At 36.3% G+C, this 72,089-nt stretch overlaps 1 protein-coding gene across 6 annotated transcripts; it reads right to left on the reverse strand.

Annotated features, from left to right (window-relative positions):
• Window positions 1-20,091: 20,091 nt before the first annotated feature.
• On the reverse strand, window positions 20,092-46,261 carry MBIP (MAP3K12 binding inhibitory protein 1). Of its 6 annotated transcripts, none has more exons than XM_032404969.1 (9): window positions 46,120-46,261; window positions 42,239-42,358; window positions 40,244-40,468; window positions 40,060-40,156; window positions 37,059-37,124; window positions 36,664-36,816; window positions 32,519-32,616; window positions 26,532-26,570; window positions 20,092-25,042 (listed from the first exon to the last, which is right to left on the reverse strand). In XM_032404969.1, exons 1-9 carry the CDS (start codon window positions 46,201-46,203, stop codon window positions 24,935-24,937), a joined length of 990 nt encoding a protein of 329 aa, XP_032260860.1. In that variant the 5' UTR covers window positions 46,204-46,261; the 3' UTR covers window positions 20,092-24,934. The 6 variants fall into 6 exon arrangements, with proteins under 6 accessions (XP_032260860.1, XP_032260859.1, XP_032260858.1 ...); XM_032404968.1 differs by having other exon boundaries at window positions 20,092-25,039; window positions 46,075-46,261; XM_032404967.1 differs by having other exon boundaries at window positions 46,075-46,261.
• Window positions 46,262-72,089: the final 25,828 nt, after the last annotated feature.

The following is a 72,089-nucleotide window of genomic DNA, read 5'->3' on the forward strand; positions in this document are numbered from 1 at the left end:
GCGCCAGGCACCTGGGAAACCCAACTCTCGGAAGGTTAGATGAGCGCCAGGACTGCATTTAGGTTTCAATTGTAAGAAAGCCTCTGTCTGAAAAGGAGACATTGGTCAAGTGTGTGTGGAGTGAGCACCTTTCCTTTCTCAGATGAAGTGGGGGTGGTTGTATTTATTTTTAAAGAAATAAGTAATTTTCTATAGCTAAGTAAAGTTAGATATCATTTTCAGTCTGAATTTTAGCATAGGTCTAATGATAAATATGCACACTTGAAAATGTTATTGGCATATTATAAACCTACTTTTCTTAGCCTTTTCTTCTACCCTGGAATGAACCACAATTGCTTGTCATTTGGGAGTAAAAGCTACTATCCAACCTCTTGTCTACTTAGGAGCATTTCTTAAAGCAACTCAAAGAAGATGTCATATTCTTTGCAGTTTCCTGTTAATTGAGTCCTTTGGAAGCCAGTGACAGTGCTAACTTCAGAATGAGATTTTAATTACATATGGAAACCTTTACCATTGTTTTTCATTTTAAACACAGTAGGGTTTGCTCGAAAGCATTTTTTTCTCCCAATTTCCAGTAACACTGTCTTTTCAGAACTTTACAAATACTGTTTGTTCAAACTGTGGGTTTTCTCCTTGCTTTAAAAAAAAAAGAAAAAAGCCTCACATCTGAAATTAATGAATTCAGCCGGCACTCTCACTTGCAAGCTATATACAGATGCAGTTTCATTAACTGTTTGAATATCTATATCAGTAACTGCTCAAGAGAAACAATTCCTGCCCACATGGATAATTAATAGAGCACTTCACAAGAAAAGACCATCTCTTACTGAAACTACCTGGCCCTTGCTTAGCAAATCTGTCAGGTTTCACTTCTTCCTGCCTATGCCAGTCCTTCCTAAAAGCAGCCGGAAAGCTCCTCTTCATTCGGAATGACTAACCGATTCCCTACAACTGCTGCAGCAGCCCACCAGCTCTTGGGTATATTCCTGGTAGGTTCTGCTTGGGTCTGCACAGAGAGAATGTAATTACCTTGCCGCTGGTACCCTCAGTAATGCTGTAGGAGGCCGCCTTCTCTCCACCCGAAGGACATGCCCTCGCCTGCTGCTTGCCAGACCCTCTCTCTGATAATGGCCTCATCCATCTTTCATTATAAGGCAAGATTTAACCCTGAGTTTTTGGTTCAAATTCCCATGTAGGGTCATTGCATTCCAGCTCTTAAACATCCCCTTCCGCCCATCCTACCCTGCAAATTCAGGTAGAAAATTTCCATTTATTTCCTGCCTTCCCCAGGTGTGCAGTGTTAGCCGCACTGTGCTTTCTCACAGCTGCTGCTATTTATCCAAGGAGTGGCTGAATTTCAGGTGGGTGATTCCAGGACAGAGTTCTGGCTCTTCCAACTAACTTGGCATTCTATTGCAGTTTATAAAAGATATTCCCTTAACAGGTGACATACAAATAAAAGAGCTTTAGGGTTTTTAAACTCTTAAAGACAGACACATTAAATGAATATAATTCTAAAACAAGGTTTTTTTTTTAAGATTTCATTTATTTGAGAGAATGAGCACAAGCAGGGTAGGAGGGAGGCAGAGGGAGAAGCAGGCTCCCCACTGAGAAGGAAGCTCGATGCGGGGCTCGATCCCAGGATCACGACGTGAGCACAAGGCAGATGCTTAACCGACTGAGCCCCCCGGGAGCCCTTAAAACAAGGTTTAAAAAAGCTAATAGAGGGGCGCCCGGGGGGCTCAGTTGGTTAAGCCACTGCCTTCGGCTCAGGTCATGATCCCGGGGTCCTGGGATCGAGTCCTGCATCGGGTTCCTTGCTCAGCGAGGAGCCTGCTTCTCCCTCTGCCTGACACTCCCCCTGCTTGTGCTCTCTCTCTCTCTCTGTCAAATAAATAAATAAAATCTTTAAAAAAATAAAGCTAAAAGATTATTAGAGAAGCAAGAATGGGAAAATGAGTAAATACATAATTTCCAGTGAAAGTGAGGGTACCCTAAAGAAGGATGCTACAGGGAAGAAGTTAAAGCAGGAAATGTTATCAAATATATCAAATGTTACTTGGGCACTAGCAGATTTCTTCACAGAAACTGATGTTTGTGTTATTTTTCTTAGAAACTGATAATAAAGAATTTGCAAATAAGTGATTTATAAAATATTTTGCAGAGGGCGTTTATAAGGTTCTGTCCTTAACCAATATCAGTTGGTTAATATGATAACCCAAAGAAATGGTAAATTGAAAAGAAACTACATAGAACTTTCTAGATACAGAATATGTCTGAGTTTTAAAATGCTTATTCCTTCCAAGTATTGCATGTATGCGTGTGCTTACATAGTGTGTGTGTGTTCACATAAATCTAAGGTAAGAGTTTGCAAGAGAGTTTGCTCCAAAAGTAGTTTTCTACTATGGCAATTAAGAAAAAATAGTGAAAGGAGTGAATTTTGAAATACAAAAACGCTTTTGTTAAATGGCAGGTTTAATCAGTAAGAATGCATAAGTCAGCTTTTAGATGGTGTGTCTTAGAGAACTTGATTGGATTCAGGCTGGTAAGTTCCGGCTGTGAATTCTACATAAGTTGAAGGATGTGCAAAAACTGCAGCATCAACAGTTCATTTCAGAACTGTTCTAGAAAAAAAAAACCTGCAGTAACATTTCAGCATTAATAGATGGGGTTGCCATGGGCACCAGAGAGCAGCTCAGGATCCGGACTACTCCCTGAGGTTACTTGTGGGGGATGGGCATAAGCAGGAGGCACAATATATGGGGTCTGGCATCATCAGCTGAACGGTAGTTTGTTCATTCCATGAGCCTCTACAAATGCTGTGTACTGTTGGTCAGGGGAAGAGAATGGCTCACTATGCTTGTAATATGCTGGTAAAGTGAGAAATAATTGATGCCCTTGAAGTTACAAAGAGAGAAACTGAGGTTCCTTGCCCAGGTAATGTGAGAATCACTTGGTGATTGGATTCAGTTGCCCAGGTCTTAGTTCTGCTCCCAAGTGCTGTAGCTTAGGGACGTGACTGGCCAAGTGTCCTTCCTGATTGCAGGTTAGCTCAGGTCAGAATTAGCCCCAGGCTGTAAATATGGACAGAATCAGATAAGCTTACGCGCCCTGGGCCAAAACCAGCAAAAGAGTCAGGGAAGGATTTGGATTGCTCCAGAGTCAAATCTGAAATTTGAGTTTATTCAAGAAGAGGCTTAGGGTGGCCCGAATAAATCACCTCTTCTGATGGTTGGGACTTCCCACCGCAGTCTTGGTCGACCCCAGATGGCCAGAAATATAATGTGTGCTCAGATTAGAACCACAATCCTGGCGTTGAAAAGAGCAGTTCAACTTACTATATTCGATTACATGAACATATAGAAGGAGCTTTCTTGATTAATGGTAAATTCATAAGAGAGAGTCTGTTAGTATTAGCATCATAAGGAGAGTGTCTTAAAGACAATGAAAATGGTGCTTGTTATCTGTGCAGCAGAGAAAATGAGCAAATATGGAAGTTGATGACTAAGATATTCCCATCTTTCCAAAACTTGGGTCAAAAGAAATTAGGCAAGGATCTGATTTTTATTCCTTTCTTTTAGCCAATAAGGAGAATTTTTTTTAAAGAAAAAGAAATCCATGGAATAAACTAGAAATATGCCTCTAGACAGACAAAGGGAATGCAAAATTAAATTCTTGATGTGAAAGGGAAGGCACAATGAAGCCTTCTAGATGAGATACCTTTGGAGAAAATTTCAATTTCACTGTTTTCTTTTCTTGCTTGCTTGCTTTATTTTTTTCACAGATATGCTCTGTGGAACGCCTGAAAGCCTTTTTATTATTTCTTATTTTCTTTTTTCTTTTACTATGTGGTATACATTCATTTTTTTTTTATTTCCCTTCCAGTGTTGAAGCAGTTCCCATTTTTCTAGTTTTGTTTCTGACACCTAGCTGTGACCAACAATACCTTCCATTGAATCTTTTCTTTCACCTGCTCAGTTTTTCTTATTTTCCTCATCTCTCCTTTCCCTTCACCTCCTCCTCACCTCTTATTAACTCTTGCAGTTCCAGGCATAGTGTGACTCTAGTAAAGATACACTTCTCTCTCTCTCTCTTTTTTTTTTTTTTGCAAGCCTAACCTATTTTTCTACATACACCCAAATTTCTATCCATGATTCTAATTAACTAGATTTATGGATTCAGTCTTTTTAGCAAACAGGGAATTCCTCTATTAATTTATCATATATTACATAGTTTTGATTTTGTTATGAGGGTGTTTGTAAGATACTTTTTTTCCTTAGAAGAATAGAGCATATTGTAGTCTGGGCATAGAACAGCTCCATAAAATATTGTATAACCTTGCTAAGTCACTGACTTCCAATTATACTGACTTCTAATAATACCGGATTGTGATATGATTTGAAATTGACATGATGTCCTCTGTCATTTTTTTCATACGGTTTTTCTTATGCGAAGATGATGAGTATCCCATTGAGTGTCACTTATGTCAGGAAAACAGATCTTTAGGAAGCTAAACTTATGAGAGATGAACTAAAATTTTAAATTGCCAGATAATTTTAATATCTTAAGCTTTTCATCCAGACACATAAATGGCCATGATATTTGGGTACATTTATAATTTCTCACCATTAAAATCCCAAATTTATGAAGGAGAGTTATCTCATTTACAGTACCTTCCCTGTTTGTGAATATTTGCTTTTTTGTTGTATTCTTCCACAAGTTTATATTTTGATGTTTATTTTTCTATACAACACTCTGAAACATAAGGAAAAAAAATGTTCTTAAAAACCAGGGAGTTTGCTTGTGGATATGGAAGTTGTACGTTTTTAAAATAATATAATATAAAGTCAGAAAAAAAAATAAAAATAAAGTCAGAGATGTAAAATCCCAGTGTGATTATTTATCAGAAAAGAAGTTTTCCTTTACATCTACCCAGAGAGGTTTTTTTTTTTTTTAACTTTGACTAAAATATTCAGTTTGTATAACACAAGAGTCTGCGAGTTGAGGAGCTTATTGAAACATTGATGAATGTGGCAGTATATTTTGTATGAATCAACAATGAAATTTTTTACACATTTAACTTGGAAATTTCTTTTTTGGTGGTCTTTTCCACTTGGAAGTAAGGCTTAAGGAGAGCACTTTTATTTTTTTCTCTTCCAAGGCAAAATTTGTTTTTAATACAACATAGAAGTGAATCTTTATTTTTTAAAACATTTATAGAGGTAAAGCGTCAGTGAATGGAAACTTTGAAAAACTTAGGGAAAAACTTTTTGGATGTATCTCAGTGACAAAGGAAGGTTATTTTTGTGACAATACAGTCATTAATTCCACCCAACTTACTTTAGGTCATTAAGTAGAGCAAATTTAACATAAATGAAATAATTCATCTTAAGCAAAAGACTATAATCAGAATTAAATTGAAATGTGAAATATTTAGGAAATCCTAGAAACTATTTAATGTAGGATTTTAAAAAACATTTTGAAAGTTACATTTTCCAAATTCAGAAAATGCATTAATTCTGCAGGCTCATGTACCCCTAAAAATCATGGAATTCAGAACTGATCTCCACCACACAATTCTAAAGTACTCACAAAGCCAAAAATAGTCATGCATCCAGAATATTTTTCATGCATCTCATATGATTTTTTTGATCCAAGTGTCATATTTAACATCAAAGTATGTATTTTTAAAAACTTACTAGAAAGTTATGGCAAATTATCTTTTTGTCTTAGGAACAGTTTCTTTTTTCATTTTAGTATTCTCTACCTGTATTTTCTTAGTTGTCACTTAAAGCATCAACTTTCATTTTCATCAGTTGGACTTAAAAAATAATATTTTTATTTCCACCACATTCCGGGAGGGATTTTTAGCAGAAATGAATTGCAGAGCCTGTGAGTTTGGAACATGGCTTTTCTTTTATTCATGAATTCGGAGGTATTGTTCCAGTAAAATATGCTTTCAGGATTGCTGAGGATATCATATTCTCTTAATAGGCAACAGTAATTTTCTCCATCTACATTATGTCTCTCTGTGTCAGTCTAATAATTATATGCTATCAGTTTTGTGTCATTTCCTCCGGGATTCCCTGTCTACTGTGCACCACTTTTGACTGTTTCACTTCATTCAGTGTACTCTCTAATTGCCATATCAAAGGTTTACTTGAACTCATTTTTAAGTATAATGCATTTGACCATAAAATCATGCATTTGCAGTTGAGTATGCATTTATATCAAACTTATAGCTTAAATTTCACTGAGGAGAAAAGCCTCATATTTTAATGCAGGTTTTAAATGCAGATTTACTATAAAATAAGTGAATAATAATGCCAGGTTATTTTGGAAAGTGTTCTTTTATGCAGTCGCTGCATTTAATACAATCACAAAATGGCTGCCCAACAGGTGGTCTTTTCAGAATGTTAAGCCACAACAATCAGAACAAAAAGGACACCAGAATCTAATGTTCTTCAGAATTTAAAAAGCTGTTCACTTTCTTTTGTTAATTTTCAGATTTAGCCATGTTCATTATTGTTGAGCCCCAAATGCAGGACATTCTTTTTTGACATTTTGCCCTAAATAGACACTGACCGAGGCTGACTCTCCAGCTAGCTGTTTTGTCACAAGCAAGCGGAAACTAGTCGTGAACAATGAGTGTGCATTCTTGGTACTTAAATGGCTAAGGAAAGGACCAGTTTTGACATGCTGCAAATCTGGCAAAATCTGGGTTAACAAAAGTGTGTTTGACAAAAGATAAAGTTTCTTTTCCTATATTTTCCCCAGAAGTAAGTATTTAATTATGTCCTAACACATTTTCCTCTTCTTTGCCTGGAGGATTATATGCCTTAGTGACAAGCTCATTCACCCTCTGAGGTTATCGTGTGGCATTATGGACCATACCATTCAAAAACCTTCTTAGGAAGAAACTATTCTTTAACTAATAATTATTCATGTAAGGGAAAAGGATTACAAAAATACATAATTTCATTACACTGTGGTTTTAGCATTTTATAAGGTAAAGTTATTGGAACTTCACAGAAGATTGATAAATATTGCAATTTATTTTTCTAAGCAAAAGATGAAGCTATATTAAATACAAGAAGAAAAACATTTCAAAGGATTTGCATTTATAAATACTCAAGTGAATAAAAGAAAATAATTTTTATACTTAAATGTGAGACTTAAAGTACAGCTTAGAGGAAGTTGTTGAACATCTTATCTTTCCTTGTAAAACCTGTAGCCTTTCAAATTGAAGTTTTAAATATTAATATGTACAGAACATGGCATTGCTCATATTGCCAAAAAGCTAAATAATCCTTCACTTAGAGAAAGAGGCTAGTTACAGGTGTTCACGAGAAGGACATAAATATAGATCTTATGATATGAATAAATTGAATTAATATATATTTAATAAATTTCCATTCATCTTCAATAAATACATAGGAAAGTTAAAATAACCAAAGTGTTTTTGTCTGGGTAGTGTCACAGAAAGAAAGAAGCAATAAAAAAAAAAAAAACCTTGCGTTTCAGGGTTTTGTTTAAAAATACAACCTAGAAAATGTCATGGGCTGCTCTAGATTGAGCCAAGTCACCCTTACCTTCTGCATCAGTTGTACTATTTAAAGAACACTGATGTGCAGAATGGTGAACAGCGTTTAGAATTCTGACTTGTCTGCATAGTCATCAAAAATTGCATTACATCTGGTAGAGTTTTGAAAAACCTCTTTACATTATTGTATCTTGATCCTTGACACTCAGTAATGCATTATAAGTAGAACTTTCAATTTTCAAGGTACACAGGCTTTAAAAAATGGGAGTTTATTGAGTTGCTCATAGCTTTTATTAGACTGACCTAAACAACTTTAATTCTTTAAGGATTCCAAGGCTTTCTGGTTTAGAGAATGTCAGCCTAAAATTCTATCTGATTTTTAAAGTAGACCTAAGTTTCCCCATGTATGTTTGGACTGATCTCAGAGAAAATCTGGTGAGAAGAGGGTTATGCCCGGACAGAAAATGGCTTATATCGTGTCCATGGCTTATATCACTTCTACCCACATTCCTTTACCCAGAACTCAGTTGCATGGTCCCTACTAACTGCAAGGAGTCTGAAAAATGTCGTCTTCCCTTATGCCCAGAGAAATAAAATGATATTGGTAAATCTCTAACAGATCTCAGCCACCGTGATCTTTAGCAAAAGATTAGAGGTCATTTGCTTTTTCTCCCAATCACTTGGGGATACACATTTCACATTTCCAAGCTTAGCCTTTTTGTGCATACATCTTAAGTGTCTTGACATCTCTGGTCTGTCTCGTAGACTGAGTTGATTATTATCACTTGAGGAGAAAAAATTAAAACACTGAGTTCTTCCAAAGCATTTTTAAGTGATCTGGATTTTAGGGAAACACCTTTAATTAGCATCTTAGTGGCATAAAGAAAAAAGTGTCCTGCTATTTACCTAATAAACACTGACTCTTAAACTTAGATTTATCCAAACGTCAAGTCTAAACACAGAAAAAAAAACCCATATATATATATATATATATATCTAAAAATCTGTGTAAGTCCATTTCTAAAAAAGTATAGTGTAATGTTCTGAATAGACATTGTGGCATTTCAGTGGTACTAATTATAAGTCAAAGCAAGACTATAAAGGTGTGAGGTTCAACATTACTAAAGTAGGTAAAAATCTATTAACTGAAAAAAATTAGAATCACTACTACCTGTGAACTATTCCAGTAGACTATGGCTCTCTGGATTATCAAGTGTATGTCTCTTTACTTATTTTTAACAGGTGATTATAATTTTTTATCCTCTGCTTTGAAAGTATGAGAAGTATAAGTCTTCAGTGTGAAATTTAATATCATGTAGCATTGGAGATGACCTTTTATTATGTTCTTGGAAAGTTTACAGTATATTGTAGAACTAGAACACTGTGCCATAATTAATTTGGGTAGCTAGTCCAGGCGCATAGACAGAAGTAATTCACTTGCACTTATGAAACTGATTGGTAGAGAGAATCTATTTTACTGCTGAGACCAAATAGATTTTTCATGATATTGTTATGCTAAGTTGAACATCACACCTTTTATGTTCTCTCCATTTGGCCTTGAATAAACATCAGTACAAAATTAATCTAAATGGTTTGCAAGTGGTCATGAGCGGTTGCCCATCTGCTTTGGGCAGAATTATACAAAATCAATTACATGGACATAAAAGCCAAACAACTGTAGGTGAATCAACAACAAAATAAAATGAACTCTTAAGTTTGTTCATCATATATAACCCCTTTAGTAACCAAAGATGGGTAAATTATACTCATTAACCTTGAAAAATTAGGTGATTTGTACATAATAGGTTTGAAACAATACCCCTCTATTCCCGGTTATGATGAGTATTTTGTCTGTGACACAGCATAGTTTAATAGGAGGTCTACAAAGAGGATTGTTCTGATATGGTTTGTTCCTTCCCAGAGTGATTGCTCCATAAAATTAGCTTGTATTTGTTTTTCATTTTAGAACTCAAGCTAAAAATCCAGTTGCCTAAATAAAAGTGAACATTGGCTATCTAAGGAGTAAAGTATGTATTTCATGTAAAGAAATCAGCACTGGGGTACCTGGGTGGCTCAGTCAGTTAAGTGTCTGACTTGATTTCGGCTCGGGTTGTGAGATGAAGCCCCACATCGGGTTCCCCGCTGAGTGTGGAGCCTGCTTGAGATTCTCTCTCCCTCTCGCACTGTACTTCCACCCCTGTCTCTATAAAAAGGTAAAAGAGGAAGGAAGGGAGGGAGGGAAGGGAAGGGAAAAAAAGAAATCAGCACTGAACTTGTGGGCAGGGGCTTACCTTGAAAGAGGCCAAAGGAAACACTGTTTAAGCTTTCAATTAGATATTGTCAAGAAAGTCTTAAAGTATTTATGACTGCTATGAAAAACCTATCAATGAAGAAAACTTGCATGTTGGTATGAAGTTAGGCAAAATCTGAAACATTTAACTTTTCTGAGACTGTTCTTCCATAAAAGTAAACTTTACTGAGATTACTTTTCTAGCCATGAGACTGTTGCAGAGATCATTACTAGGGAGCCCTGAGGGACAGATTTTGGGTCCCGGTTCTCTCTTCTCTGTAATATGAAACACTTCAGTATCACTACATGTTGGTGGCCCCCTCCCCTGTCAGGGAAGCCTCCCGTTCACAAGATCTGGACTGAAAATTCCAGTGGCCATCTTCTCAGAATGCTTTGGTAGGAAGCCATTGGCTACAAGTTCTCCCAACTGAGAGAGGCCTATGCATTAAAAAACAGGGTTGTATTACAGAAAGAGAGTATTATGTTGGCATAGGAAGAATGATTTGATTGCTTGACTGATTAAACTGAAAGAGACTGTAAGTTGATAGTAATACTATGATGGTTAGTTCTGTGTCAACTTGACTGGACTAAGGCATACCCAGATAGCTGGTAAAACATTTCTAGGTCTATCTCTGAGGGTGTTTCTGAAAGAGATTAGCATTTAAATTGGTAGACAGTAAAGATCATCTTCACCATTGTTCGGTGGCATCATCCATTCTCTTGAGGAGTTAAAAGATAGAGGAAGGGCAAATTTATTTTCTGTTGAGCTGGGAAATCCATCTTCTCCTGCCCTTGGACATAATTGCTCCTGGTTCTCAGTCTTTTGGGTTTGGAGAAGGACTGTACCACTGACTTTCCTAGCCTCTAGCTTGCAGAGGTCAGATCATTGGACCTCAGTCTCCATAATCATGTGAGCCAGTCCCTCCGAATAAGTCCCTACCTGTCTGTCTGTTTCTCCTATTGGCTCTGTTTCTCTGGAGAACCCTGACTAATACACATGCCTAAGATACCTCATCAGATGTTACCGGCTTGGACAAGAAATGCTTTTCTGTGCTGCACTTCTACTTATAATGACCACAGAAAAACTATTCTCTTTCCATCTCTATCTTTTGTCACTATTTTTCATTTGTTTCATGCTAACTTGTTTTGAGTATTTATTCTATCCTAAAAGCTTTGCCTCTTTCATATGCTTCATACCCTACTCCCTCCCACACTTTCTTCTAAAGTGAGATGTGATACAAATCTAGCATACTCAAAGCCTTAAACTTTTAGTGTGTTCTGACAATATGTCTGGGCAGTCTTTCTAATTTCCATTTGCCATCTTTCTGCATTTTTTTTTTTTTTACCAGCATCTGCACACATCTTGATTTCTTAATCACCCTGGGTTATTGCTTACCATTGTTATGTTTTCAGAGCTCTTCATGCATCAGGAATAATCCAGAGGACTTAAACTTGGCACTGGGGGAGTTAAAACACTTGAGGAGTAGTGTATGTTCTTAATTAATACAGAAAGAAGAATCACTTATAATTTATTAAAAAATATCCAATGCTGATCCAAATAATATTTTGGAGTAAATGGGTATGTAGTGAACAGTCTTCCATGGTTCCTCATTCACTGATTCTTCCTGCTGGTGTGAGGGCTGTTCAAAATAGCACTTCACTTTTTGGTTTATTTATTAAGATCCTGCACTCAACTATAAGAAATTAGCCTCCTAGAGGTGAATCACTTCCTACACAGCAAAGGAGAAATCTGTTCCTATAGCAAAGAAGAAAATCCTGCATCCATTCCTGAGACAGACAATAAAGAAAAGATCAAATAGATTTATTGCATAGCCTATTCTAAGTGTGAAGTAGGGCAGCCTAATGTTTAAGTAATGTGGACGATAGTATCTGAAAGGGTGATCTCGTTACTACCCATTAGACAAGGGGTATGTCCGAGATGGGAACATGATGGTTTTTTTGGTGAACTTTTAAACTCAAAGCTCTTTAGTAATTGAAAAATGAAATAGCTCAAGGAAAAGTGTTTTTCCCTACATAGTATATTCTGAAAGCTAATAGCATAACTGCACTGGAAGAGACATTGAGAGAGCTCTAGTCAAGCCCTGTGTCAGGTATGTTAAAATCATCCTGCTGCGAGTCAGTCTTGGCTTTAATTATCTGCAAAATGCTCTGGCAGTGGGAACGTTTCTCTTCCCTCCTGTTCTTATCCAGGGTACTGGCTGTTGGTTTATTGAATCAGAATTTTCAAAGACTTACCACTTCCATTTCCAGGTAGCTAATCCCAGTTTGACTCTGAGTTTCTCAGAAAAAAATATATTCCTCAATAAAGTCCACCCCGGGGACAAAGGTGTACTGATTTGCCCTTGACCTGCCTGCCTAAGTGGTTCTATCCACAAGCCCAAAGAAGAGGCCAGACGGGGTTAAGAGAATTACTAAATTTGGTCTTGCCTCTCTCCCCCTCCTTCTCGTCCATCTTTTTTCTTTGCTTCTTTGTTAATAATAATAGAAGGACACAAAAACATCTACCCATATTTAGAAGAGTATTAAAAAATTCAAATGAGTAAATTTGAAGATCTAATTGGCTTTATTCAATGATTCATGAATCAGGCAGCATCTCATCTGGCAAGGAGAAAGGAGCTCTGAGGAGCTGTACGAAATGGAAGGCTTTTATAGGCAGAAGGGGGGAAGAGTGGATTGTCTCAGGCAAGGTCATTTTCTTTTAGGGGATGAAAAGGGTCTATCAGGCAGATTACCTCACTGGTGCTGACCAGGAAATTCCACACTGACCAGTTAAGGTTACATTCCTGGGAGGGACTGATATTGTAATTAGGTTAGGTGTTAAGTCTTGGTTTGCTGATGTGGAGCTCAGCACAAGTGACTCCATTTCATCTTGGACCTGTTGTTTCTTTTTAACAAGATAAAAGCCCCCACATAACTCACACCATGCCCCACGGAGAGGGGGTGTGTATACAGTTATATATGTAAAACTTCCACTGCATCATCACTTTGTTTGACTAAGCAGTTTTCTGCCTGTTCAGATATAGGCAGTAGAAAACTTGTTAAATAGGCTCTCCCCTCATCCCTACTTCTCATAACACTTCAGCAATTATTCAAGAAACATTGAGTAGTGACTGTGGACAGAACATTCCATGGTATGTTGAATAGACAGACCCTGTCCTCTTTACCTCAACAGATTCACCCGCCTCCTGGCTAGCTAGCCTTCTCTTTGAGATATATTTACCCTGGGCCAGCATTCTGCCCTTGCATCCCCCTGTCAAAGTGTACCACATCTGTGTTCCATTCCCTGTAGTTTTTGGTAGGTGATGGGCCAATTAATGAGGTAAGTGGGTAATGACACAGCCATGCACATTAATCCAGGATCTCTACCAAGTAATAGGGAAGATAATTTGAGGAAGGAGACATTGCCTGTGTTCCTCAAATCTCAGGATGTAGGTGACCATTGGCTACTTAACTGGCCCCGCATTACCCCGTGTCTTTGAAAGGGCATGAAGCAGTGCTTCAGAGTGACTGGATCTCTCTCCAAAAACAGTTGCTCTTCTAGAATTTTTGACACAAACCTGGATGAAAGTTTTGTTTTTTTGGTGACAGGAGACCCCTCTGTTCCCTTCTACTAAAAGTAGCTGGCTTTCAGGGGTCTGCATGCTGATCAAGCTTTCTTGGCCAAAAGCAAATACCAGGCTAGATGAGAGGGGTTGTATTAAATAAGTTAATAAGTGGATTTCTTTTCTGTAGCATTTCATCTTTAATATTAGTACCTCAGCAGGAAGGCCATCTCTTGAATTCTGTAGTTCAGTAGAAAGTATGTTTGTGGTTGTACTTGTGGTAGTCCAAAAATTGCAAAGTTGATAATCTTCAGAGCTTTATATCTCTCCATTTGGGAAGCAAATTGCCTTTTTTCGCTCTTCTCAAAAGTGTAATTCCTCAATTTTATTTTTCCAGTTAATTTTTTGCCTTCGCTCTAGCTGACCGTTTTCTTTCTTTATTCTATTTTTATTCAAGGTTACCTCAGCCTTTCCCCTGCCTAGCTGCTGTCTAACATGGCTGTCCTGTAAATATATTGGCAGCTTTTTGTAGAGGCAAGAACATGGGCTTGAGAGAGCATGAGGGCAGGTTAACCAACTCTGTCTTTTATGGAGGGCAGGACTCACCTTTCTGAGTCTCAAATCCCTGATCTGCAAATAGGGATAATAGTACAATAACCTCTCAGCTTATTGTAAAGATTAAATGAAATAATGCATGAGAAGGCCTTTATCCTTTGTGTGGTTTGAGGAAGCACTCAGAATTGTTAGTTCACGCCGGCTCTTTTTCTCTGTTCAGTAGTGGAAATTCACAGGACTGAATGCAATTGCAGATGTTTGCTCTACATATGCTAACATTAAAAAGTACATTTAAACACACCATGATAAAATATTTAAAACAGATCTACTGTGGTTTCTTCAAAGGGGTCCTTTTCTGACATTTTTACTTTGAGGCCCACAGGTTAAGGTTATGACCCTGTTTATGATAATAACTTCTTAATGAAGTGTAATGTACCTAAGCATAGTAATCTCTTCTCCACGCTGTAGCCAGAAGCTAGGGTAATTTTTTCTAACATGCAAGTCTGATGGGGCCATCCGCCTGCTCCTCCCACTGGCTCTTTAAACTGATTTACCAGGCCCTTTGTACGTGGGCTCTTCTTCCCTCTCACGGATCTCTCTCCCACTCTCCCCTCCCCAATGCATGACGCAGTGCTCTGCACAAGGTGGCTAAACAAGGACAGTGTGTTGAATGAGTAAGTAAAGGAATGAATCAACAAAGAACAAGGTGGTTACATATTCTAGAGCTCTTATTGAACTATAGAATTCAACAGATGGCCTTCTTGCTGCTGCAGAAAAAAGGTTTATTTGTTAAAAATATATATATTTGACTGCTTTCAAAGAAAGGATCTAATTGGGAAGTACCACCGTGTTTGAATTTTTTTTTAAAGGTAATTTTCCCCCCATGGGAATTTTCTATCTTGTCAGTTATGTGTCTGGTGTATTTTCTGGAGGAGAAACTTCTACATTTATAGCAAAGAGTTAGCTTTAAATGGAAATCAATGACATTAACATATGTGTATATGCATCAGATGTGTAAGAATAGTTAAGAGTGGAGAGAGAGAAGCGCCTAGTTTCCCCAAGTGTTTTCATGGAAAGCTTTGAACTCTTCAAATCAGTGGAAAAGAAATGTGCTGAAAAATAAAATTCTTTGACCACAAATTAAATCTTCCTTTTATCTCCGAACTGCTTACATGGAGATGATTTTCCAGAGGAGGGAGACAGACAGTAAATGTGATATTTAAGTAAATTATGTAGTTGGTTAGAAGAAACTGAGTGTTATGAGGAAAGAAAAAAAAATAGAGCAGGTGAGAGGAATCTGGAGTCTGGGGGCAGAGGGAAGACATGATATACTTGGGTCGGGTTAGAACCCATTGTGGGGTTGCTAGATTTAGAATAAAAAAAAAACAACAGGATTTCCAGTTAAATGTAAATTTCAGATAAACAATAATTTTTTAAATATACAGTTGTCCCATGCAGTATTTGGGACGTACTTACACTGAGATGCTATTCATTGCTTATCTGAAATTCTGAAATTCAAATGTAACTGGTGCCTTGTAGGTTTGCTGGCACAACTGCCTCCCCCCCATTATTAAGAGTGAGATTTGAGCAAAGATATGAAGGGGATATGGGGCAGCAGTCTAGGGCAAGATAGGTGGGAGTATGGCAGGTGCATTCCCGGCAGCAAGGAGCTGAGGAGTAATAACGAGATGAGAAAGAAGGGAGTGGGCAGATCATGGGACCTTACAGGCCTTTGGAAAGATTTTGCTGTCTCTCTTGAGTGAACTAAGTAAAAATCCATTGTAGGGTTTTTAGCAAAGATGTGATGTGAACGGACTTATTTTAAAGGATCACTCTGGCTGCTGTAAATAGAGAACAGAGGGGCAAGGGCCAGAAGCAAGGAGACCGCAGGAGGATTTTGGTGTAATCTAGAACAATAGTGTGATTGTGGCTCAAACCGACGTGATAGTGATGTGGAAATGTTGGGGTTCCAAGCAAACAGTCAAGAAAGAATTCTTGAAGCGTCTTTCCGTGCAAAAGGTGGTTTTATTAAAGCACGGGGACAGGACCCGTGAGCATGGGTGGGTGGGGAGCGTGGTGGTGACGACAGGTGACTGATTATATACTTTCAAATTGGGAGGGGGTTTGGGATAGCGTAAGTCTCTAAGGAATTTTGGAAGCAAGGTTTCTAGGACCTTGAGGGGGCTAGCTGTTGTTAGGAAAAGGTCATTTCCTGTCACCTATCCATCACTTTTCAAATATTGAGGTAAGGGTGATAGATTTAAAACATTTCTTCATTTTTTAATCCTCCTGAAATCCAGGGAAGTGGGAAGAGTTGTTTTTCCTACACAAGGTCCCTTCTAGTGAGATTTTTCTCAAATTTGTCATTGAGGATCTCATTCTAGAGAATCCTGTTTTTTTTTCCTTTTTCTCTTCTTTCTTTTTTTTTTTGTAATCTTGTTCTTTTTAAATTTGACTTTGGCTCTTTCAGAATCAGGATATAAATAGAATTTAAAGTCATACAAGTGTCTAGGCCAAGGCCTACTGGATTCTGAGTTTATATGAAATATATAGCAATTTCTAATAGGAGAGGTGATAGGACCATTTGAAAAAAGGAACATTTTGAACCTAATATATCTAAGGTCCTGAGATTTCAAGGACCTAACAACTGGGTCTAGCTTGGAGAAGATAAGATCTAAAAGAAGATGTTATATTTTAATTTATTCACAAGAGAGATCCAACTTTTTTTTTTTTTACAGTTTTTTAAATGGGTTTTTACAGTATCACATAATTTTAAGTTACATGAAAGTTTGTTAAATAGCTCCAAAAGCATTGGATTAGGAATGAAGTAATTTGGTTTTAATCCTGATTATTTTACTAGTTAGCTGTGAAGTCTTTGGGCAAGTCTTTAACTTTTGACACATCCCAGTTCTCACATTTGAAAAATGAGGAATTAATTTTGCAGCTGTTTACCCCTTCCTAGAGTAAGAATGAGATATAATTCAGATTAACATATGAGAAAGCACTTTGAAAGCATAAAGTACTCTACAAATTCAAGGGATTATTTCCCTATTGTCAGCAGTATTATTTAATCCAAGAAGAATTCCTTCTAATCATCGACATAAAACATAAAATTTGGCTCTTGGCAAAATATAAAACAGTCAGAGATGTACTTGTATTTCTTGAAAGAAGATAGTGTTCTTTCAGTAATGGTGTTTCATTGATGAAATGAGCAAGAGTTTAAATATTGAGTGATGGCTAATTTCTGTTACATTTCCCATTTGAAATTTTAGATTTGTAGTTATTTTGCTGAGAGCAAGAAATTATCAGGAAGACTTTATTGGGGGAATAGGCAACTCCCAACGTTGATCTTGTCTCCCAGTAGCAGATAGCTAGTGTAGTCTGATGGGAACACTAAAAACAAATTAGTCGATCAATTTATTAACACAGAGATTTAAATTTTGCATATATATCATTGTCGGCGTATTCCTGAGCTTTACATAATACTTGTCCTTTGGTTTGTTTGTATTTGTCTTTTCAGTTAAAAGTAGAGAATATTTGGCATGTGGGTGCTCAATAGTTTTAATTAAGCTTAAGTAGCCTAAGCCAGGTATGGAAATGTAATTCCCCTTGCCAGTGATTGGTTTAGGAAGGCACAGGTGATACGGTTCTGGCCAATGAGATGTAAGAGGGGGTCTCATAAGAAAAGAGATACCTGAGAAGAAGTGCCGACATTGTCCCACAATGCTTCTTTTGCTGTCCTGCTGCAGAAGATGTGACACCTGGAAGTGTGGCAGCCATGTTGTCACCATGAAGACTTGGAGGTGACAGCAGAAAGATGGGAAGAATCTAGGTCTTCAGTGACAGTTACTGAACTAGTGAATTAACCAACCTTGATTTTTTTTTCTTTGTGTAATAGTAAACGCTTTCATTGTTTAAGCCAGTTGAGTAGAAGTTTTCTGTAATTTGTGTACAAAACTCTTGATTATGTTAGTTATGCTTCTTGAGCATTTCCAGATACCCTTAGTTTTCTTGAAAAGGAGCAACTAGGGCTGTTGTCAGTGCTGTGGATAAGGGCATACATTGGTTAAGGCTTGAGGGCAGAGATTCCATCTGTTTTATGTATCTGTGTGTACCCAGCCCCATTGTAGTGCTTCTTATTCAATAAATGTTAAGTGAATAAATTTTCCATAATTCCTTTTTTGTTGTTTTTCCATCCTGGTACACTGGACTGATAGCTTCAGGCAACAGACTAAGGTTAACAGGATGCCCTTTCAATTCCCTTGTTCCAACTTTACCTTATAAAGGCAAGTAAAGGTCAGAGGTCAGGACTTTTCAAGCATCAGTCATATTTTTTTCTCCAGATTTGTTAATTGGCATGAGAGTTCATCTATGCTTGTCTTTCTATTGAGATCAGGATTCCAAGAGCAAGAAGAAGAAGAAAAAAAAGGCAGTGAATAGCAGCTATTTAATAGGCTGCCACATGAAGGCTAAAGTTCTTTAGCAACAGTGAATTTCAAAGCGTACTTCCCATGCTATTAAGCCCTAAATGTTAAAATCAACTGAGATGGTACAGGAAAGAAACAGAATTGTCACAAACATGAACATACGTTTTATGCTTGGTTATACTTTTCTGTCAGCCACTAGATATGTCTAGTTCTATCTGTAATATTTTTATTTATAAATAATCTGCATCCCTTTAAAAAAATAAGATTCTAGTAAATCTCTGGGGTAGTTTGTTTTCCAAGGTTGGAAGCTATGCGCATGAAAAGCTACCACTCCAGAGGCTGCATTGCAAAGCTCAGGGTACCATCCAAGAAATAAAAACAGAAGAAACAATTTAGATGTCCCTCATGAAGTCCCCCAAATGAAGGACACAATCTAGTTTATTTATACATTTGAAATGTTAAATTGTAGTTAAAATAGGCAAAGTATAGTTACAAAAATCAATGTGGTTAAAACTCAAAAACAATGTTCAGTGAAAAGTAGTTAAGTACCAAGCATGATACAATTAATGTAATATGTTAAAAACAGAACAATAGTAAAAAATGCTTAAGAATGATGCACAGGAACTTCAGGATTATGGTTCCCTCTGATAAAAAGAGACAGAGAGAGGGGAGGAAAGGGAGGACTAAGGAGGGAGGGAGGGGCAGTTGGGTTTTGCTATAACTGTACTTGGTCTGTTCCTTTAAAAATAAAAACTTGAAATATATATGGCAAGTGTTAGCATCTGTTAAAACTGGGTGGTTGTCTGATATTTATTATTGCCTATACTCTTCTGTATGTTTGAAATAGTTCATACTTTAAAAAAAAGAGCTAATTCCACAATTCTAGAGTGGCAAAATCTATTAATAACCCCTTCTGTTTGATAATATAAACTTATATCAATATTCATTGCTTTTAATTTTAAGAAAACTTGGAAAAAAATTGTTTCCTAGTGATTTATAGCAGTGTAAAGGTCATCCTAGAAAGGCCATTTAAAGACACGAAAATAGTACTCACGGTAATAAATTCCTCTGACAGCTCTGTGCTTACCAAGAGCTGCAGGTTCTAAGAGCTACATTTGAAGCATTTTGTCCTATAAGGATGGGTTGTTTTTGAAATGATCCCAACTTTTTACACAGGGAAAGCAGTGTGCCAGCTACTTAAATTACTTTTTTAAAAAGCAGAAGCATGCGAACATTTTGCAATCTAGGGATTTTCTGTTTTATTCATTCCTTTTGACTAAAGTTTCCTAGAAGTGTGTGAGAAAGTGATCTCATAGGTCTTAAATTTCTTGGAACCATTTTTAAAAATTAAATCTTTGAAAGTAATTTTAGCTTGCCTATGTATATGATTTTTTTTTTACTTTGGTACTATTATAAAAAATTAATGTTAGGCATATATGAATTTTACAAAGATCTTCAGATTTTAAAAATGCATCTTAACTTTCAATATACCAGGAAAAATAGTCATTGCCATTCACCATCTGGGTCCAGTGAATCTTAAAATTAAAATAAAAATATATGTATATTTAATTCATTTTATGAGTAATTTACCAAGTATAAAGGGGTAGTTCAGTTAGAAACTTTAATAAAAATTTAAGCATTGTAAACACAATTTTTATTTCATATATTTTGGCTTTGAAGATATATATATATATATATATATATGCACACACATATTTTAGAGTTACATAAATATGAAACAGGCAATGTCAGTTGAATGTGACCAACTGCTCATCACTTGCCGTGTGTGAACCTGGAACATATCCATCTTATAAATAGTAACTCTAGATTCCAAATACATTTCTATTAGGTTCAAGCTTATCTTTACTTCTGGTTCTTCTTGCACTTGCATCCTGAAAATGCAAAACTGATGACACGATTTTGTTGAAGAAGGATGGCAATTATTGGAAAACATTTTAATTTTTAGATTTATAAGCAATGACAATGACTAATCCAATAATTTTTTCATTTCCACATCACTTCTTTTCAATCACCTTTGTATACATAGTTGCTTCAGCGTTTTTCAACTTAGGAACTATAAAGTAAATTTTGGTGCATAAACATCATAAAAAGTGAAAGAATACAGCCACACCACCCATCTAGCAAAATTAAATAGTGCAGGTCCTTGTAAAATTTGCATGATGAAGCCCATCCTGTTGAATAAGTGGATGAGAATACCAGATTTTCTAATTGTCCTTAGAAATATATGGTTTACTCCTCCATTCTTAAGTTTCAGAGAACTGATTTAGAATCATGGTCTGATATTTTGCTTGCATGGTCAATCCCATCAGCATCATTAGGGTCCAGAGTACTGCCCTCTGTCTCTTTGCATTTACCTTCTGATTCCTTTAATAATTGTAGAAATTCTGCTGTTAATTTCCTTCTACTTGCCATTGTAGTCAAAACAAAGAATTCTAAACTATTAACCATAATCATCAAAAGCCTTTAAAAAAAAAAAACCCAAAACAACAAATTCTAAAAATGGTGTCTCTCCAAACTTTTATATCTTCTTGAAAGATAATGCAGTACTTTGGGCAATGCTATATGAAAACTGAAGGATGATCATTTATTTTACTATTACATACTATTACATTCTTCTAGGGGATTCCATCATTTTTCCATTTCCTTACTATTTTAGTCTTTTAAAGCCTAGTTGGAAATAATTGATTAGTAATGATTAAATAATTCCTGGGATGATGAAATAACGTATTTCAAAACATGTAGGAAGAATTAAATCACTGGGATCCCATCATGTATCTTAGAGTTATAAAAGGGTCCAGTGGACCTATATGGGAATTGAAAGATAACAGTTTTATTGTTTTTAAAAAGCACATTTTCTCTTTATCCCTTGGAGAATATTAAGACTAAAAGTCATGAAATAATCAATCTTTATATAGTTAGGACTGCTCAGAAAAAGAAATGCAGGGCTAAAATTTTGTTCCATGGGCTCATGTAGTATCTCAGATAAAGTCATGGGGGGGGAAAGAAAAGTATTTCTTAGAGAACGAAAAACTTTATAAAGGCCTAGATCAGAGATCAGAGATCAGCAGGGGCAGAGTTTCAGCCCATGCTTTCTTTGCTGAAAGTGCTCCTCATTCCTCAAAGGACTGGGTGCATGTGGCGCTCTTTGTTCTAGAATATCCTAACACTCAGGCCACAGGTAATTGGTCCAGGGGTCAACAGTTTTGAATACAAATTCCTTTTTTCAGATTTTGAATCATAATAAACAAACATGGGGCACTGGAGCTAAAGAGATAGGTCAGAGATAGCAGTACCACAGACCCCAAAGTCTTAAGCAAGACTAGATTGCAAAGCAGCAGAAAAGAAGACATTTTCAGAGAAATCAAGCTACAAGCAGAATGAAGTAGATATTCAGAATCCAAACAACGTGACCCAGTGAGGGGGAGATGGTGACAAAACCTGGCTGAACTTCCTGCAATTTGAATTTTTATAATTCTTTATAATACCCCTTTATGTAAGTTAGAGTTGGGTTTCTGTTTCTTGAAAATGACAGATCCCTAAAACAGAAATTAGTGCCAGCAGTGGGATTGCAAGTAATAGACTCTGAGTGCAAATGAAGAACTAGCTGTGGAGTCAAGGCAGAGGGATGGGGTAAAGGCAGGAGTGACAGAAAGGATTCCCTATTCCATGGAAAACTGGTAGAATGGAGGTAAGAGATGGCAAAATAACTAAACAATTGTCTAAAATCTCTTGGCACCCAAACCACATGTCAAGAAAGGCAAAGCTTCAGATTTAAAAGTTGTCAAATGTTGAAATGTAGGAGTGGGTAATTCCCTGTGGACATGATTAAAATGCAGTGGTGAAAAGTTTTCTATACCAGGTTGTCTGGCTAAAAGCAGATAGGGAAAGGCAGGAATTATGTATGTTTCTTAAAGGGAAGTCTTCTACTGAGACGACTGTTGAAGATGAGGTTCAGATACTCCCTAGGAATTTGGAAAAGCTCAGGGCTCAGGAGCCTAACTGAAGGTATCTAGCAGTAGCTAGAATAGTCTGGGAAACCTAGCCCTTTTCTGCAGGATAAACATGTTGATTACTATCACCCCTAGTAAATCACTTCCTTAGACTGGAATGTAATCTGTGGAGGGAAGGGATTTTTAGGGGTAGACTGTGGAAGAAGTGCTTTCTGTTCTGCAGCCTTTTCCCACTTTTCTCCTTTATTCTCTTGAGGACAGGGCCATTAAGAACAATGGGTCTAGGAAGAGCTGAATTAACAAAAATCCTGAGGGAATGGTCATTAGGTAGCCTGGTAATTAAGGAAGCAAGCTTACCCCCACAGAAATTCCTGGCATTGCCTTTTAGTCAAGGATGTACTCAAGAAAGACAGTGATTGAAAGCTCACTAAAATTCTGGGGTAGTTATCATCAGAAGAACCTTAGTCTTGAACAAGTACCTATACCAACTCACAGCAACATGGCGTTTAGTCCTAGTCTCTTCTGGAGGCTCTGACTCAAGTAGAAAGGATGCTGGCCCCAGACAATACTTACTCAGGTGGAGAGAGGTTGACTCGAATGTCCTTCACGCCTGAAGAACAATGGGAAAAGGAAATCCTTCTAATGGACAGATCCTGGGACCGTCAGGCATGATTTAGGAACTTACTCTGCTGCCAAGAGGGTCAAGAAACAGACTCAGGATCTTTATTATTTAGGGGCAGACTAGTGACCAGTATTTGATCCTTTTTTTCTAGGTTTTTTCCCTACCTCTAAGTCAACCTCTTTTTCTAATTGATCATTTTCATTGACGTTTTTCCTATTGTATTTTTGGCGTGGTGGTAGTAAAATGTGCCAGTAGACCCAGAGGAGGTCATTCTGGCAGGGTGGTGATTATGGTCACCAGATGGGGACTGAGCAGCAGCCGCTTGTAGCTGCACCTAGAATACTGGATCACGTTAGGCAAGACTATATATCTTGAAGGATGAGTTGTTCTGCAGAAAAGAGAAAGATGTTAGTGGAACTGACCTAGTTAGTCCACATCCATTTCTTGGGAATGATTCCAAAGCCCCCATTTTTTATCAGGTGACCCCACTTTCAAGGCTTCCACAAATAGTTGTGCAAGGATGTGTGCATACTGCATGTTTCTATGAGGAGGTCCTGCCCCATCATCCTGGCCACAGCTGACTGAGACCACTGATCACACTGAGTGAGCCTCAGTCTCAGGAGCTGAACTAAGAGATACCAAGAGGTAAGTAGCAGTCAGTGGAGTTGTGAGGTTCTACAGAGTTGGGTTCAGAGTCTGCATCATGGCGACTCAAAGGCATGAATGCCAAGACTATGGAGACAGGGCTAATATGTTACCCTGTACGGAGGAGCAGTAATGAAGAGGCCTTCAGAGAAATCAGTTCACAGAGAATAAAGCAGACACATAGATGCTTAGGTGTAAGAGAAAAAGAACAAGGGAGAGAGACAGGGAAAGAGGCACAGAGGAAGAGGGTGAGCAGAGAAGAAGGAAGGTAGGGGTTAGAGACAGAACTAGACATAGAAACAGCCAGAGGCAACTGCAGACACAGAGAAAGTTATGAACTGTTGGTGACCTCCTAGACACCACAATGTCCAGCTATACTTCTTGCAATTAAATTCCAGATTTTGGATTCTTTTTTAACAACTTCCAGTTTACAGGCTATTTTAGGTAGATTTCTGATTCTTGCAGCCAAACAATTCTTGACCTAAATATCTGCTCCTTGATTGTAGCTGCATCTTATTAAATGTTTAATTTGCAACTATGGAAATACATATACTGCCTAACGTAACTGGGAGGCTTTCGAGAGAGGGACTGTTGGTAACATCTAAAGACTTCCAAAAACAGACTTGGTTTTATACAGTAATGATAGCTAACATTTACTGAGCACTTCCCTTGGGCCAATTTCAAAAGCTGTGCATGAATGATCTCACCTATTCATGACAACTCTAGGTTTTATTACTATCAATCCCATTCTGCAGATACAGAAATTAAGGCACAAAGACATTAACTTGCTTAAGGACACACAGCCAGTAAGGGAATAAAGGTGGGATCTATTGTTTATTTGCATTAAAATTGACATTAGAGAAAAAAAAGTGTATGCATTCATTTAAAATTCATTTCAGTTGATAAATTTTTGTTGAATGCCTCTTATGTACAAAGTATGGATTTAAACTAATAAACTGGTTAATGGTGATGTTACAAATATAAAGTCCTTTTAAATAATCACTATTCAAAATAAATCTTCCTTTCTGTGGTACATACACACACACAAATATGTGCTTTCAAATTAAGTTTTTCAATTTCCAAAATACCTCCTTTAAAACAGAAGGGAATACATTCTGACAATGCTGTTTTTAATGCCTTAATCATTTCAAAATTCACTGGAATATCTGAAGATAACTTTGTGCAGGCTGGACTCACGTGAAAAGAAACCTTGACTTCAGAGGGAAGTCTACACTGATGAATACATATCCATTTAATTAACTGCAGTGTAAGTTACATGTATATAAAAAAGTCAAATGACAAGAATGAGAGGAGTTTTTCACGGAAGGTGGTGAGTAGCCAGGGATTCTGCTTCTCTTGATTTTCTGAGCAGGGCTTGTTTGAGGGCACTAATTTTTTCATCAAGTTCAGCCAGTGAATAGTTCTGCTGTAAACAACAAGAATACAGATTGCTGAATATGACTCTGAAATATCTTAATGCAGATAAAGTGCTAAATGAACTATAACTATTTAAAATATGGTAAATGTCTTTTTTTTCCTTCATGAGAATAATTTTTAAATTGAACTATATATGTTGACTATATCATAAATTTAAAGGCATAAAATAATAAGGCTTAAATATTTCTTACTTTCTTTCTCTTTCCTAATGACAAAGCTTTCCTGGACCTCTTATACTTTGAAAGGATTGTAAAAACTTTTTCTTTAACCTACTATTCTCATAATAGTAAAAAAATTAAACTTTAGGATTAGCTTAACTGCTGGAAATTCTCTTTTGATGGGTCAACTGCAATCAACTACCTCTCCTGGAAAAAATGGATGCTCTCAAAAATTTACTCAAAATTTTACAATTAAAAAATAAGTAGTATGCTACTCTTAAAAAATAAATCAAAGGGGCGCCTTGGTGGCTCAGTCGGTTAAGTGTCTGCTTTCGGGCTCAGGTCATGATCTCAAGAGTCCTAGGATGGAGTTCTGCATGAGGCTCCTTGCTCACTGGGGAGCCTGCTTCTCAGTCTCCCCCTGCTTATGCTCTCTCTCTGTTAAATAAATAAGTAAAATCTTTAAAGAAAAAAAAAAAATAAAAAAAAATTTTAAAGTTTTCTCCAACTCAAATTTTACATTACTGCCATTAACAGCTACCAGAACCTCACTAATTAAGATTCAACTAATTAATATAGTAGTACTATGGACAGTGGTGGGCTGAAGTCAACCTCTGCCAAACACCCTTTTTGATTTAGATGCTGCTAATTAGTAGTGTCAGCAAAGTGGGGAGGGGGTGGGGCGCCTGGCTGGCTCAGTAGGTAGAGAATGCAGCTCTTTATCTTGGGGTCCTGAGCTCAACCCCGCAGTTGGGCGTAGAGATTACTTAAAAGGTGGAGAGGGTGGGCTGGGGCGTCTGGGTCGCTCAGTCGGTTAAAGGTCAGACTCGATTTCAGCTTAGGTTTCAGCTTAGGTTGTGATTTCAAGGTTGTGATTTCAGGGTCGTAAGATCAAACCCCAGGGGCATAGGGCTCTGGGCTCTGTGATCAGCAGTGGGGGGGGGGGGTGTGTCTGCTTGAGATTCTCTCTCCCTCCCCTTCTGCCCCTCCTTGTGTGCTCTCTCTCAAATAAATAAATAAATCTTTTAAAAAAGGGGGGGTAAATTATCTGAGCATTTATTATTTTTCAGCATTTTGTAACTGACATATTTTGCTACAAGTAACAGCTAGACACTTTTATATTTGACCCCTCTGATTCCATGCCCTTGAAATAAAATTATTTCTTTAATTCAAATTCATAAATTTATACTGCCCTTTTTTTTCAGTCCTAAATGCCAGGGTATGATCTAAAAGCAACCGGAGTAGTAACTTTTATTGATAAGAGAGGTATAAAACTAATTAAACTACTTCAGAAGCCGCAATGAAAATTCAGTAACTTACCTGAGGTGGTTGAACTTTTCTTCTTTTTCCAGAAAAGCTCTAGATTAAAAGTAAAAAAAGTAATCAATGCTTAGAAAATTGAAACAATTTTCCTTTATAGAATACTAAACAAAATACGGAGAACCCTGGCAGAAACACAGCCCACAACTCTCCCCAAACACTAGCTGCTACTGACATCTGTCTTCTTGTATCTTGGAGGGTACCTTCCAAACAATGATATTAATAGTACATAGTAGTAACATCGAAGCAACATGCTCCTCTTGGCTCCTTCCCAGCTTCTAATGAGGGTAATTATGGAAGGAGATGCTCTGGGGGTTTTTTACTTAGTTTCCTTTTTTATAGCCTTTCATCCCAGAATACTGAACAAGTGAAGTGAAGCAGCATTAGACAGAGGAAAACACAATTTAGAGTGCCAGGCCAAGGGGTGAAAAGACACACATGCACACAGACCGTTGACTGACTAATGATCACTGTTGCTATTTGTGCAAGTGTGCCTCTCCACGGGACTCACGGGAATGCTGATCGTACCCCACTGGTCTTGTCAGTGACTGGAATGGGCATGGGCCCAGTTCTGGCCAATGGGTAAGAGGTCTGCTGGGGATTAGGGGGAGAGCTTCTGGAAAAAACTTCCTCACTTCTAAGAGAAAGCCCTCAAAGGAGGCAGTTCCTCTGGACACTGCTGTATCCAAATAGGACACCTGAAAGTAGCTGTCTTGCCATCTGCCTGGGGAAAAAGCCAACACCAAGCAGAACTGAGGGGGAAAGGTCCCAATTCTTCGACAACCATGATTTAGCCAATGAATCCATTACTGTGAAGGGTGTACTATGCTGAACTTGCTACTTTATAAGATAACTTGCGCACTGTTTAAGCCAGTTTGAGTTTAAATGTCTACAGCTTAAGCTGACAACATTCTCAGTGACATGCTGCTGAGCCTTTTAAACCCTGACCAAATGAATTTTTTTAGATTTTGTTCTTAGTCTCACAGAACCCCAACTTCTGAATGGCAAATTAGTATATTGGTACATTTGACAAAGAAACTGTCAATGTAGGTGGCAAAAATGTTCTCATGAACATTTCTGACCACTGAGATTTAGAAGAGAAGGTAAAAATTCACATTTCCCTTTGTGTCAGAAGGTGTTTCAAAGAATTTCAAGGTGTGCCTCTTATCAGTAGTTACTGTAAGTGGGAAATCATTAAGTGTTGGAATTATTAAATATGGGGGGAAAGGTGCTTATATAAACAGGTTCCTTCCTTTGCCAAACTGAGCTGGATAGCTGTGATGGGGCCCATAGGCAGGTAAGGGCTTAATGTTTAATTTTGGTGAGAAGACTCCTCAGTCTTCTACCTTCCCAAGAAGTGCCTTTTTACACGTACCTGATTAAAATATACTTCCCCCTGTAAAAAAATTAATTAAATAAAATGTACTTCCCCTTGTTTGCCTAAGAATTTAGTCTATATTGATAGTTTCCATGTCACTGAACAATCAGATTATTACTATATCACAAAACCAAAGTAAAAAGTATCAGAATGAGGAGAATAAGGACATCAGTGATTCAGTAACTTGAAAACAGCAAAATGGGATCTTTGGGGGCTTATTTTAGGTGTAGTGTCTTAAATATTTCTTCCCTTTTGAGTCCCATCCCACCACCTTGATTCGGATCTTCCTTTCTCCCCAGTATGGACAATATGTTTCCTAAACTCTCTTCCTTGATTCTGATCTCTCTCCAACTCAGACTTCATAATGCCACCAGACAGGAACCTAAATTATAGGTTTCTCTTTCTCAAAAACTTAATTGTGCACTAGTGATACTGGCATTGCAAACTGGTTAGTGTGGCCTTCAAGGCCCTCCAAAATACGTTTGCAATTTAATTTTCCAGCCAGATCCAGCTGCCACCTCATGTGTCAGGCCCACCATGCACTTGGACACGTACATGGCCTGTGCACATGCAGCTGACTCCCCTCTCTCTATTCTTTACAACCAGGAGTTACCATTATAGACTAGAGCTAAGATTCCACCTAGTCAGTGCTTTGGAACAAAGTTAACACACCTTCAAAAGTCCAATAGTGAATTATCAGCCAAACCCTATCCATTCTCACATTTATTGAGTGCCTACTATGGTCTATATGTTCAAAGATGAACAAGACACAGTGCCTGCCCTTCGGAGGTTCTATATGTGTGGAAAAACAGATGTGTAAACATATGATTATAAGTGATAAGTGCTATAAAATGAACAAGGTGCTATAAAAATGTACTTGTGAAGCATATTTACTGTTTCAAGGGTCATAATTTAAAATCAGTAAGTAATTCTTTGTAAATACGCATAAAGATTGTATGTCTTAAATAGTTTTATTAAGTGATGCCCTTAAAAATTTTAAAACATTACCACATTCAAGTCTTTCCATGTTGAATGTGAACAGTAAAGATCTTTCCAACTATTATGTTAAAAGGTGCAACAAAATACTAATCTTTGTTATAATTCCTGCTTTATATACATTTTTTTTTGGAGTTTTAGGTCTGTTTCATAACTGAAAAGAACTTCACATAGTCTACTTTTATATCTTTGTTATAATTCCTGCTTTATATACATTTTTCTGGAGTTTTATGTCTGTTTCATAACTGAAAAGAACTTCACATAGTCTATTTTTGTTCTATGAACCAAATACAATTTCCATATTTTTCTGTTAGCTTTTCCCTTTTCATATGCTGTGCTTCAGTGTTACCCATGATAACAAATCTCTATTCAACTACGAGTCTTCCCTGTGTTTAGAATTCACCTACATGTAAATCTGAATTAAACACATTTCATTTAAAATCTTTTCAGAGTTCAGAATTCAGTTTCTACAAAAATTCAATCCCTAAGAAATTTAATGGGCTCAAATTTCCCTTACTAACTTTAGAAGCTAGAAGACTATACAGCATATGTAGTCTTTTCTGTACACCTTTGAAAGATATGTAAAGGTATGTAATTGCCATGTGTGTCCTCCCAGCATGAGGATGGTGAGAGTGATAAATAACATGCTATGTCCTCTGCAGGGTGTGTGTAACTCCTCTCATATGCACAGACATTCCTAGCTCTGGATCTATTGCAAGCAAGGAGTGCAGCTCCCAAAGGTGGCACATTCATTCTATTATGGACGGGTGAGTGAGTGTGAGATCTTCTTTCCCTTTGGGCCTGTGCCATATTTATTCATAGACCTTGAGGGCAGAGTTAATCTGAATGTTTAAACTTTTTCAGTGTTTTGTGCTTCCTTGTAGCTCACTATTAACTTGGACATGTCATTTACAATACTAATCCAGAAGTGATCCTTCTAATCAAATATATATTGTTTAATAGAATTAGAAATATTTTTTTGAAGTACCAGTTTTATCACAGGTATGGCAACCTAACACATCCAGGCCAATTCTATTTACATTTGTAATGCTTCCTGCTGCTGAACAGTCTACCAAGTTGTAGACTTTAGGCCTCTGATAGTCTTAGTGTTCTTCCCCATTCTGTGTTTTAACTATCACCTCTACACAGACTCTCCCAGTTATACAAGTCCTACTCTTGAAAAGCTTACCTGACGGTTCTATCTGCATATCCTGATAGGACTTTAAATTCATATTTTCTCCCCAAGTATCTCCCCCTTCAGATTTTCTTATTTCTGTCAATGATGGTATATAATTTCTCCAATCAGGAAGTGGACTCACCCTTGCTCTATGTCTCTTTCCACAGCCAATCAATTATCAGTATTTGTCAACTTTATTTCCTATCATCTCTTGTGTTAATCTTTTCTATTCTCACTCTCTTGTCCTCCGTTTAGGATCTCACTTCACTCTAAGCTAGTATAATACTGTCTCCTTAATCTTAGTCTCTCCCTTCTCATTTACCTTCCAGAACAGTATTAGATAAATCTTCTAAATAATTTGCACAAGTTACCTCCCTGCTCAAGTGCTTTCAACAGCATTTAAACTTTAAATACTTTATACTTCCGGGTATAGCGTTTAAGGTCCTCTATAATCTGACTATTCTACCTCTTTAACCAAACACTCTAAACATTCTATGCTATCTATAAGAGATCCCCCAAAACAAGATTATGATTTGAAGGGCTGTTCTTTTGTTAACCAAGTTCAATAATAGGTAGATGTTAAGCTTTATAAGTCAAAATCAAAGAGATTAATGAAGGAGCAAGATCTCTCTGGAGGTATCTAATACTAAGATACTCTCTTGTAAGATCAATTCTATGTTAACAAGGACTATATTAACGAAGTATGAAATTGAAATAGGAAAATAACCTGCTAGGGATTATTTAATGAAGGCAGCTTGAATGGGAACAACATACAGTACACTGTTAGAGGAAAAAGCATAAAATCTTTATCAAGTTTTCTAGGAAGATACCTTCAAAGAATAATCCTAAAATTGGAAAGACCTTTGTAATTATTTAGTACAACCAAGAAATCTTCTAAATTAGACAACTGAAAGCCAAAGGAACTTTGTGACTTACCTACATTTATACAGCTACTTCATACATGGTTTCTGAAACTAAATAAATGCTAATAGTTACTGAGGTTTTACCATGTGCTAGGCAGTGTGTTAGGTGCTTGACTGGTATTATCTCACTTAATCCTTGCTTCAGCCCTTGGAACTTTAGTAAACCTCATTTTACATTTGAGGGGAATAAATCACTAAAACTCTTTCTCTAAATTTTTGATCTTTGGGTTTCACTGCTCACATTTGTTATGTAACCTGCCTTCTTCATCTGGAAATACTTCTTTTCTGTACCTTACTCTAATACCCAATTTGCCACTTCGGAAAAACTAAGTGCTATACCTAAAATAATTTTAATTGTATTTTTACCAGTGACTTGTAATGATTCATGCTAACATGAGTTATTTTACATAGTTTTTCAGATAGCAGTTTTAGTAAAATTTTCACTAAAAATTTAGTAAACTGGGCGCCTGGTGGCTCAGTTGGTTAAGCAGCTGCCTTCAGCTCAGGTCATGATCCCAGGGTCCTGGGATAGAGCCCCACGTCGGGCTACTTGCTCAGCGGGGAGCCTGCTTCTCCCCTGCCTGCCACTCCCCCTGCTTGTGCTTGCTCTCTGGCTCTCTCTGTGTCAAATAAATAAAATCTTAAAAAAAAAAAAATTTAAAATTAAAAAGTTACTGAATTAAAAAATTTTGTTCACTTTTATATTATTTAGTTCTTTCTAATATGGCGCTGCTTAAAAAAAAAAAAAGAAAACCAAAAATAAGTAAAAATTTAAAAATACGCCCCCCCCAAAAAGAAAACCAAACCTCAGAAAAAGCAGGTGTTATGTATAATCACCCCAAAAGACTGAGGAAAATAACACAATGACCTCAGGATCACTTGTCTAAAACCTGCTGATATGACAAAATAGAGACTTATCAGCACAACATTGTTTCTTAATGTCCTTGGAAAAGGGGATAAGAATGAATGAATAAAGAAGTGCTAGAGTTGAGGAATTAGACAAATACTGACTAGTCTTTCAAAAAGTTTGTTGGTTAAGGTAAAGAAAAAGGGTGGCAGATGGAGGTGTTTGTTTGTCTAGTATGGAGGAGAAATGCAAACATGTATGAGCTGAAGGAAGGAGTCTGTGGACAGGGAGGGATTAAAGAGACAGAAAGGGTAACTGACAGAGCAGGGTCGCAGAGGAAGCCCTTGTTCTACAAGATAGCATGGTCACAGTGACAGGATTGACAGCTACCTAGGCGGATTTATTATGCCATGGAAATGGCTCAAGTTCAAGAATTTGGGTGATATATAATAAAAGTACCCCCTTTAAAATAATTATGAGTCTTATAAATGTAATACTCGGAATCACAATTTTTTAAAAAAACTAGTTAACTCCTACATAGGACTATGTTCATCGTTGAATTATTAAAATGGTGTTTCGCCTGTAGCAGATAAATGAGTGAACTGTGGTAACGATGAAGCATCGTAAAATAAACAGTATTATATTTTTAAAGACGCTTATACTTACTATAGATTGAAAATATTCAGGAGAGATTCCTTCCAGTTCAAGGATTTTATCCTCAAGTTTTTTAATTCTCTGATAAATGTCTCTTGGCACTGGACCACCTAAATACATTAAGAAAAAATTCTGAGATACTATTGAATAATTCTTCTTACAAATTTTATTCTTAAAATACCATGCAGGGGCAGCTGCATGGCTCAGTCTGTTAAGCAGATGACTCTTGATTTTGGCTCAGGTCATGATCTCAGGATCCTTGGATCGAGCCCCGTGTCAGGCTCCCTGCTCAGCCAGGAGTCCGCTTCAGGATTCTCTCTCTCCTTCTGCCCCTCCCACTGCTCTCTCTCAAAAAAACAAAAACAAACACATGCAAAGAAGATACGCAGAGGAATGCGAAATATTTAAGCTTGAGAAGATAATGAACAAGAGTAAAATAAAATGAAATCCTTAGCTCACATTTTCAATATTATACATTATGGGGTATATTATTCTATTGTACCGCTCCTCAAGCCCCATTTATGCTTCCTGTTTTGCCAGGAGTTTTATTTTATGTTAAATTCATTACAAGCTACTGAAGAGTTCCTGTACAGAACAATTTGTACTTCTGAGAATATGATAGTTCCTTGCGAGGAGAAAAATGCACAGGGACACCTAACAGTTCAATTCAGTGACTGCAGTATGTCTTTATCACTTTCTTCAATTCATATTTCTCCTTACATGCCACATTTCCTCCTTTAACCTAAAAGAATATTAAAGAAGAGCTTTATCATAATTCTTAATTAACAAACTTTCTGTGGAGGGGGAAGATAAATTAAGGTTATTCAAATTTCAAGGTTATGATTATATTCCAAATCCTCTTATTTCTTGCACCGCAATGTGACCATTCTGTCTAGACCCCCACCAGCTCTCTATGGATACTACAACCTTCAAATTGGTCTCCTTGTTTCTGCCTTGCTCCCAGAGTCTATTCTCAACACAGCAGTGACCCTTTTAAAATGTAAAAGTCAGATAGTGTCATTTCTCTGCTCAAAACCTTCTAGTACCTTTGCATCTCACTCAGATTAAAAACCAGAGCCTTTACAGTAGTATCCAAGGTCCTACACGATTTGGACATTCTCTCCACACCCTTATCATTCTAGCCACTTGATTCCTTTTTTCTGTTATTCAAGTAGGCCAAGTACTCTCACCTGTGGTTCCTCTGCCTCCATATTCACAAGGCTTGGTCTCACCAGCTTTGGGTCTGGGCTCAAAAGTTACCTTATCACCAGGGCCTTTTCTGACCACCCTTTAAAAAATACCAGTGTTACAACCCCCCCTCCCCCCGCAATCCCTATCCTTTCTGTAATTTTTTTCCAAACCATTACTACTACTGGATAGTCCTATATTTTGTTTATTTATTGCCCATTTCTCCACTTTAATGTAAGCTCCAAGAGGGCATAATTTTGTTTTGCTCATTGCGTATGGCTGTGCAGCTTGTGCACTGCACAAACCTAGAAACCATCAGTTCACAAACTACACAGGTGCTCAATATTTACTAACTGAATGAATACATAATTAGATAATCATTATTCAATTAAAGCATATGGGCAAATTTTCATATCAAAAGTATCAACTTGTTAAATACGAAAAATCTAGAAGTAGGTTTCTTTTTTGAGAATGTTTACCTTAGAGTCTGGGTCATTCTTGCTCTTGAGTAAGGTAAAATGAGTAACTTATTCAATTGACTTTGCTCTTGCTGCCCTCTTTACCTAGAATACCCTATGGCTCAGCTCTGTATCTTTCAAGAGCCAGTTCAAGCTTCACTGATTCAGTGAAGCACTGCCTGAAATCTCTTCACATGGAGGCTCCTTGTGCCCCACCATACGCTTCCTTCATAGCCCCGTAACATTCCACTTCAATATTATTCTTTCTTCCAGATTATAAAGGTCTTGAAGCTAGGGACCGCAACTGTATCATTTTAGTATCCCTTGTGTCTAAAATAGCACTTGGCACATAGCAGGCATTCAAAAGATATTTTTCATAATTAACCACCTGATATTATTAGACTTCTTTATATACAGAGAGAGAGAGAGAGCCCGTGCAAGCCAGGGGAGGGGAGAGGCAGAAAGAGAGAGATGTGGCTGGGGAGGGGGGATCCCAAGCAGGTTCCATGCCCGGTGTGCAGAACCTGACGGGGCTCAATCTCACGACGCTGAGATCATGACCTGAGCCAAAAATCAAGAGTCGGACGCTTAACTGACTGAGTCACCCAGGCACCCTGATACTATTAGACTTAATAAGCCAATCCATCCTTTTTTCAGTTGTTTTTTTTTTAATCCATTTAGTTATGGGGGAGGGGATTAATTTTTAATGCTAATCTCTTATTACCCTTGAAGTTTTACTCAGTCCCATCTTCTTTTACTTCCACTCAGCAAATACTCCAGCTAGACTGCACTCAGAAATTCCCCAACCAGATTTGTGTGCCTTAGTGCTTTTTGCAGATGGTATTCCCTCTTTTTGGAATAATTTGCTCCTGCCTGCTGACAAATTCCTACTAATCTTTCAAGGATGCAAATGTCACTTCACCAGGGGTACCATCTCTTGACTTCCCCTGAAAGAGCTGAACACTAACTTTGTGTACCCACTGTACTTTGCATATGATCTGAAAAGGTGAAATGAGCTCATTTAAAAACTCCTGAATACCTGTTTTGTGCCAGACACTGCACTAAGCACAGAGTTAATGAACATGAGTTTGCTCTCGCAGACCTTACTATCTATCAAGGGGAACAGACATTAAACACACACAACTGTGATAACTGCTATAAAGGAGGGCAGGGAGTACCAGGTACTACTGAGACTACATGAAAGGGGAGTCCATACCAGTCTGGGATCAGGACGGGAAAGTGTGGGCAGGAGAGAAAGCCTTGGTGAAGGCCCTAGGACAGCAAAATGAGTGGGAGTTGGGAAGCCCAGAGATAGGGCTGGAACTATAGATGTAGATCATGCTACTTAAAATTACAATCCCCTCCCATCCCAAGCTCCTTTCTCTTCTCTTGGTCAAGCTGCTTTTATCTGTAGCTCTTCTTGTGTAGCATATAATTTATATACTAGAATTTTTGTTCACATGCATTCTCAGTGCCTAGAATAGCACCTGGCTTATAGTAGGAACTTAATACCTATTTGTGGAATAAATGAATAAATACTAAGTTTGGTATGCACATAAGGGTAACAGGAAACCATGAAAGAATTTTTAGCTGGGGAGTAGCAAGATCAGTAAGATCAGAACTTCAGGAAAAGCAATTTGGCCACTGTACAGAATTGGTCTTGAGGAAGAAATCTAGGGGCAAAGCAACCAGCTGATATCCTTCCATCAGTCCAAGGCAGTGAACACAGTGACTTCAACTGGAGTAGTAGCTGTGGAAGTAGAAAGAAGTAGGTAGATCTGGGAGATATTTAGAAGACAGAATCAACAGGATCTGGTGACTAAATGGGGAGGGAGACTCAGGCTTTGCAGCCAGTTAAGACTGAGGTTTGATTTCTACTTGTCATTACTACCTTGGGCATGTTGCTTGAGCTCTCTGAACTCAGTTTCTTTATCTGACAATAACAGCACCAACAACTCACAAGGGTACTGAGGGTACTGTTAAATATTAAGTTAGTTGACATGTATCAATACTTTGAGAGTGACTGGCACTTAGTATTATTCGATAAATGTTAGTTCACTTCCCCTATGGCATTTACGGATTTATATGCTTATTCTGACTGAAAGATCCTTGAGGACTAAGATCACACTTAGCAATACTTTGTACCTAGCACAGTGGGGTGAGAAGAATGAGACACAGTCGTGGTTAAGTTATGAAATTGGTGGCAGGAAAAAGATTACATTAATTTTCAGCTGTGACTTAATAAACTGAGAATGTCAGGACCTATTTGGAATCTATTCCCATTCTACTAACAGTCTCAAGCTGGTGAGAAGTGTAAGAGGAGGAAGAAGAGCATAAACACATGAACTGTGGATTCCTTGAGAGTAGGGACTATGCTTATTCATTTTTGTACCAACCAGAACAATGTTTTGTACATGGCAGATGCTCAATGAAAATTTTGTAACTAAATAAATTGGAGTTTAACTACTGACAAAGGTACATTCATGGGGCACCGCCCAGCATTCTGCTTACCTGTCTGCAATCTCAAGTGAGCCTCAATATTTTGTAGTCGTTCTTCGACAGCCTGATTACCACAATCTCGGAGCAAGCTGTTAGGTTTATGACCTGACGCTTGAATTCCTTCAGGTCTAGTCTGTGGTCCGTATGTATTCACAACTCTAGAAACTAAATTAAGAAACTTTTGAAATATAAATTTAATAGGCTTGAAAGTCAGAAATTCTATCTCCCTAACAGTATTTCATATTCTTTTTATAAAATCCATCTGACCATCAAGCCAAGTACGAAGGCAAGACTTTTATTTTATTTTAAAATAAACAAAATTTAGATAGCAAGTGATTTCTACTTCATTTTGCTTATAATCTAGAATAAGCTTCTGACAATGATGAAGATATGTAGTGGATACTTACCTTTTACATGACTTTTAAATCCCGGGTAAGGAGTAAAAACGGCATCAGTTCTTGCACAACTGTTTTCTAAGGAGAATTTAGATGAGTATAAGTTTAAGTACATTCTTAACTTTAAATGTATGAGATTCTGATAAATTTCCAATAATTCATATTAACATACTACTCATAAGAAAATTATTTTAAATAATAGTAATTAAATCACCATCTCATACAAGATAAAATATAGCGAACTTTCCCCTCTAAAATTTATAATCTTTAATCTTATCTAATTTTCAGATTTGTATATAGAAAAGTCCTTAGCATTAAATGGCATAATTTAATTTTTAATAAATACTAATATCCCCCCCAAACCATCTGGGTCTTTGGAGAAAATATATTTTATAGAGAGCATTTTAATTCTAAGCCAAAGAGACATTATTCCCTTCATTTCATCATAGAAATAAATAGAACTCATTACTTTTACTGAAAAACCTTTTTTAAAAAATTCAGCATTTTAGTATTATTTACTGATCAAACTAAGGATCATCTAATAAAAAGGATTAATTATACATTTAACACATTTTTATTTCAGAACTCCACACAGGGTGCCTGGGTGGCTCAGTCGTTAAGCGTCTGCCTTCGGCTCAGGTCATGATCCCAGGGTCCTGGGATCGAGCCCCACATCGGGCTCCCTGCTCCGTGGGAAGCCTGCTTCTCCCTCTCCCACTCCCCCTGCTTGTGTTCTCTCTCTCGCTGTCTGTCAAATAAATAAATAAAATCTTTAAAAAAAAAAAAAAAAAGAACTCCACACAAAAGAGATCTTGAAACCTCAAGAATAAAACATACTTTTCCACTTTATTTAGGTTTCCAGTGCTCATTTTAAAAAATCTCTAACAAAAGCTATCTATCTCTTTCCAGACCACTCTTTTCAAAAAATGCAATTTTAGTAAAAATAAGTTGTAAAAATTTGTTCTAATTTTTTTCTAAGTTGAAAGGTATAATTTTTTTTTTTTTCAAATTAGGTATCAACAAATAAATTACAAACCCGGGGGAAAACTGGAATAATGCTAATAACATAATATAAAAATGTTTCAAATATTATATTTAAAATGACATTAAGTAAAACTATGTATTGCAGTAAATTTCTTGAAAAATTCCCCTGATTTATAATAAAAAATAGATGGTAAAAGAGATACTGGAAGAAAATTTTTTTTCCCTATGGAATTTTTTTAAAAATCTATTGTTTATACTTAAGTCAGACTGACAGGTATCAAAGGAATACACTAACACATTACAGTACATTCATATTTTTTTCAGTCTAAGTTTCCTTAATAGTTCTGCTGGCAAATCAAATTATGTGAATATAATTCCAAATTCATCTTTTATATATAGATACTAAACAGAATCATTTTCTTTTTCTTTCCTTTTTCTTTTGAGACACATCAATATACGTTTAAAGGGCCATCACTTCTCCATTCTCTTTTTACCATCTCATGGGGCTAAGGGTTAAAAAAAGAAGCTATCATCCATTCCAGAGTTATATTCCAAGTATATAGACTAACTGACCCATCAGTGAGAAATTCAGCATGGTGTGAAGATAGTGAATGTATGAGTGCTAGTCCCTGTCCACAGCAATTCTTGCTAGCACTGTTTTGAGCCAGCAAGGGATTGAATGGGCCAAGGAATCCTGCTGAGCATTTCAATTCTTGTCAATTTCTATCCCCTGGTGGTTTATAATAATAGAGTTAGCAGGGAGAACAGAGGAATAACATTAGTGACACATGTGCTTGCTCCCTCAACAAACCCTTTCTCATGGGTTGCTTGCAGTTGGATGGATTGTAGTACCTGAGATTATGCCACTACTGTACCTGTTTTAAAAAGCTAACAGGAAAATATACTAAGTCTAGAGAGACGCATGTATAATGTTAACAGCAGAAAAGGCTGAATTTAGGACCCACTTGAGCCTGTATTATTTCATTATTAAGAGAATCAGTGTACCAATGTAAGAGTCAATTCTAGGTTCATCTGACAATTCTGTATTCATAATAATTAGCTAAGAGATGTTAGAGGCAACAAGAAAAATGTTCATTCCAATTAGGAACTCTTCTCCATAATTTTTTCTAAGAACTACTTGTTCTGATTATTACTATGATGCCTGAGTACGATCTATGCCAGTGTTTTGCAGTATTCTGTATTCTGCAGCATACCTGCAGATCTGTAAATACACTATAGCATCAAGTAAAGAGGAAAAGGAGAATCTGATGAAAAACAGCAAATGTATACACTATGAGAGAAAGGAAAAAAGCATAAGACACCACAGTCTTGATGACAGATTGCTTTTATCATGACAGAAAACATTTCAAAAAGCTCAGGAGTAGTGAGAAAACTGCTCCCTCTTGAGGAGTATTAACTTTACTAAGTTTACTTATATATTAATACAATTTCAAAAGTACACTTACAGGCTCGAAATTTATATAACTTAGTTCCTTCTTATTAGTGAGACTGAAAAATGCTGCCACCCATACTTCATCTTCATTTCCCAAAGAAACTTTAAAAAAGAATCTTCACCTGTGGTAAACATGAGCCCTTTTATGTCTGCATTTATTAGATTTTTGCTAACCAAAATGAAACCCATTTTTAAAATTTTTTTTTTTGAAAATTTTTATTTTATTATTTTTTTATTTGAGAGAGAGAGCAAGAGAGCACAAGACGGGATAGAGTCAGAGGGAGAAGCAGACTCCCTGCCGAGAAGGGAGCCCGTTGCGGGACTCGTTCCCGGGACTCCGGGATCATGAGCTGAGCTGAAGGCAGCCGCCTAACCAACTGAGCCACCCAGGCACCCTGAAGCCCATTTTTACAATGTAGTCTTATTAAATAGAATTTCTGCTGCCTGTTTCTAAATAAACCTGTGAAATAAATTGTGATTTAATGTTACTCATTTTTAAAAACAAATGAAAAATCAGAGCAACTCTAAAAACTGTGCTTAAAATCCTATGAAAATTAACTTCTTCCAGGTAGTTACCTTGATTACAATCAATAACATTGCAAAATTCCCTGACGTTGTTTTCATTGATTTCAGCTTGCTTTCTTTCAATAAATGCAGATATTCGTCTGTCAATCTATAAACAATAACGCATGTTTTAACAATTTGAGCATAAGATTTAAAATAATACTCTTCCCCCCCGCCCCCAATAAAACCTTCTTACTTCTGCTTTTCCAGCCTTTATTTGAACTACTTCTGGATCAAAATGGATCTGTGTCTTTTTCACATCTCCTAAATCACAATCTTTGTGCTTTTCTTCCTCTTGTAGGTCACTAATGGGAAATTTGGCATTTACTTCATTCTTGTTCCCCGTTTCTGTTTTTTCTATCTCTCCAACAACAGTTGTATTCTCCTCTTTAATCAGAGGCTGAAGTTTTGCTAAAAAAGGCTGAGAAGAACACAATTCCATCTGCAGAGGTTCAAACTAATCAAAATTAATTACACATTTAACATTTATATAAATTTCTGCTAAGTAAACACATTATTTAATATCAATTAACTACATATAAAATGTTGGCATATCAGGATACATAGATCTGATCACATGTAAGTGTTTGCTGTTCTCTGCTATTGTGACATTATCATTTGGTATAAATCTGTTAAAAAAAAAAAAAAGAAAACCTGAGGAAATTTAAAATTTTCTTTGAGGGAATCATTCTGTCACTCATCTTCTATTTTGTGCCAAATCAAAGCCTCAGCCTCTGGCACCAATGCCACTTAATTAACATGTCATTCAAATGCCTCCTCAGAACACTAAGGCTTAGTATTTTTCCTCCTTAACATGAGAGCCAGTGCTCTCACTCAGCAAAGCCCTGCATTATCACTGTATCACTGGAGATTCTCCACTTGAAACTGCAGTTGGCCAAAGTGAATGAGAGAGCATAGACATGAAATATATAGGTGTTATGCTGAGTGAACACTCAGGCTTTTCCTGACATGGCAAGGTATCTTCTTAGGTCATGAAATTAAATTTTTAAAAAGAAAGTGAACAAGGAAAAAAAAAAACTACCAAGATCCACAGCTGAAAAGAGATATATGCCTATCACTATACTAGAGGGGGTTAAAAAAAAACAACAAAAAACAACCCTATTGTATAATGTAAATTATACTACTCACCTCCCTCCCCCATTAATCAGGCCTCAACTGAGTTCTATCACTCATTATTTCTGTCCTTTAATATTAGGGTTAACTATTTCAACATGAAACAGAGTTAAAATTTCCCATAAAGTCACTGAACAGAGGGCTGAAAATTAATGTTTATTCCATTAATCAAAGCACACCCATACTTGTCAATGTTCCAGTTATTTTTTCATACCTGTACTTTTGCTTCCCTTGTTTACTATACCAGGTACTCTTCTGAAACCTTGTAACATCTTAATAGCAGTAAAATGACCAATCCAAATAGTTCTTCCACTTACCTTTTGACACTCTGTATTTTATACTTTGATTAGAGATAAACTGCAAACTTACAATTATAATTGCAGAGATGTTCAATTGGAAACCAGCAAGGTCATAATACTGTTCAATTACTGAACTGAAATATTAAAAAAATATAGCAGTACTATTATAAATAATTCAATGTTGATTTCTAATATAGAGGATGAATTATTTCAAAGTGTTAAGAAAAAGAAAAGATAAAATAGTGACTGGCTACTTACTAAGATGAGACATTAATGTCACAGAAATTACTTTCTTTTTAAAAACTATGCTGAAACTGTTTAATTGCAATAGACACTCCAGGATGTGTCATGCTGGGATAATGCCACTTCTTGAACCACTGAAAGCACTCCATGAGCCTCCAAACTCACCCAAGGCATGGAATCATTATCATAGCATGACACACACCTGCCGTGTCTTATTGCTTAATTATAACCCACCATAGATGCAACTGTATTGAATTTTCAGTGCAAGTCTAGAATTGAATAGAATTGCATTCATTCAGTTTTCATAGCCACATCGGCCTATTGAACTATATTCCTGAGACTGTCCAGATCACTATATAAATTAACAGATTTGGATCTAAAGTGGCTGAAGTAACCTTTTATTGATTAACACTATTAATACAGTGGTAAGAACTGACAAATACTCTAGCTTATAATTTAACTATCATTAATTTCTATTCTCAACACTGACTTAACATTTTTAACAAGAAATTTACCTGTAAATATAAAACATGATGCTCAAGTGCACTAAAGAGCAAAGCGGGCTGGAATGCCGAGAGGCTCTGGAGCTTGTTCCAATCGATTGTAATTTTCACCACATCATCTCTGAGGTTAAGCTTCAAAGGGGCAAACCAGCAACATCACAAAAATTACACGATTAAGCTGTGTATATGGGATGTCACAAAAATAGTATTTCTTTAGAGTAACATGCCTATTTAGCTCAAAGTTATCAGATTTTTAATGATACATTAAAATGCTCTACCTAGTTACCACTTTAAAAGGCCAAGAGAGATGTAATTTTCATAGAAAAAAAAACAATGATATCTCATTCTAATTCTATTCTTGGGTCTGTGTAATGGGACCATCTTACAGGTGAAACCATCCACGAAAGATGGAAAGATGAGGCTTTTTTGATACTTCATTATCTAAAACCTTTGGATGAGGGCCAAGTATTTCTAGCTCAGAGCACTAAACAGAAGGGGCAGGCACATTTATGAAAGTTCTGATATAAACATTTCTTTTTGTTAAATATGTACACAAAGACATAACTGATATATATCACTATTCTGATGTTTTCTGAATCACATTATCGTTTTCAACTTTAACCAATTTTAAAATAATTTAAAAATCAACATTCATACATATTATAAAGCCTAGGGATAAATGGCAACATGTTTATATACTTTAAATAAAAAACTGTAATCTAGCTGTGGAAATCTGAAAGTGAAAAACAAATAGTCTTCCACAATAGTGAAATAAATGGTCAGAGACTGAATGGAATGGCTAGATCTTTCGCTAAATAGTATTTTCTAATACTTGTGAGGGCTTGTCATATAAAACTTCTTATAAGTTGGCTATATGTGACCTATTAGAATAAATTATATACAGAAAACTACCAAGAACCCAAATATAAAATTAATATCAAAATCAGTGAAAATTTTAGAGGGAAAGCCTCCATCTCTAGGCTTCCAAGTGAATAAAAGTGAACCTCCATAAACTTTTCTAGGTATATGTGTTTATAGCATACTATAAAAATATGCTGCATGGTAGAATTAAATTTATTGTTTTTTTCAGAAATCATTTATTGAAAGTCATGTTTTCTACAAAATAAAGGCAAGTATTACATTAGTTCAAATACAGATGTTATGAGTTGTGGTTATAATAAAACAAAAAGATGAATCACTGTACAAAGAACCAGAGATCCAAAGTTACCAAAAAAGGCACTATATTGAATACTATATGACAAAAATTTACCACCCTTTACATGAGACAAGAAACATTAAAAGTCTATATCCGATAAGTATAAAGAAACAGGAAGTCTTGGATAGGCTGCACTGGCAAAGATTAGTTTATAATCACTAAGGTTTTACATTAAGATTACTGCATTAATCTTAGTTTATATTAATGCCCATAAAAATTTCATCAGACAACAACTTATGTATGGAAGTAAACTATTACTGTACTTCTACAGTCCTCTTAAGACTGTTAAAATCAGTTGATAACAAATTTATGAATAGTTTAGGGATAACACAGACAAATCCTCAACCAAAGTAAAGCATCAAATTTTCTAGAGAAAATAATAACTTACAGAAAATAAATCTTAATGTTGGGATCATATTCTTTCAATTTAACATAATTATGTAAGCCTTTCAAGCACAATTAAAGATACTTGTTTTTTTTTAAGAAAACCACATAATAATGATATTAATGAACTTTAAAATTATCCCAATATATCCAACTATTTATTCAAGAAATTCCCTATTAGTAATATGAGTTCTATGCATTTTTACCCTTTATACTTGTAATTGTAAACCATTCACCCAAAAATGTATTAGTCTGACATTAATAAGGACTATTTAAATATGCGCTTCCAGTAAAAACTTAAATTAATATGAAAATCCAAGCTAACAATAAATAATGCTTCAACTTGGTAAAATGAGCCATGCAGAGGCAAGCAATAAGGTTAAAACCAGTAAATTTGAAATCTGGGATACTTTTTAACATTCAATTTTATGTTTCCTATTGAGGAGAGCCAACAATATAATGATACTATGCAGAATGAAATTAAGCGTATGGAAACTTTTTTTTTTTTTTTTTTTTGAAACTTACATTTAAAAAACATCTTGTAAACTTGTTGCAAAAGTAAATAGTGATTTTCCTCCAGGGGCAATTTTATAAGTATTGTGGCTTTCATTCTTATCTTTTAACAATACATCTCAAAATATAAAGAGTAACATCAAAATGGTTAGTATTTAATCGATGAGACAATGATTTAATTTTTTGACACTTATATAGATGGCTCCTTCACTGTGTCACGTAATCTTTCCAAATATTTACTCCAAACATTTTTGACAGGTGACATAATCACAAAATATGTATTAAAATTTGTAAATGAGTTTTAAAAATTCAGTATGCAATATATTTCAAAAGAAATGTTTAAATTATTTAATGTTACTTTAAAAAATATCCTACCACTGAAAATAAAACTTCTGTAAATTATAGGTGAGCATAAACTTTTTTCATCCTGACATTAAAATACAAATAAACCTTAAAACTCCAATGTCCAGGACATAAAACGTTCTTAAACCGTTAAACGATTACAGCTGTTGGGTGATAAGACTAAAATATTAATGTCCCCAGGTCTTTAAAAAATTTTAGTAAGTCCATAGCAAACAACTGAGTTCAAAAGTTACAACTTTTAGCAGATTCTATTAATAATTGTTCTGTTACACCAAACAAAATGTTAACTTAGAGTAATGCTTTTTTTAAGTCACGACAAACATATTAGGATTTTAAAAATACTGAAATAACCTTTTAAAAAATTTATTCTTCATCCACCCACGGCTTTTAAAAATAGTTTTTTTACAAATCAGACAAATGTTCTGCTTTCATAAAGGAAGTTAACATTATCTTTGACATAAAAGTCTGCTGTGCCTACTACATGCACTAGTACCAACCCCATAACCAACTTTTAGAGCTGGAAAATATTCCAAGATACAAGAGAAAAGATTTCCTTTTTAAAAGCAAACAAACTTATTTTCAAGTTGTTTCTCATTTATAGTATGCTTTGCATTTTACTTCATGAAACGAAGTAGTGAGTTGATTGGAATAGAATGTAAGGAGTACTTTTATTTAAATCCAATTTATTATGACATTTCTGCAGAAGCTGTTTATCAGCCAGTTAAATTAGTTAATAATTAAACGACGATTAAACAACAGTTCTGATGCAAACTGTATCAACCATGGATAACTCATCCAACTTTATGCAAGAAGTATTTACATTAATTCCTTTTATTTTCCTCCCCATATGAAAGGGTAAGAGATGCACACAACAACCAGAAGGAAAAAAAAGAAAGAAACCAAGTGACTCCTAAAAGCAAATCACCCAAAAAAGGCGGGGAGAGCTTTTCCAAAATTCTCAGGCTGTTACAAACCTATCAATTTCTATAATGAATTCACTGAAGGAAAGGGGATCGTGAGCGCCAGGCACCTTCCAAACCCACAAAGCTTTTTACACGTTCATTCTCTCCAAGCCTGTTCTTCTCGGAGCGGGTTTTTCACTTACACTACGCTCTCTCACTCTTGGGGAGAAGAGTTGCAAGGAAATCTCATCTGCAACCCATCGTGAACTAAGCCCGTACGGCCATCCTCACTCCGACCGCAGACTGCTGGGCTCGGGCTCCTCCTCCGGCCTCAGCTAGTCTGTCCTTATCCCCAGCAGCCCTCCGCAGCCCCCCGGCAGCCCTCCGCAGCCCCCCACCTCCGCTAGAGGAAAAAAGGGGGGAGGGGCCGGATAGTTCCCACACCCCTACTCCCACAGATCACCACTCACTTGTCCCACCAGGCTATGCAGAGAGCGAAAGAATTCGCAGAGCACCTCTTGGGAGAGATTAGGGCTGCAGCTCCGCTCCAGACTCCTGTCACCATTGCTCGAGCGACTAAGCTCAACGGCAGCAGCCATGACACCTTCGCAGGCTACCCCCGCCACCACGAAGTTGTGCTCACAACCCCCCCTCCTGCTTTCGTCGCTGGCATATGACGTAAAAAACACAGCGTCTCATTTAGACCGGGCCTTTGAGGACCACCTCTCGTTATGACTGACAAGACGGTGCACCAATCAGGTGCAGCTATATCGTCACGCCAAGGAGCAGGAGCCGGTAATTGCTGACCTGAGCGAGGCTGTGTACAGCGTTTGGGATGGTGATTGGGGAGGTGGTCTACTGAGGGTTAGCATCCGAAGCCTATCTTGATTTTTAGATGTTGCTTATGAGTGTTGGTAAGAGGAAACTTATAGTTAAATGTTAGAGTTTTAGAAGTTAAATTTTTAAATTAAAATTTTTAACATGGCGCTGTGGAGTGGTCTGAGGAAAGATTGCTGGTCGGGGATGCAGCAGTATCCACACCTGCTTGTAAACTTTGGAAAACTCTTTCACATAGAATTGTCATACTTAGAACATTTTCACCTTTACAGGGTTGTTTAAAACTTACATAAATTAACGTCACTAATTTTTCATGTGAGGGAGCGGAGGATATGAAAGAACAATAAAATGCCCTACTCTTCCTCGTGTACTATCAAGGGAATGACATTAATTACTTTAAATCTGCAAAATAATTATGTTAAGTTTTAAAACGTACATCAGTTGCTATTCGTATCTGGGTGATACTGTAGAGACACTCGCCCTAAAGCTTTCAAAGAAGTCAGACACTGTCAATACGATTCTAACCGTTTAACCCAAGTAAGTAATTGCATGCGACACAGTATTTGAAACTAGAAGGAAGACATAAATCCGAAGTGAAATTTGACAACGTATTATTCATCAGATTTATTAAAAGATATTTGAAGGACTTTTATAGTCCAAGTCTAAAAAGTTTTGTTGTCCAACTGAAAAAAAAAAGAAGAATTTTAAATGTTAAGCTCTATTCCAAAACAAAACCCATCAGTTCATAGATAAGGGATGAGGTATTTAAAATTCTTAACCCTAATAGTCTAATGCATTTACAGTAGAGGAAGCAAAGGTGGAAACTTGCACAATATGTATTCTTCAGTTTTAGAGTAGGCTGAATGAAAGGAGCAGAATAAGCATCAAGGAACTGGAATAGGGGCAGTAGAGATAAAAGAACGCCTTTGACCTGTCCCTAGGGAGCCTCTTAATTAGGCTTTCATTTCCAAAGATCACCAGGCTTGACAGGGTCTTGAGAAATCTTGTCTGTTCCCTTCCTCACAGCAACATATACAATTTATAATCCCGCCTATGTCTAGAAACATGCAGAAAAAGATTTCCCAATATGTAATCCCAAATTGAGCAGCCTTCTCACTCAAGGCACTCATCTCCATATCTAACTAAAATTCATGATTCTTTGCAGTGCTAGCAAATTTTCTTTGCCTCTGGTTCTCTTTTTAGAGGAGAATAATTAAAACAGTAACTAGAATTTTTTTTGTAACAAATCAGCAACCAGTTTCAGATCATTTGTTTTCATCTAGGTGTGAAGGTTTTTTTGTTTTTGTTTTTTACCTTTTTTTTTTTTTTTTTTTTTTTACCAATATTCAGGACACTGGTAGGAAACAGTTGGGGACATGCTTTGTATATTATAAGAATACCATCTTTAATAAGGCACTGCTCATTCCTGTCTATGCCATCACTGATTTTGAAATTTCAAGTGTTACTTGTTCCCTTGAGCCTCTATTATAGAAATGATGGCCATTTGATTTTTATATAAGTTCTCTATGTAATTCTGTGTTTCAATATCCAGACTTCCACTTATATCTTCGTATTGCTTACTGAGATAATACTTGGAATTTAACTCTTTTATGCATTATTTCTACTTTCTAGGGACCTTTCTTACTTCTTCCTGATGCTTATTACCTTCATTTTAGAAAATTTCTTATTTTCTTCTATTTATCTTAAATAGAAGAGTTCATAGGCTAAAAAGATGTGGATTTCCTTGGGCTAACTTTAAATAGAAATATGTAGATAGTAATGTATAACAAAAATATGATGAAAGCTATAACATTTAGAAAGGAAATAAAGGAAATAATTTTCCCCTTATAGAAGACTAATTATAGTTTATAAAGTGGGTTCCTGAAAAATCTGCTACCTGGCAGAAATGATTCAAAGTGTTGGTCTTAGCATTACCAACAAAATTAGAAATACTGTCCTGCAAGTTTATGATAAGAATTAACTGAGAGGATAGAAAGTATAAATGAAATCTGGGCTATCTATCTTATCAACAAAAATGTCCTTTATTGGGCACCTGGGTGGCTCAGTCGTTAAGCGTCTGCCTTTGGCTCAGGTCATGGTCCCAGGGTCCTGGGATCGAGTCCCACATCGGGCTCCCTGCTCCTCGGGAAGCCTGCTTCTCCCTCTCCCACTCCCCTCTGCTTGTGTTCCCTCTCTCACTGTGTCTCTCTCTGTCAAATAAATAAATAAAATCTTTAAAAAAAAAAAATGTCCTTTATGAAGAGCCTAAAGGCACAACTCCACTACATAATCCAGTGCACAGCAAAATGCCTGTAGTATTAATAGTGCTCAACAGATGTTTGTTCAATGTATATATTACAAATTTTAACTAATTCAGCAAAGGAAAAATAAATGTTATTTATCTTCTCTGGCTCCCCGTCACCTGATGGATAAGTGTAAGTTCCTTAGAATGGCATCTTAGGCTCTTGTCATGATCTGGCCTTTGCCTAAATTTCCAGCCTCATTTTCTGCCACAAACCATCTGGTGCTTAATGCTCCTGAAACTGCTCTTAGTTCTTCAAAATTTTACTATTTTTTGCCTCCGTGTTTTTTTTGTTTTTGTTTGTTTGTTTGTTTTTTAATTTATGCCCTTGCCTCTGGTCAGCTTGTAAAACTCCTATTCCTCCTTCAAACTACAGCTCAGAAATCTCTGGGAAGTTTTTCCTTAATTCTTCTCATAAAGAGTTTATCTTTTCTGCTAAACTACTACAAATTGTATATACTTTCCATTATTGTACTTATCATATTGATATTGAAATTTCCTTGACTCTGAGTCTGTCTCCCCATTGAACTATGAACATTTATATGTATCATGTTCGTGTATTTAAGGTTTGCTATAGTACCTGGCATACAGCAATTAGTATATGCTGTTGAGCTGAATTTATTTGCCTGTCTAGGGTGAACAGGTATGTAAAATGGAAACAAAAACAAGTTTCTACCCTTGAGAGGAAATTGTAACACATGGTAAGAATGATATACAAATTCATTTCAAATAACAAAGCATGTCTGTTATCCTCTTCTGGAATAATACCAAATTCAAAGTGCCCAAATTTTTCTTAATGAATAAATATAGCTAGCCTCCATAACCATTCTCATGAATGATAGCCATACCAATTAATTGTACCTTCTGTATGCTAGACACTCTGATCAGCATGAGAGATATAAAGATGAATCAGACAAGGACTCTCTCAAAGAGCTCCAATTTTAGTGGGCTAGGCATATTTGTAAACAAACAACTGATATAATGTGAGAATGATCATTTTAGATGTATAAAGCAATACAACCAGTTAGTTCCTGTGGGGAGGTGTTTGGATTCAGTGTCAGGAAGAGCTCTAAACACTTAATGTATAACATGGATTGAGGCTCAAATGATGAGTATAAATTTCTCAATTTAGATAAAGCATGAGCAGCAACTTGAACATGCTTAATGTGTTTAGGGAGGATACACTGAATAGAGAAGTATGGCTAAGCCAGCATTTCCCAAAGTTTATTCTGCTGAATACTAGTCCTGTAAGATGCTTCTTTTAACAAAAGTTTCCATGGCCAAATAAGTTGGAGTAATATCAACTAATTGTGTTACCATGTCATGAAATGGATCACAACATTCCACTTTCTATTAGCAAGGAGCTCGCACTACAATCAAGTCCAAGGACACAACTAAACAAATACTACAGTCCCATCTTTGAGGATATGTTTACTGGGACTCTCCATACCAATTTCTGAGTCAGTCAGGGTTTAGTTAGAAAACAGAAACCATACCTGTTATTTGAACAGAGAAAATGTTAATAAAAATTGTTGTTAGGATAAATTGTTAACTCAAGAGATAATAAGAAAACAATAATATATCACAAAGTTAGCAAATTCAGGAAGCAGCTAACCCCTCTAGGGCTGGGGGAACAAAGGGAAGAGTTTGGAATTATTAAAATTTAGGAGCTTTGAGGCACATCACTGTGGAGTCCCTCAGAGAAGGGGGTGGTGCTCAGCTAGGATTGATGTCTTAAGAGGTGACGGGTCATGATGAGGCTGATTTGGCAAGTGTTTAAAACTGCAAAGAGAACATCCAAGCACTGCAGAACAACACTACACAGTCTAACATACATGCAACTGAGATCCCTAAAGGAAAATAGAGATTGGGGCAGAAGAAACATTTCGAGAGGTGATGGCTGAGAAATTTCCATAAGTAATGAAAACATCAAACAACGGATCCAAGAAACCCAGAGAACTTCAGTAGTAGTTGTATACTGCTGTGTAACAAATTACCCCCAAATTTAGTGGCTTAAAACAACAAAAATTTCTTGTCTCCTAGTTTCTGTGGGTCAGAAATTTAGGAGTGGCTTTGCTTGGTGGTTTTGCCACCCACTGTGGAGAAAGCCAGCAAGGCAGAAGCCATAGTGCCTTTTAGGACCTAGTCTTTCAAGTCACACACTGTCACTTCCATCTGGTTCTGTTTGTCAGTAGCAAGTTATGATGTTTGGCCCATACTCAAGAGGAGGGAAATTAGGTTCCACACCTTCATTTCAAATATGAAGGAGAAATAAAGACTTTTTTATGTAAACAAAACGAAGATACTTGATTATCAGCAGACTGCACTATAAGAAATGTTAAAGGAAGTCTTTCAGGCAAAAGGACCATGATACCAGAAAGAAATTTGTATCTACACAATGAAATAAAGATCTTAAGAAATAGTTAAATTAAAATGACATATAAAAGACATTCTTTCCTGGGGTGTCTGGGTGGCTAAGTCAGTTACGTGTCCCGACTGATTTCAGCTCAGGTCTTGATCTCAGGGTCGTGAGTTTGGGCCCCATGTTGAGCTCCACACTGGGTGTGGAGCCTACTTAAAAAAAAAAAAAAAAAAAAAAAGGATAATTTTTCCTTGTTCTAAAGATAGCTAACTGTCTAAAACAAAAATAGTGGCAAATTCATTGTGGGGTTGTAGCATATATAAAAGGAATGTGTGACAGCAATAGCATGAAAATTGGGAGGGAGGAATTTTAAGTGTACACTTGTAAGGTTTCTACCTTGTACATGGAGCAATATAATATTTGAAATAGACTGTGGTAAATTAAAGATGTAAATTGTAAGCCCTAAGGCAACCACTAAAATATTTTTATAGAAATATAATCAATGAGCTAATAATGGAAATATGAAGGAATCATAAAAATAATTCAAAAAAGTCAGAAAAAGAAGAAGAAAGAAACAAAAAAGAGATGGGGCAAATAGAAAATAACTAACAAAAATATAATTACATTTTATTTTTAATATCAGACAATGTAGGTATCATAAGAGCAGTATATAATTTTAAAAGGGTCTGTTCACCAAGAAGACTTAACAGTACTGTTTGTGTACCAACAACAGTTCTTCCAAAATACTTCATACTTTCAGCAAAAACTGATAGAACTGAAAGGAGAAAGATATAAATCCATAATTATATTTGGAGACTTCAACACCCTTCTGTCAATAATTGGTAAAAAATATAGAAAAACAGTATGTGGGTTGCTAATTTTAGTAGAAGATCTACCAACTAAAAGAAAATGACTCATTCAAGGGAAGAAAGGCATATTTTACATTTATTTTATTATAGTTATTAATCACCTTACTTATTTTTATAAATGCTTACCTTATATTAAAATGTTTTTTTTTCCTTGAAAAGTCATGTAAATCAAGCTTTACAAATTCAATCCCACTTTTCCCCTTTGACCTGTAATTTAATTTTAGAGAGAGTCTTCATTTCTAATTCATTTTCAGAAGTCAGTAGTTCTTAAGATTTAAGTTTCCCAATAAAGGTACAAAATCTATATGAAGAAAACTGTAAAGTGCTTCTGAGAAATACAAAGTAGACTTGAACAAATTAAAAGATCTCCTACATTCTTGGCTAAGGATTAAGTATCATGAGGTTGACAGTTCTTCCCATATGAATGTATAAAGTTAATACAATTCCAATATATCAAACATATTTTTTTCTGGATCTTGAAAGTTCATTTTAAAGTTAATATGGAGGGGCGCCTGGGTGTTAGGTATCTGCCTTCAGCTCGGGTCGTGGTCCCAGGGTCCTGGGATTGAGCCCCGCATCGGGCTCTCTGCTTGGCGGGAAGCCTGCATCTCCCTCTCCCACTCCCCCTGCTTGTGTTCCCTCTCTCGCTGTTTCTCTCTCTGTCAAATAAATAAATAAATAAAATCTTTAAAAAAAAAATAAAAAAATAAAGTTAATATGGAAAAATAAACAGACAAGAATAGTCAAGAAAATCTACATATGTTATGCTCCCTCAAAAAATTATTGAACCTTATGCAGTCATTTATCTTTTAAAGAAACAAAAAAAATGTATTTTATATTAATCCACATATTCATCCTTTCTGCTGCTCTTTATTCCTTTGTGTGGATCCAAATTTTGATCTGGTATCATTTCCCGCTTGCTTGAAGAGCTTCCTTTAACTTTTCCTGAGTGAAGATCTGTTGGTAATGACTTCTCTTCAGTTTTTGTTTTTCTGAAAAACTATTTTGCTTTCAATTTTTAATATATTTACTGGGCGAAGAAATCTGAGTTTTTTTTTTTCTTTCAGTACTTTAGAGATGTGTCTCCATTATTTTTTCGGCTTGCATGGTTTGTTGAGAAGTCTGATGTATTTTTCCTTTGGCTGCTTTCTTTTTTTTTTTTTTTAAGATTTTATTTATTTATTTGACAGAGAGAGACACAGTGAGAGGGAACACAAGCAGGGGGAGTGGGAGAGGGAGAAGCAGGCTTCCCGCAGAGCAGGGAGCCCGATGCAGGGCTCGATCCCAGACCGCAGGACTACACCAGAGCCAAAGGCAGACACCCAACCACTGAGTCACCCAGGCGCCCCTCCTTTGGCTGCTTTTAATATTTTTCTTTTTGTAGCTGGTTTTCAGCAATTTTGTTTATGCTGTGCCTTGGCATAGTTTTCTTTATTTTTATTTCAGTTGGAGTTCATTGAGCTTCCTGGATCTGTGGGTTTATAGTTTTCATCAATTTTAGAAAATTTAACTTTTATTCTTTAAATATTTTTTCTATAACCTCCTGTCTCTATTTTCCTTTTGGGACTCCAGTTATATATCTGTTAGGCCACCTGGTATTATCCCAGAAGTCTGTTCATTTCTTTTCCAGTCTTTTTCTCTTGGTGCTACATTTTGGATAATTTCTGTTGCTGTCTTCAAGTTCACTGGTATTATCTTCTGAAGTGTTTAATTTGTTTTAAATTCCATTCAGTGTACTTTTCATTTTTTATATTGTACTTCTCTGAAATTTCCATTTGAATTGTTGTTATATCTTCCATATCTCTTCTCATCATGGTCATGTTTGCTCATATTTTCTTGAACATATAGAGTATATTTATATTAGCTATTTTAAATATCTTTGTTATTTATACCACTTATTTCTGGGTCTGTTTCTACTGATTCATTTTTGTTATGGTTATGGGTCATATTTTCCTGATTTTTTGATTGCCAGACATTATAAATTTTACATTGTTGCTTTATGGATTTTGAAGCATTCATTTAAATAGGGTTTTATTTTGATATACAGTTGAGTTACATGTAATGGGCTAGATACTTGGTTTTAAGCTTTGTCTTGGAATGTTTAGAGTAGCCTTAGGGCAGGGCTAAATTAGCCCCACAATGAAGGTGATACCCATTCTGAGTGTTCTAGTTAATGTTCTTTGTATTGCAAGAGCTTTTCACTCTTTTTGGTGAAACAAAGTATTCTTATCCCTTTCCTTCTATGAACACTGGGAACTGTTTTGCCTATTAGTTTCCAGCCTTGACTACTTTCCTCTCACATATACCTGAATCAGCCAAAGACACAAGGAGAACCCTCTGCAGATCTCCAGAACTCTCTCTGCAGAGCTCCCTTTTCTCTGGTACTCTGTTCCACCAACTCTCACTGCCTTGACTCCCCAAACTCTGTTTGCTGTCTCCTCAACCCAGTGAGACAACCAGACTTTATTTGCATTCTGCCTTCCTGACCTGCAAACTGGAAACTGTCTCTAGGCAGTAAACTGGTGCAATTATTGGGCTCAACTTGTTCTTTTTCTTTCTCGCAGGGATCATAGTCCCATACTTCCTATTATCCAATAGCTAAAAACAGTTGCTTTTTTTTTTTTTTTTCTGTTTTAGCTTCCCCCCCCCACCCCCGCCCAGTTGTTTAAGTGGGAGGATAAATCTGGACCCTATTACTCCATCTTGGTCAGATGTAGAGGTCTGTCACTTTTATTAGGCCTTTTGATTCCCTTACGGGTCATGCAGTGGTTGTGACACTCGGTACAGGTAACACCCTTCAGAATCGAGAAAGCCAAATTTGTGCTAAGCCATTAGTACCAACAAGGCTACGTTTTCATTGTAGGGAGAGGGTGTTGGGCAAAGCACAGACGATTCCCAGATGTCCCTGACAATGGTGCGACCTCTAATTTTCCACTGTTTTTAAAAGTTCATTCTCTGACTGATTTAACATCCCTTAAAGAGTGGTTCTGTTTGTTTCAAGAACTACAATTACAAGTCCACTTCTCAAAACATCTTAAAGATCTGTGGGTGTTAAACTTTCTATATTCTCATATGTCTGAAAAATCTTTATTTTGTCATCACTCTTGAGTGATAGTTTGACTTGTCAAAGGTTTCTAGGTTCAAAGTTTTTTTTGTTATTATTTTTCCTCAGTACCTTGAAAGTATTTTTCTGGGTTTTGTTTTTTTCCTACTACTAATGTTACTGGTGAGAAATAGGATGACAATATTTTCTCATTTTTTATAGCATTCAGTATTTTTTTTTTCTTTGGAAGCTTGACAATACACTTTACTTTTCACAAGTTTCACCATGAATTTAGATATAAGTTTTTATTGTTTTGTTATGTTTTTAAGATTTTTTTAAATTTATTTGTCAGAGAGACACAGTGAGAGAGGGAACACAAACAAGGGGAGTGGGAGGGGGAGAAGCAGGCTTCCCGCGGAGCAGGGAGCCCAATGCGGGGCTCGATCCCAGGACCCTGGGATCATGACCTGAGCCGGCGGCAGATGCTTAACGACTGAGCCACCCAGGCACCCCTAGATACAAGTTTTTTAAACTTAATTTTGATCAACATTTGATAAGTATTTTAAATCTGTACACATGGGTCTTTTAAAAAGAATTCTGCCAAATTGTTAGTCATTTTATTTTAAGACATTGCCCACCTACCATTCTCTCTATTTTCCCTCCTGAAAATATGTAACCTAGTGTCATTTCTCTTATATATATTACATTTTTCTTTTATTTTCGTGCTGGGAGCTTTCCCCAGTTCTATCTTCCTACTTATTAATTTCCTTTCATCTGTATTTTCCCTGCCACTTAGCCCATTCTCTGAGTTTTTAAAATATAAAATACAGTTTTTATTTCTTTTTTTTTTTTTACAGTTTTTATTTCTAAGCTGTCTGACTGGTTATTTTTCTTTACTAGGTTATTGTGTGTGTTTCATCACCTATTTTTATTTGTTTTTTGATTTCCTCTTTTATCTCTTTGAAAATATAAAGTGTATTCATTTAATATTTCTAAACCAGATTTCTATATTCTGTCAAGCATTTGCTGGTCAGTTTCTTCCTTGGATTGTGTGGGGATAATCCCACTGACTTCATAGAGTTGGATGAAATTAGATAATATAAAAAAATTCACAAAACAGTGGTAGCACTTTTTTCATCACTTGACTATGTTCTGTTCTTTGATTCTCGTTGATATTCCCATCCTTACCTCTTCTATTTTCAGCCATCTATTACTTTAAAAAGAAAGAAATTAAAAGTACACGTCATTCATTCCTTCTCCCAATTGTTTTCTTCTTCCGTTTGATCTTCCCTAGTTGGAGATTCTATAATATCCCCCAAGATCAGAAAGTGTCTCTTGGTATATCTCCTGGTTGACTAGCAGCAGTTTTTCTTATATTCTACATTTATTTAAGGGAAGCCTAAACCTACTTCCTGTGTTGATAAATTGGCTCACCAAACCTAGTTGTTGAAGTGATGACTCTTCATTTCCTTTCTCAATTGTGTAATTATCTTTATTAAATTAATGCATGTGAAATGCTAGCACACTGTGCCATGCACATAGTGAGTTCTCAGTAAAGTTAGTGATCATTATTTTAACTTCTTTATCTTTTTGAAAAGAGAATGATGATTAAAATTGATGAGATTCTTTAAATATCTTATTATACTAAGATAGGAACTAACTGTTTTCTTTCTTCACCAGAGAACATAATGAGAAGACAAAATGAAAACTGATTTGAGGGCTTCTGTCTTTAACATTTAAGGGAGATGCAAGGAAAAATTTTTTATAACTTTTAAGGATTATAAAAATAGGATTGTTCCAAAGCAGTAACATTGACTACATAAAATCAAATCCCTTCTGATCCTGTGGCTGCTTCTAGTATTTGGTAAATGTAATCTTGTCATCTATTCTAAGAAATTATTCTAGGGGCGCCTGGGTGGCTCAGTCGTTAAGCGTCTGCCTTCGGCTCAGGTCATGATCCCAGGGTCCTGGGATCGAGCCCCGCATCGGGCTCCCTGCTCAGCAGGAAGCCTGCTTCTCCCTCTCCCACTCCCCCTGCTTGTGATCCTGCTCTCACTGTGTCTCTTTCTGTCAAATAAATAAATAAAATCTTTAAAAAAAAAAAGAAAAGAAAAGAAATTATTCTAAAACACACAAAGTTTTGAGCATAAAGATATCCAAAATACCTTTCTTTTTTTTCCCAAAATACTTTTTATTTATACGTGTTTAAAAACTAGAAGTATCTTGTGAATTTATTCAGATGATACTTAAAGACTCAAACAAAATGGGAACATGCTTGTTATAATGTCAAAAGAAAAATGTAATATGATAAATTGTAAAGATTGTTAACTCAAACACTAGAATAATGCACAGAAAAAAGACTGAAAGGAAATTCACCAGAATATTAACCACGATTGGTTTAGAGTAATCTTTTTCTGTATACTTTCCTAACAATTTTTCTTATAATTTTCTACAATGACCAAATTGCTTGAAAAATCAAGGAAATAGGAAAAAAAAATCAATGGTCTAATATTAGCTGCATGACTTAACTTACAAGTTGTTCAAATCAATTGAGATAGAGTATGTGAAAGCATGTTGTAAACTATAAACTGAAGTAGTAAGCTAAATTATTGTTATTATCAATAACTGAAGAGTAATATAATTCATCTTTTGAACTCTTCTTATGGAGAGCTCTCTTTTCAGCCAATTTCATCTAATTTATTTTTGTCAATACAAATGGGGTTCCAAAACACTTGGAAAATCTCCCTAAGGATAATAAATTATATATTTTTTTGTTATTGCTTTGAACTATTACTGTGATAATAATGAACAAAACTCTTTAAGCTTGTTTTACCTCCTGCTCTTTACCCAGGCAGTAGCAGTATCTCCCTAAAAAAAAAAGAAGAAGAAAAGATAAAACTATTGACATTTAAAATCTACAACTTTCTCTAAAAGGTGAGTTAGTTAAATCATGGGCAAAGAAAATACCAAATTTACAGGAACAAATTATGCTTATTAAGCAACACATTAACTGCAAGTGATTTCATATGTAGATTATCTATAATTTGAATGCAATTTTCTAAATTTTTTTAATGTGAGTAGTTTCAAAAGTTCTTTGGTGTTTAATAACGTGCTATTATTAAGACAGTTGTTAAAATGCAGATGTTTTGTTTAGTGTCTGACCCTCTCAAGATACTGCCTAGGAGAATGTTATTACTTAAAATTGAACTATTTTTGGGCCTCCCGGCTTCCTTCCTCCTTAGTATCAGTAATGTGACTGATGCTTTGGTAGACAATGGAGATCCAGCTATGAACAGGCCAGATACAGATCCATCCTTGGGTTGTATGGCGTCTAGTCACACAAGTATTTAGTGTCTAGTGTGTACCCAACCCTATCGTGAGAATTTTAGGGTTCCCAAAGGAAAAGATACTCTGTATATACTGAAGAGCTTTTGAGTTCTCACCCTCTAGCATGGTATTTTCCTGACTGCTACATAATAGCTTATTTTGACTTTACCTGACTTCTGAAAGAGAAGAATTGAGAATAACAAGAGTCAGTCGGCTTATTTTCATCTAAGACTAGGAACCCATCTAAAGTGAGGAAAATCCAGGTGTCAGAAGATTGATTTAAAGTAAAAGATACTAATTCTGTCATAGAGTTTTAGAATTGTGTTGTATTCAATCATACCATTTTTGAATAAGCTAATGCTGTTGTGCCATATTTTCTTATGGTCATTTCAGATATGCAGACATATGGGATATACATGACTAGCTAATGAGCAGCATAAGTGAATGTGATAATAGCTAAATCAGTAGAGGCTGTTCTTTAATTTGTGTAGATTTAATGTCATCAGAAAGGATCTCCCATTTATTTTTTAAAAATAATTTATAAGGCTTATAGTATGGGATTTCTCACCTACAAAATCTCACAATGGAAAAGTAAATGTTATTTATGTAATATCAATTTTATAACATCTTACATTTAATATTTGTATAGTTTTATGAAAATTAGGACAGAAGTTTATCATAAGAGGACACTTCTGTGGACATTTTGACATAAATAAAACCATTCTAAAACAGGTTTACTAATCATACAACTATTTCAGAAGTCATGTTAGAATGTGATTTTAGAATAGGAAAGTTTAGAATATAATTCTAATTCATTTTTTATGGGTTAAGAATATGAGAGAAATGTCATGTAACACATTATTTGGAGGAGAGAAGGCTTGATTATTGGGAAGTGAGAAACTCCATTTTGCATTTATTAAACCCTATCTTTCTGCCATGCCAAACCTGACCTTTAGTCACCACCCTACCCTTATATGTTTCACTCATCCTTTTCCTGTTCTGTAGAGAATTTTGTTCAAATAGTATTCTTGGAGAAGGTCATACCACTATCTGTTCCTCTGGCCCAATGCAAAATCAATCTAACCTACTCCAACTGGGTTCTCATTGCTGCTTCACAATCTTGATATTGATCTCCCATTTATTCCCCAGCACACTTCCCTCAGCAGGTGCTTCAGATCTTTCTGCTCACACATCTAATTCACTACTTACCCTTTCCATTCTCACCAGATAATATCCATCCTACTTTACTGAGAAATTTACAGATACCTAGTGCTCTTTCATTTTTCCTTTTCTCTACTTTAAAGCAGGAAACTTTGAGTATCAACCATGTGGCAGGCTCTTGTGCTTATTCCTGGCACATAGTAGGTGCTCAATAAGTGTTAAAATGAATGTATGTGCTGATGAAAAGATAGGTTTAGAGGCTGAGATACTTCAGGTAGAGGAGAAGGAAAGAAAAGAAGAGCACATTAGATATTGTGATCCTAGATGTTCTTTCTTAATAAAGAAGGATGGTTTCCTATCTCAAAGAAAGAGGTGTTTTTTTTATTTCCAGGGCTAGACTCTTCATACCATTCCTTTCTTCTTCCTCTGTGAAAGTGATTCGACTCCCTCAAAGGAGGACAACTTCGCTATATATATACATCCCCCCAAAACCCATCACCATCATCAACAACTAAAATTCTGACCCTGCTGACCGTAACCATCCCATTTTCATACTTCCCTTTTGCTTAAGTGCTCTGCAATTACTACAGTATACTCATTTCCTTGTCACCTCTATTGTCCTCTTCATTCATTTTCTCTGTTTTCTTATTCTCATCTACACCAACTAAAATCTCACCTATTTTTTTTTTTTTAAATCTCACCTATTTTTTAAGACTCACCTCTCACACTAAGCCTTCCCTGGCCCCTGTCACTGGAAGCTTTCTTGAGGGGGCCAGCATTGTCTGTGCTGCTCCTATGACGTATATCCTAACCTGCCTTCTACTTCTATGCAATGCCATGGGTTTCATTTCTCTAACATAGTCACGGCTCAGTAGATATTGGTTGAATGAGCATTGGTAAATTGAATACCTTAAATGGGGATGGCAAAAGAAAAAATGGTTAATCTTTTTACAGAATAAACTTTTTTCTTTAATCACTCTAATAATTCTTTTTAAATGCTCTTTCTATCCATGTCTTGCCACTCCAATGAATGAGGTTGTCAGCAATTTGGCTAGTTTCAGTTTTTAGCTAGCAGGATGTTATTAGAAATGGTGATGGTGATATATTCTTGGTTCTCTGCCTTTATTGTGGGAGGAAACTAATGCCTTATATCATGTGTATTACTAAAGTCTAGATTTCTCCAATGAAACTTAAAGGGAATTGTGAGCCACCTTTGAAAGACTGGTTTCTGAACCAATTCCAAGCTGGATTTTTAAGACTACAAATGGGAATTTCTGGTTTGCTCTCAAATGGTTCTGACATTCTTCATTTTGTCATGTTTTTCAGCTGGTACTGGTTATCATTGCACTTTATCAAATAGCATCCCCATTTCAATTGAGAATGAAGAGGTTCTTGGATAAAGAACTTGTAAAAATCAGGTACAATAATGAAGTCATGGATGATTCTTGGTATTTGCTAAAATGAAATGCTGCATCTAAGTGCAATATAAGTGCAACATCTTAGCCGTATGAGATCATTATCCTAAAGTAATCATCATGATTAAAAAAAACTCTGATTGAATCATTATTCTTTCCAAAAGATCCGAATTCTAAGAATACTTCTCAGAAGCTCTCAAACTTAATATAGAGCAGGAAATATTGCAGTGAGTCCTCAAGAGTGAGAAATAAAAAAACAGTTGTTCTGTTCTTTCATTGTGCTTTTTAAATTTCATTATTCGTAACTATATAGTACTTATGTGTGGTGAAGAATGTAGTCATAGGGGAATGTATTCATCAGCATATTAGTATATAAAAAAGAATAAAAGTAAAAACAAAACAAGCATACTCAGTAGGTCCTCATCTTTCATATTTGAAACTTTGGCTTTCCTTTTTGAAACAAATCTAAGAAAACAATAAATAAAATTTTTAAAGTGTACATTTATGCCATAACTAGGTAAAAGAAACTTTTATGTAGATGAATAAAGCTAGATCTGTGATTTCTTATTTTGACTGCCTGGACAATACCCAATAGCAAAATAATGCCCAAAATATGCATATCGTTTTGTAGCTGTAGCTACAAGGACACAAATGGTATTTAATATTCAATCAGAAATATTACATATATAAAAGTTAAAGAACTCTAACACTAAATTTTGTGATGGTTGAGATTTTTAGTGGAGTCTACGGTCAGTAAAAAATTTCAAAATTTCAAAATAATGTACAGAGTTTGAAAGTACAATGGATGTCAAAGAGGAGAAAGAAAAGAAATTGTAAACAACTCAGTAAGATGTTTGAAGGATCTTTTGAGCTTGATTCTTCACCCACCAGATTAAAAAATGAAATGCCTAATCTTATATATTTATGGATTATATTTTAAGATGCTTTAATTTAGTCATTCAGTTTTTCAGTCTTCTCATATCTTGACATTCTGAGTCCCATATTGACCTAAGAAAGCTATAACATGAGGCAGCATAGGCTGGGCTTCAGTGGTAAACCTTAGTGGCTTAAAACAAGTTTGTTTCTTGCTCCTGTTACATGTACATCATTAGTTGGCTGGGGACTCTGCTGTACGTCATCCTCATTTAGAGACCCTGGCTGAGGAAGGGGGTCTACCTCCATTCTTTCACAATTCCTGCAGGAAGGAAAAAGTAAAATGGAAAATAGCACAAAATATTAAAGCTTCTCCCTAAGTGATACTTGTTGCTTCTGATCACATTAATTGACTAATGCAAAGGATATGGCTGTGCTAACTTCAAATGGGGTCAAGAATGATATTCCCCTCATGTGCTCAGAAGGAGAAAAGCCAGAAATATTCTATGCACTAATAAGTTCCACATCCACCTAGAAAAGGTTAGAGATGGCAACTCTTTTAACTCATTCTCTGTTCAAGCCAGATTGGAGTGTTGCTTCCTTTTCTAGTTGCAGAACTAGAAGGATATCAATGGATGATAACTTCCTTCAAGGATGAAATATAAGAGAATGTTATATGGAGCATTAGGGTAAACTCTTTTATTCTTCTCTCATTTGTTTATGGACTTACGGTCTTCTTTTGCCCCCAAGGAAGCTATAATTTGGTGGGGAACATAGGTCTAGGCCCCATGAAACAACTGAGGATGAGGCAGACTATCATATCATTCTAGTGAATGGTGATAGGCCACATAATAAAATCAAAAGGGTTGATGAAATTAAGTGAAAGATCAGTGTTGAGTGAGTTAAAATTTCCTTGAAGAAGGTATACCATTAGATGGACATGAAATATTAGGTTTAGGTAGAAAAGAAAGAAAGAAAGAAAGAGAGAGAGAGAGGGAAGGAGGAAGGAAGGAAGGAAGAAAAGAAAGAAAGGAAAAAGAAAGGAAGAAATAAGGTATTTCTAATAAGAAACATAGCAACTAAGAAGTCAGAAATGGGAATGAGCAAGGAAGAAGCAGAGATGAGATTTGCTCAACTGGAGTAAAGGGTAAAATTAAAAGTTGAAGTGGCACATTAGGGTTAGTTTTCTGTGAACTTGAACACCAGTCCAAAATATTTATATTTGACCTGGTGGGAAATAGTAAGAAACTGTGGATTCAACCAAAACCAGAATAAAAGAGTGTTTTAAGTTAAAGGAGTTTTAAGGGCACATCTGAAGAAGAAATTCCTAAGAGATTATGTTTTATTACAAAAATTTTTTTGAGAAAGCTGAAGACTGGGTTTCTTTTAGACCTTAAGGAGTTTCAGTTTGGTTGGTGAGATAGACCATGCCTTTGAGATAAAAGTAGTCTTTGGTTAAAATTTTCACGTATAAATTTAGTCACTGATGAAAATGCTTTCCCTAGAAATAGTTAAGAAAAATAAACTCAAATTCAATTATCCAAAAAAGTTTTGGTTATTCTACCTGGAGATTAGAGGTTGATTTAATTTATGTTACAATGATTAAGAAACCCACACATATATTATAAAGTATAAATATGTACATATGCTACCTAATAAGAGAGCATATTGTGTTTTCAAATCATGAAAAAATAAAAATTCATTTTGTCCTATTAATTAAAACATGAACCATGGTTTCATAGAGAAAGCATGGTCTTTGGAAGAAGTCATATCCAAAGTCTACATCTTGATAGAGAAGTAGAGAAGGTTAAACTACTGTATCTTCTAGAGCCTCAATTTCCCCAACTATAAAATGGCAATAATAGGGGTACCTAGCTGGCTTAGTTGGTAGAGCATGCGATTCTTGATTTGGGGTTGTGAGTTCGAGCCCCATGTGTGGGTAGAGTTTACTTTTTAAAAAATCTTTTTTATTTTAATTTTTTAATTTTTTAATTTTTTAAAGATTTTATTTATTTATTTGACAGAGAGAGAGGGAACACAAGCAGGGGGAGTGGGAGAGGGAGAAGCAGGCTTCCCATTGAGCAGGGAGGGAGCCCGATGCGGGACTCGATCCCAGGACCCTGGGACCATGACCCAAGCTGAAGGCAGACACTTAATGACTGAGCCACACAGGTGCCCCTAAAAAAATTTTTTTTAAAGATTTTATTTATTTATTTGTCAGATTGAGAGAGCACGCACAAGCAGGGGGAGTGGCAGGCAGAGGGAGAAGCAGGCTCCTGCTGAGCAAGGAGCCCGATGCGGGACTCCATCCCGGGACCCTGGGATCATCACTTGAGCTGAAGGCAGATGCTTAACCAACTGAGCCACCCAGGAGTCCCTAAAAAATTTTTTTAATAAATAAATAAAGTGGCAATAATAATTATATTTACCTCAGAGTTGTCATTAAATGATGAAACATATATAAAGTACCTAGCATGTAATAGGTATGGTAGCAGTAATGGCAATGATTATCTATAAGCAAATATTAAATATTATTGAATTGAGTTAAATTTAAGGAAAATTTCCTGTCTTCATGTATTTGTAAAAATTATAAAATTAATAAATCTTAATTTATTAACGATTTATTAACTAAACTTTACCTCATTATTATTATTTCTATTCTAGAAATAAGTAAAAAGAAGAAATAGAAGAAAATAAATTTTAGGTCAGAGAATGCAATGTTATATTTCTAAAGCATTCATGATCCTTGATGGGTTTGTTCCAGTTAGCAGATGTTCTCTCTTCCTACACCAAAGGCAGAAATTTTCATCAGTGACTACTCCCCAGAACTGTTTGTGGTAAGCAGTGCACTCCTATTTTTCAGATGAGGAAGCTATAGAAAATAAGTAGCACTCAAGACGTTAGTTGAAAAAGCAGTACTTTAATTCATGACATTTGGTTTATATCACTGTGTTGACTTTGTTGTTCCCCAGTGGTTTTATAGTACCTTGCCTTTTAGAGGGAAATACGGTTATGAGTGTGTCAGATCTTCAAACTGTATCACAAGGACCACATTTAGTCAATCTAAGGTCCCTGAGGATCTAATCACTTCCCAAAATTGTACTCCTGGTTCTTTCCCATATCTGTACCATACATTGAGTATAAGAAATCTGAGAGTATGGTAATAAATAAAATGAAAATGAAGAAATAAAATAGAAATTCATATTTAACAGCCTTAAGGTGGTAATCATGAAATTTTAATCTGAAATTGTCTTATTAAATTTTAATTTGAAAATGTGCTATGTATAGGCTGATAGGGCCTTTGGCTTAATGGAGTATTAAGGTCTGATACTTTCTCTAACTGGGTAGATCAGAGCAGTGTGATACTAATGTTCTTAGTCTAAGCAGTTATGAAGAAATGAACAGTGGTAATCATTCTCCTGAATATTTATTTTGGTGGCCCCTTAAGAGATCGTCCAGAGTTTCTGCTTTACTGGAGAATCATCTACCCCATTACCACTTTGGCATCACTGATCACAGATCTTAAAATGGAGTGTGTATGTTTGTGTGAGTGTGGTGCATGTGTGTGTGTGTAGAAAAAAAAAATCACTTAAGGTGACAAAGTAGATACTTTGTTGCTCAATTAGACCAGGTAAGTATTTCAGCCTGCATGTGAAGGGACATTTGGACAAATGCATTTGACAAACCACTGAGGAAAACAGACCTCTGTTATTAGACATGAGTGCTCTATGCTGTACAAACAAACAAACACATCCACCCCTTCTAAAAAAATAAAATAAAGAGAAAAGGAAAGGGGAAAAACAGCACAGCTTAAATGATAGGTTTTGTAAATGTTCTGCTGTTTTACAGTTTTTCAATGGAAACCACAGTTTCCTTTTTTCTTCTTTCTACTTTTATACACACAGCCTAGAAGATGGACATTTGGCAAGCCATAATGGACTGCTCCTTTCCCAGGTATCTCCTGCTTGTTTCCTTTATCTGTGAATAGGAAATGGCTTAAAGGCACCTGTATGATGAAGGTCCCAGGGGCAGCTGCCTGACTAGTGAATGCCTGATTATGCGTTAACATGCTTTGTCAGATATTGGCAGAATCCGTTCTCTTCTTTTGCCTTTTCAGCAAGGGTACCATTGACAGCCTGGCTACCCATTTATAGAAATGTTGTCCATCAAACTGTGAGGAAGGACAATAGTGTTTTTCTGTGGCCAGTGACTGTGGGAAACTTTTCTTTGGCTATTCAGGCAATTTTTGTAGCTTGCTCTGAAGAGGAGAGACTGATGAGTGCAAAAAGTACAATTAAGCAAAGCCAGACTTCAATGGAAGGCTCTAGTGTAGTCTGCTGTTCTCATTTTTTTTTTTTTTTTTAATTTAGAGGGGGGAAAAACCCTATGGGTTTTCACGTTGCTGTGTGGCATTCAGCAGGGGGCTATTACAATCCTAAATTTTTTTTTCTAGACCACCTAATTCTAAGTTAAAATTAAATGTAATGAGAGCCACTTGGAGTTCTGAATATTTTAAAGCATAATTCCCACAGAAGGGATTCGACCTAAACTGCAGTGAGCATCAGTTGGCTAATTATAGCTGCATTTTATATTACAGCAGGTGTCAGATGCAGTCATCTCAATAAAGTCCACATAATACTCTGGGAAATAACAAAGACTTTTCTTTGAATGTGGGTACTAATTTCTGCTAGGTGTCATATGAGCCTTGATACTTCTTATTGGCATTAACAAGAGCACTGCAGCACTCAGAAATGCTTTTTGCTTGGGATGAATTGATACTGTAAAGCACTTACCAGTCAGACTTGGCAGATGTCAGTAGTTAATACTAATGTTGCAGAGGTCGGAATATAATGCAAAGAGTCTTATGTAAATACTCTTAGATGATGGGCTGGTTTTGAGAAGGCGCCTGAGCACTGCACCAACTCACTTAATGAAAGTTAAATAGATAGCAGTGGGGTATCTGCTTTTACTTTGGCTCCTGCTTTATTGCAAGTCCTTCAGAAGTGAAGGGCAGATGGTAAGGCAGTAAACTAGGTGAACAAAATACTCTGGACTTGGATAAGGACTTGTTATGTTCGCAGTACTTTCCTTGAACTTGTGTGGGTGATTCAAATTACCAAAGTGATAGGGCAAAAAGTGTGCCTGAAGATAAGGGCTCCCGTGCATATCCTGCGGATGAAAAATAAATCTAAGTTAGAAAATATGTCTGCAGCTGAAATACAATTAGACAATGGACTAGGCAAAAGGGATGTCACTTGAAATCACGACAGTTGTTCCGCACTGCTCCATTCTTTTAGGAGTTTTACAATTTGTCCAATCTATTGTAGTCACATTGGATCACAGCAAATGAGATCAAAATGGAAGACCTATTAAAATCTTGTTATAAAATCCCGAATAAGACAAATATAAACTCTTTATACACATTCCATTCTGGGATCAACACTGTTTATTTTAAACCTAATTCAGAGCTAAAAAGCAAAGGCAGTTGTCCTTAATTATATCTCCCGAATCAGCTTTGGGGTCTCATTTTGGCAGGTTACAGTTTATGTACATCTCACAGCAAATTCTGTAGGGTGCTGTCAGCAATTAGGGAGGACTTCAGGAGTTCAATATTCGTTTAACAGTGATTCAATGAATGAATGAACACTGGCAGGAGCATAGCACTGTTAAGCCCAGCAGTAAATCTAAGATAAGAAAGAGGACACATTCAGGTGCCTGGGTGGCTCAGTCAGCTAAGCATCTGCCTTCCACTCAGGTCATGATCTCAGGGTCCTGGGATCAAGCCCCGCATTGGGTTCCCTGCTCAGCAGGGAGTCTGCTTCTTTCTCCTGTTCATGTTCTTTCTCTCTCAATTAAATAAATAAAATCTTAAAAAAAAGAAAAAAAAAAGAAAGTGGACACATTGTCCCCAGAGTGCTGACCATTAGTTCACAAAAGCAATATCCCTCATAGCTGTTTTGAAGATCTTTCTTTCTTTCTTCCTTTCTTTCCTTTCTTTCTTTCTTTCTTTCTTTCTTTCTTTCTTTTCTTTCTTTTCTTTCTTTCTCTTTCTTTCTTTCTCTCTCTCTTTCTTTCCTTCCTTCCTTCTTTCCTTCCTTCCTTCCTTCCTTCTTTCCTTCCTTCCTTCCTTCCTTCTTTCTTTCCTTCTTTCCTTTTTGAGAGAGAGAGTGTGAGTGGAGAGGGGCAGAGGGAGAGGGAGAGAGAGAATCTTAAGCAGGCGCCACACCCAGCATGGAGCCCACACAGAGCTTGATCTCTCAACCCTGAGATCATGACCCGAGCCGTTGGGACACTTAACCAACTGAGCTACTGAGGCACCCTCTTTTGAAGATTTCTGTTAATTTTTATTCAGATCATATATTTTCATGGATTTTGACAAAGTACAGGACCAAATTGTGAAATAGTATGAAATGTTGCAGAGAAATCACCACAAAGGAGAACAAGTAATCTGCTAATGGCAAATGTTTCCTTACAATCCTCAATAATGTTCAAGTGTTTTTAAAACTTAAGCCTCAGTATTCACTTTAAGTGAATAATAATTTTATTTTTTTCTTACATAAATGTAGTATTTCTTTATTATAGAAAATTTAGAAAACACATATAAGATACAGAAAACAAAATAATCCACAATTCTACTACAGTGACTCCAAAAGCATTATTAGTATTTTGGTTTGTATCATGTTTACTCTTCATTCTGCATTTATATGCATATAAAATGTATATGTGCATTTTAAATAATGGAATTTTAAATAATGGGATTTGAATATTTTATAACTATCTTTTAAAACAAACCTTATGATATACTAAGAATATATTATTGTATATTCTTTCATAACACAGTTTTTACTGATTATATAATATTCTAGTACATGGATATGCCATACTTTCTTTTTAAATTTGCTATTACTGTACATTTAGATTATTTCCAATCTTAGTTTTAAAGTCTATTTTGTCAAATGTAAGTATTGTTACCCCAGCTTTCTTTTCACTTTCATTTGCATGAAAAATGCTTCTCCATCTGGTCACTTCAATCTGCATGTGTCTTTAGGTCTGAAATGAATCTCTTGTAGGCAGCATATAGATGGGTCTTGTTTTTTTATCCATTCTGTCACCCTATGTCTTTTGATTGGAGCATTTAGTCCATTTACATTCAAAGTAATTACTGATAGGTATGTATTTATTGCCATGTTGTTACTTGTTTTACAGTTGTTTTTGTAGTTCTTCTCCATTCCTTTCTTCTCTTGATCTCTCATGATTAGTTGACTTTCTTTAGCAGCATACTTGGATTCCTTTCTCTTTATTTTTTTTCATCTCTATTTTTTATTTGTGATTACCATTTGGTTTGTATATAACATCTTACGTATACAGCAGTCAGTATTAAGTTGACGATTGCTTAAGCTTGAACCCATTCTTTATTCCTCTCCTCCCCACATTTTAAGTATATGGTGTTATACTTTACATCCTTTTATTTTTTGAGTCCCTTGATTGATTTTTACAGATATACTTATTTTTACTGCTTTTGTGCTTCCTACTTTCCTTACCCCTACTTATGGTCTTTCCTTTCCACTCAAAGAGTTCCCTTTAACATTTCTTGAAGGGCTGATTTAGTGGTCATGAATTCCTTTAACTTTTGTTTGTCTGGGAAACTCTTCATCTCTCCTTCTGTTCTGAATGATAGCCTTGCTGGATAGAGTGTTCTTGGCTGCAGATTTTTTCCTTTCAGCACTTTGAATATATCATGCCACTCTCTTCTGGCCTGCAAAGTTTCTGTTGAAAAATCAGCTGATCACCTTATGGAGTGTCCCCTTCTATGTAACTGCTCTCTTTTCTTTTGCTACTTTTAAAATTCTCTCTTTATCACTACTTCTTGTCATCTAAATTATAATGTGTCTTGGTGTGGACCTTCTTGGGTTGATTTGGGCGGGGGGGATCTCTATACCTCCTAGATCTAGATTTCTATTTCCTTGCCCAGATTAGGGAAATTTTCAGCAATTATTTCTTCAAATAAATTTTCTGCCCCCTTTTCTTTCTCTTCTCCTTTTGGGATCCCTATACTGTGAATGTTTTTATACTTGATGGTGTTGCTGAGTTCCCTAAGTCTGTTCTCATTTTCCATAATTATTTTTTTCTCTCAGCTGCTCAGCTTGATGACTTTCCATTACTCTGTCCTCCAGATCACTGATTTGTTCTTCTGCTGCTTCTGGTCTACCATTTATTTCATCTAGTGTATTTTAAATTTCATTTTTATGTTCTTCATCTCTGGTTCTTTTTTATCTCATTGTTAAGGTCTCACTGATGTAGTCCACTCTTTTCTCAAGTCCAGTGAGATCTTTATGATCATTACTTTAAATTCTCTATCAGGTGTGTTACTTATCTCCATTTTGCTTACGTCTCTTTCTATGGTTTTGTCTTGTTCTTTCGTTTGGGACATATTCCTCTGTCTCTTTAGGTCTGTTTCTGTGTATTAGGAAAGACAACTACATCTCCTGTACTTGAAAGTAATGGCCTTATGAAGAAGAGGTCCTATAGTGCCCTGCCGTGCAGTGTTTCCTATTCATCAGAACCTGGCACTTCAGGGATGTCTCCCACGTGTGATGTGTGTGCCCTGCTGTTGTAGCTGAGCTGCTTTTTCCTTCAGTCCAGTTGTCTACAGTGGCTCTCTTTGCCTGTTGTGGGCAGTGTTTGGTTACTGTGGTGTTAGTGAGCCAGTCTAGGGATGCCTTTGGCTTGAGTTCACTGTGTCTTAGAAATCTTTTGGTACCTCAGTTCTTACCATGCTTCAAATAATAATTATTCCAAGCTTTCCTCATCCTCCCCCAGGCTAATCCAGGAAGACTCACAAGAACCAGAGAGAGATTTAAGGCACTAATTTCTATGTTTTGCATTGATACTAGAATAATGTACATTTTCCTTTAATAGAAAATCTTGGAAATATTGTTGGACTTTACCTTTTTCCAGGTAGAGTACCATAACTGTAATCATTGAACTTAAAGAAGTGGGAGAGGTTAGCTGATCACATTAATACTGCACATAACCCTCATAGAGAGCTAAGGTATTCCTGCTTTGGAATATTTTCAGTTAAGTGTCTATGTCCTACCTTAGTAATGCATTCCATAATTTAATACAGTCCCTTGAATTATTTCATATAGTAGACACAAACTGAGGTAGTTGCCTGATATTTGGCATTCCTGAAGTTTGTCTGGGCTATCTCTACATGGTTTGGGGGGAACCACTTCTTTTCCACCTCTAGACATTAGTGGATTTTAACAGCTGGGTGTGGTCATGGAAAAAGTAACTATATGCATACCCTGAGATATAAAATCAGAGGCTTAACACTGGGGGAATAAAGAATTCACTAAAGTAATCCTAACAGTCTGAATAAACAAGCAAATAACAATAACAAACCTTGGAGTTGGGAGACCAGTGCCTGTTCTATATAATCCTTCTCTCTAGGGATGGGCACAATACCTAAACAGCCCAAGAAAGCCTTCCATGGCATGTTTTATAATGGGAGATGTTGGGTAAGATTTCTCTCCTTTATGAGAAGATCTGAGGATGTGTGTTTAGGACTGCTGGTAGCCACGTCACCTATCCTACACAGAAACTGCCTGTAGTGGGAGAGAACAAAGGCAACATGGAAGAGAGAAATAGAACAAGAAGCAAAGTGAGGAGAGAGACTAAGAGAGAGAATACATCCAGAAACAGCTGGGCAGACAGACTGACCCATCTGATTCTAGGTATCCCAAAGGCCAATTTCAGCACCTCTCCCTGTGTTAAGGCTAAATAAGCCACCTGCTTCTCCTTTTCTTCTTTTACATGAACTACTTAGAATTGGGGTTCTGTTATTTTTCATATAGAGTCCTGGCTAACATCTAAATTTCCTGTTTGTGTATCCAGTAAAATCTCTAGAGTTACAGTTAAAAATTAGAAGTAGGTTCCTCTTCTCAGAGCCTTTACTAGGGAACCAAAGAGAAATACTGAGAGTTCACACTAGAGAGTTCACACATGACAGTCCATGAAACCTTCTAATTTTTGTTTTAGTGACTATGTAGCAAGCATTTTAATTTCAGTTCTCAGATTAATTAAATCTGTCATTCATTCTAGAATCATTTATTGATTTTTTTCTATATGCAAGGGATAATAGTAAGTACAACAGAGGAGTAAGTAAAATAACTCCTCTGCCTTGAAGAGCCTGCCAACTTGGTAATGATCATAATAGCAAATACATATGTGGGCATTGTCCTAAGTGCTTGACATATTTAATCCTTACCACAACCCTATAAAACAGGAGTTAGT

This window comes from Phoca vitulina, unplaced genomic scaffold, assembly GCF_004348235.1.
Source record: "Phoca vitulina isolate PV1807 unplaced genomic scaffold, GSC_HSeal_1.0 scaffold7, whole genome shotgun sequence".
Lineage (NCBI taxonomy): Eukaryota > Metazoa > Chordata > Mammalia > Carnivora > Phocidae > Phoca > Phoca vitulina.

Excerpts from the sequence above, each read along its gene's own strand:
- MBIP (XM_032404967.1), bottom strand. The coding sequence starts at position 46,203 with ATGGCTGCTGCCGTTGAGCTTAGTCGCTCGAGCAATGGTGACAGGAGT. Across the intron at positions 37,125-40,059 it reads TGTTATTGATTGTAATCAAG|AAAACAGTTGTGCAAGAACT; the intron begins GTAACTACCTGG and ends AATTCTCCTTAG. Across the intron at positions 26,571-32,518 it reads CTGAATATTTTCAATCTATA|AGCTTTTCTGGAAAAAGAAG; the intron begins GTAAGTATAAGC and ends CTTTTAATCTAG.